At 38.3% G+C, this 51,194-nt stretch overlaps 1 protein-coding gene and 1 pseudogene across 1 annotated transcript; one reads left to right on the forward strand and one right to left on the reverse strand.

Annotated features, from left to right (window-relative positions):
• Positions 1–11,853: 11,853 nt before the first annotated feature.
• Positions 11,854–33,749, reverse strand: LOC114042481. Its single transcript, XM_027861166.1, has 6 exons — positions 33,654–33,749; positions 23,358–23,460; positions 19,946–20,081; positions 16,016–16,222; positions 14,666–14,872; positions 11,854–12,162 (listed from the first exon to the last, which is right to left on the reverse strand). The coding sequence occupies exons 3-6, from the start codon at positions 19,977–19,979 to the stop codon at positions 11,945–11,947; spliced, it is 666 nt and encodes a 221-aa protein (XP_027716967.1). The 5' UTR covers positions 19,980–20,081; positions 23,358–23,460; positions 33,654–33,749; the 3' UTR covers positions 11,854–11,944.
• Positions 33,750–34,196: 447 nt separating this feature from the next.
• LOC114042480 lies at positions 34,197–37,559 on the forward strand (annotated as a pseudogene).
• The last annotated feature ends 13,635 nt before the right edge of the window (positions 37,560–51,194 follow it).

The following is a 51,194-nucleotide window of genomic DNA, read 5'->3' on the forward strand; positions in this document are numbered from 1 at the left end:
TATACAACTGAAATTTGATGACTGTGATCCCATTGTGATATACCTCAGTGACATAGCTCCATTGTGGTATAACTCAGAGGTGGAGACAAGGAGAAAAAAATGACAACTTCTAACCTGGCAATAGAGACAGCTCTGTTACCAGCAGTGGCCACCACCGTATCACCACACCTACAGCCAAGCATTTTCAAGTCAATGAAGTGATATTTAGTATGTCTAACAGTTTCCATGAGATTTTGGGTTCAAAATCATGGTGTTTCAATGCAAATGAACTAAAATTCAATTACTTCTGGGGATGGGATTTTATTGAGATATTGTCTGGAGGTTAAAATAAGGACAAAAGCTGGGAACTAAAAACTAATAATAACAAATAATAACTAACAACTCATAATGCTGATCTAACACAGTGACATAACTATTGTGATATACCTGACATGGAGAAACAAGGAAAAATGGTAACTAATAATAAAAATGCTATGGAGCAACTAACAAGGATATAACTCAGTGATGTAACTCGATTGTGTTATAACTCAAATGTTTAAACAAGGAAAAAAGGCAGCTAGTAGACACAGCAGGCACTTTCTATTGTGCTTTCATGAGACGACATGAACAAGAATCAAAAAGGCTTGAGAAAATATGGATAATTTTTTCATCTGAACCATCACAGATCCAACAAGAAAATTACATTAATTAATATGACTTCTTCTGTCTACAAGAAGATAGCTTATTGCAGCTATAAAATAGGCTTCCTTTCTGGGAAAAGTCACTGTCCACACATTCAGATCTATGCTGTGATCCTAGCTTCAGAACTTCAATATTTCAAAGGGTCTATGATTTCATCATTTTGGTTATTTCCTCCATGGACACAGATGGCATCTCCTTTATGATGGAAAGTTGCAGTGACCTAAAATTTCACATTCTGCCAACAAGATGACGAGAAACGCAGAATTCCTCTTGGCTGGTCCTTGGACATCATCCATATTAAAAAAAATCTGTCATTGATTCCATTCTCAGTGACTTGCTTGGTAGGAAACAATGGAACATTTCCTCTATTGGCATAGCCTTCAAGTTCAAGGCTTCATGGAAATTACACTTTTCACCAAATAAACTGGCACAGATCTGAGTGCTCTCAGGCTCAACGTGTTCTGAAGAAAGGCTCTTAAGGGTCAAGGCCAAGCATCTTCTATCTATCACAAAGTAATCACTTTCATCTATACCAGCACAAGGCATCTTGTACTTCTTTCTGCCAGTCCAATTTCCCAAATGGGTTTTGAAGACTCTCCAGTGCAAAGAAGAGCAACCTTCCCTTCAACTTCATGTCTCCCATTTCCTGCTACACCTGTCCCTTCAGGGTAGAGGATTGTGCCCTCCACTTAATGATGAACATTCTCACACCTGGCCATACCCTTCATATCTAAGTGACTTTGAACTCATGTAGATCATCATCCAAATCCAATTCCATAACCTCTACCATCTGATTTCTCATTCCCACACCCTTCAATCCCCTTACTCCAACATTTCATCCAAACTCCACTCAGCTGTACCCTGTGGAATTTCTGTTTCGTAAGCAACAAACTTCCCTTCATCTTAAATCTATTCCTGTCGCACTCCTTCCACCTACTAGCTAGTATTGAAACCTGTATTTCCCCTGATTATATACTCTCCCTGGCCACCCCTTCCAGTACTTGCTGCACCTTTGTTCATTCTCCTTGGATCACTGGTTGAGGCAGGGAAATTGGAATACTCCTTACTCCCCATTGCCACTTGCAGGTTTTCCTCCTTCTATCACTCAGCAACATTCCTTTCTTTGAGTTTCAGGCTATTCAAATCTACCACCCAATCAAAATCCTGATTGCTGTTATTTACATTGCCCTCCCCGCCCCATCCAAGCCATTCTTTTTCTTTTCCCAATGAGTTTGATACCTGCCTTAGAATTTTTCTCTCCTCCCAAATTCTTGCCTTCATATTAGGTTAATTCAACATACATATCAATTTTTCCCTCATATATCCTAACCACTTGGTGCCTTAATCTACTCATCTCCCATGAGTTACTCTTTCAGCCCACATTAGCCACAAAGATTGTCATATCCTTGATCTTGCCATCACCCACAAATGTACCACACCTTCCTCTTTGAGAAGTGTACCTGGATTTAGAGTTGGAAGGGACCTTATTGTTTATCTAGTTTAACCTTCTCATTGTATAGATGAAGAAATGTAAACCCAGATGGACTTACCCAAGAGGCACAGGGATAACAAAAAGCATAGCTGAGATTCAAACTCAACAAACATTTATATATTAATTGATTTCAGTGACATAAGAGGAAAAGACACAGACAAAAAGTACCAGTTATAATTTGTCCACTTATTTTCCTTATTTATCTCAAGAACGATTTCATCACATAACTAATACTGTTTTTAAAATTACAAATAGTTTAACTGTTATTTTATGCAGAGTGACTATGGACAGTGGTCATTTATCTACAAAAGGCACCAATCAGCCCTCTACTTTCACTCTTCCCCCACCAAATAAGCAAAAACAATCTAGAAATAGAGATAATCATTATTTTCACAACCATTTTTTATAAGTGGTGGTATTGGGGGATTGGTAAAAAAGATAAAAAAATATGGTTACCTAATATTGTTACCCAACACACACATGTCTTTTAAAGCAGCATTTTGCAAGAAAACATCCCCAAACTAAAACAACACTAGATGCTGTAACAGAGTACAGATCTTTTGGAAATTGAAATGGGATAACAGAATGAAGATTTCCTAGTCTGATTAGTCTATGATTAATTATGTTGTGATATTAAAGGAGTCATAGTCATGGACCAACTTTCATGTTTGAATAGTGCTGACTAGGAATGAGGTAGATGTAGCTGGAACCAAGGAACAACCCCTCAACTGCATGCATGTTGTTTGATGAGCATAAATCATATAGAAATAGCCTTGACAGAAAGAGAAATAGCAAAATCATTTAGAAAGGCAGTCAGCAGCAATTTGACAATGACAAGGTTTGCAGCAAACTACTACGGGGGACAGCGAAAGAACAAAAGTACAAAGGAGAAATTAAGCTGAGAATAAGCTATAGACTTTCATGGCTAGAGGAGAAAAATAGGAGGAAATATCAATGGTTTAAAACTATGTGATGTGGATCTAGTGAAAACTAGAACCCAATATCAAGTTGGTGATTACGGTTTGAGTGTTTTTTTTTTCTCTTTGAATCACTTGCTTCCAGGATTAACTGATAGAAAAGAACAAGAGAACAGCAGTTTTCATATCTGGCTGAATTCCAATCACACATTAGGAAAGTGTCTCCTCTGAATAAGGGGCAGGTGAAGGAGTAAAAGAAAAACCAGTCAGTCAATTAGAAGTTATTAGGCTTCTACTATGTGCTAAGTCCTATTCTAAGTGCAGGAAAGGTTATGGAGAAGCCAAGACTGGGAAATAAAAGGCAAGACAAAGAGCCAAAAGAAGGAGCCAAGTATAGGAAGTGGTTGGACACGGAGAAGAATCTGGAATCCTATGTGTGAGGCAGAATTAGAGGGTAAGAAATCTACAAGAATACTCCATGCTGGGGTGCTTGTGGTTATTTTATATGAGAGAAAGGTACTGGGTACACCAGGGAAGGAAGGCAGGGCTGGGAAGTAGACAGTAACTAAGAGTCCCAAGGAATCCCCAGGGCAGGATAAGGTGAGAGAGTAAGGAACATAGTTAACAATATGGGTGAGAGACATAAGGATTAGTATGGACACTTGATAACAGAAGGCAGTATCTGGTCTAACCACAGTTTTCTTATATCTGTAAGCATCAGGAAATACCAGGCTAGGAGTGGTTCTGAGGCTGAAGGCTAGAATTGGCAAGTGTCCACACTGCGCTGGACAAGAGGGCCATTCAGGAAAGATTTTGACACTCAGAAAAGCAATTTTGCCTTCTCTTTCTTATTTTTGTACAGAAATATCCTATGCAAAGAAAATATTTCACAGCTCACATTTTATAAGGGAGTTGGAGAAACTAAATTGATAGCTCTTCTTTATCTACAACAATAACTTTGGTTTTCACAATAAACACTATTGCAGGTCTCTTTAAAGACTGAGGCCATTTTAAACATTAGCTTAATCAATCAAGGCATCCAGAAATTTAAATATGCTAATCAGTAATTAAAATGCACACCACTAATCCCTATCAATTCCTGTTCATTACTCTCTTCAGGAGATGGCTCAAAACTTCCCTTTCCCCCAGGAAACTTTCTCACATTTGCCCCTGTACATTATGCTGCTCTGTATCCTCATAGGATCTAATATTTGATTTGTCTTCACGGATAGGTTGCATATACTTGTTCCTAGGTCACTTGTTTTACCAATAAACAGCCCTACCACAATGCCTCATTACATTGTAAAAGTGACAACCCTCTTGTCATGATGGTCGTGCCTGGTTAATGGACTTACACGCACAATAGAAAGAATTACAACCCAATGAAATGTATTTAGCTTCAATTCCATGAAACATCATGTCAACTTTCCTTGGTGATTCAGAAGATATTCTGAAGTAGTGCAGAAGGGACCTCAGGGTCATCACAGACATCCATCATTATTATTCATATTCACAATAAGGGTATGCTAGCCTTGAAATAGCACTTTTAGGTTTGCAAAGCACTTTACATGTATTATGCCATTTGATCTTCACAACAATGCTATGAAATAGGTGCTATTAATAGACTTATTTTTACAGAAGAGGAAACTAAAGCTGAGAGATGAAACGATTTGTCCGGAGTCACATAAGTGGCAAGTATTTGAAACAGGATTTGAACTGAGGTGTTCCAAATTCCAGGTCCAGCACCCTGCCTTCTACACCACTTAGTTCCCATGGTTACTGTACTCCACATAGAAGCGTAACAGTATTGATAATTGGGCTGCATTTTTCAAGTAGAGCATTCCTTGAAATCTACTTCTAAAATTTCTGATACAGGTTTATTTGCTGAAAATATCTATTTTATGTGAACATAAAATTTAGCCTGTGCATAACAGACCTAGATTAGCAGTTAATAACAGCTGGAATATCAGATACACCAACCAACTTTTCCTCTTTTCTTTTATGAGATAGCCAATTTGGGGATGGAGGAGGGAAAAATGTTCATTCTGCACAAGATGCTTAACAATATGAACATCTGGGACGGATAGATACTGTCCTTAAGGATACAATTAGGAGAAAAAGGGAAACCTCTCTGGCTAATGCAGAGTTAGACCAGGAGTAGGAATATGCACAGTGTTTTGGCTTTTTTTTTTTTAAAGCCAGGAACTTATTAAACATGCTTGTATATAAGCCTTTGTCAAACATTCTAATTCACTGTATTGGTGGCTTCCAATTAAAATAGCAGATACAGGAAAGGAATACTTCAAACCAGATACTTGGATAGGACAAGGAGAAGAAGCCATAAGAAACATTACTCTATCTCCCAAACCTTAAGAAACTATAAAGAACTAAGCAGGAGGTGCATGCATACAGTCATATAACATAATATAGTATAACAATATAATTACATAACTGACAGCTATATAACATGAATACACACACATGCACATATGTATACACATATGTATACATGTACAGACACACATGCATATATAAATTTCCTACTGGCTGCAAAGCATTGTCTCAGAACAAAGATTAGGTAAGGAAAGGAACATGCCCTCAAGGAGGTTACAGATCAGTATTAAAATAAGAACCGATCATGTGTGTGAATGTGGTCAAGTACTTCTATGCAAGCCTGATTTCATATATTTAAGTGTCCAAAATAGGTTAGGCACAGTGAAGAATATATCCTATTGATCCCCACACAGAGTGAGTTTCCCACTCCTCCCCCCCCCCTTCTTGAAGGCAGTGTCCTCTTCATACATATGTAAGAAGTCAAAGATGGTCATTTCTGGATGTTAGACAAAGTGTGCTCTAGGATGATGTGAAGAAATGGGCAAGGACACAGCTGTGTTCCAACCCACTGCTTAAAGTCTGATTCTTCTACATCTGATTTATTTCCTATATGCTCAAAAAGCAAATCTACAAAGCACATTGGTACATTGTGGTACACATCTTTAGCCAAATATTTTCATTCTTTTTGCAGCTTTTCTATGACACAAGCTTGTCTCTGATGATTTCTTTTTCTTCCTTTTTGTTTCAGTCCTTCCCTGGGGAAATCAGCTGAGCAAAATGACCCATTTATTTATTTTTAGGAGGCAAGTGGGTAAGGCAAAGGCTAAATGTTGGAGACCTCACAAAAAGCCTTGCTTGACGTGTCCTTCTACAAATTGTCCATTGAATGAAAGCCACAAAATAGAAAACAGATAGATAGATATCCTTGGCTTCCCTATGAATCTAAATTCTACTGCATATTTCCTGTGTGATCTTAGGACAAATCCTCATACGGAAGATGAATAGTTGGACTAAACGATTAAGCAGGGGTGGGGAATCTGTAGCCTTATAGGTTCTTTAGCGCAGCCTTTTGCCTGAATCCAAATTTTAGAGAACAAATCCTTCTGTAAAATCCTTCTGTTGGGTAGAATTTAGATTGAGTCAAAAGGCTGCCCTGAAGGATCTAGAAGCCCACCTGGGGCCTTAAGGCTGCAGGTTCCCCATCCCTGGATTAGAGAATCCAATTTTCATTCTATATGTGGTTTTATTTTTTCAAAGTGTATTTGTATGTAGCAACTTATTGGCTGGGTTTTCTTATCTATTCTGTTTTCTTTTGGGGGAGAATTTAATCCATTCACATTTAAACTTACAGTATTCATAATTGTGTTTTCTTCCACTTATTTCTTTTGCATTGATTCCTCCCCTTCTTTTAAATCAGCATTTTGTCCCTGTTATTAGTTTTGTTTACAATAACTGCATCCTAGTCTTTAAATTTTTTTCACCTTTACTATGAATTTAACCAACGTGAATAGTTTAATAAGTAAAAGAAGATTATCTCTGAAACTGAACATCTATCACACATTTTTTAAACATTTGGATGTTAAGTATTAACAAAATGATCCTGCTTTTCTGCGTCCACTTATGGACTATTGTATAATCCCTTCTATGTGTTTTTAAATATTTCGCTAACTCATTTTTTTTCCAGTTACTAGTCTTTTCCAAATTTTTACCTCGCCTGTTAAACCTGCTCTATTCCAGTTTCCTTTAGTATACTTAAATTATTCATTTCTCTTTTCATTCATCTCCACTCTCTCTATCCTTTTTTGCTCAGAATCTCTTTGAAATGCTTTGCTCACCTTTTTTTTCTCCCCCAAATATAATAATGATAGTCTTTCTTCTCTTGAAGGTCTATTGTTTTTCTGTCGATAATTAGGTTCCCCTTGGCAAGATATGTTATTTTGGAGGGCAACTTGTTTTCCTTGGCTTCTTCAAATATCATTCCAATCTTATATCTGATAGAGAGTAGTCCTAGGTTATTATAAGTGATTTTTTCTACCATAGCTAAATGCTTTTCTCTTGAGTGATTGTAAAACTTTGTAATTTGGCATTGAAATTCTGAAATTTAATCACTGTATGCCTTCAAGTTTCAAGCTTAATGTTTTCCTCTTTTGGTTATTTGAGGAATTCTATCATTCATTACTTTGCCATTTGTTTTCAAGATTTATGGGCAATTTCCTTTTATTTTTCCCCACAGCATGGTATTTAGGCTCTTTAACATTGTGTTTTCTGGAAGACCTATGATACTTAAAATTATCTTTCTCCCTTCCACTCATGAGATACTTTTCCTATTTTTTCCATAGTCATTGAAAGATCAATGACAATGGCTCAGCAAGGACACCTGCCATTTTAAATCCTAGAATGAAGGTCAGCTAGAGCAGATAATGAACTGTCTTTCATTTTTCCTTTGTCTTTTCCAACTGAAGTTCATAGTTTTAGGTTGGAAGTGACCTCAGAAATGACCTAGTCCAACTTATCAGGTTAAACAGTGGATTGGATTGCAGGCCATGGAGTCAGGAAGATCTGAGTTCAAATCTTACCATGACTCTTATTAGCTATGTTACTCTGTTATTAGCTATGTTACCCTGTAGAAGTTACTAAATCACCCTTAACCTCAGTTTCCTCATATGTAAAAAGACAACAATAATTACCTCCCTCACAGAATTCTAGTGGGAATCAAAAAAGAAATAAATATATACAGCCCTTTGCAAACCTTAAAGTGCTATGTAAATTCTAGCTACTATTATTATTACTATCATTAATAGCAGTAGGAATAACTCTTTGTTTAAATTATTTGCCTCTGAGGAGTCCAATGTGGCAGATGCAAAATAGTGCCCCTATGGAGGATAATACCGCTGTTTGTATTTATTCTCTGTAATTTATCAAGTCCTTACTTAACCCTTAGATGCATATCTCTTAAATATTCAAACTGGTTGGTGAGTTCCTTGCATATTCACACCAATCCCTTTGGACCATTTTCATTACTGGAATGAATACTCTGAGTTTCAAGAATTTTATTCTGTAGAGCTTCTCATTGCTCCTTGGCTGACTTGTCCAATAGATTCTTAAGCCATGGTTGCGAAGAACCAGGAGAACAATATAAACAGTAAAAACAGCATTGGAGGGAGAAAGTTTTCAAAGATGATAGAACTCTAATCAGTGTAATGATTTACTGTGACTAACGAGGGCTAATGATACAACATGCTGCCCATCTCTTGACAGGGAGGTGATGGACTCTCTGGGTATACGAGACATACACTCATATCTCTCTCTCTTTCCCTCCTTCCCTCTCTCTCTCCCTACATATATATATGATACATAGTAAATAAATTTTATCCATCAAAATATGAAGCAATGAAGGGAGAGAACTATTATTCTGCATCTGATTTTCACCATCAAAGAAGAGTTAATTTCTAGAGTAAAAGATGAAATATTTGGGGAGGAGGGGGAAGTGAGCTCACTCTGTCTTAGAATTTGTCATATAGAATTTGTCAATATTCTAACATTCACCCCATATTTTAGGAGAGCAATTTTTGGAGGAAGAGTAGGTTGAATCTGATGCCCTAGAGTGCTATTTTAATTTACTTTTACTTTTTTCAGTTAGGTAAAGTCCATTTTCTTTCTGTCATAACCTCATTCACAACAATGCGGGAAGAAAGAGAAAAACAAACCTTGTAATAAACATGCATAGTTAAGCAAAACAAATCCCCACATTGGCTATGTCCATATATGTGTTTGAGTGACACAAAACGTAAGTGTTTAAGTGTTTGTATGTGCATATGTGCATAGGTGGATACATCTACACATACATACATATATACATATACATGCATAAATATGTATATATTTATACGTATGTGTACATCCTGATGACAATGTTTTCCTTTTTCCATTGACCTTCATCAAAATGCTATCCAGCATTCTTCAACTCTCTGGTTCCTAGATTTTCCTCATGTGAGTTGTATTTTATTCATGGCTCTGTTCATACCAAGATAATACCTATCAAGTCAAAATTACCTCCTTGCATTAATATCTCTAGTGCCCACGGGATGTTCTTCATACTTTGTGTGAAATATTTAAATCTTTTTAAGGAAAAAGTGGGAAGGGAAACTTTCTTTATGATTGTTTGTGCCTTCTCAATGTCTTTGTTCTTTTGCATATATACCAAAAAGTTAATATATTTGCCTTGGTGGTACTAGTAAATGACCCTGATAAGACTAGAATACCTCAAATGATCTTCCAATTTATAACGACATTGGTGAACAGAAACTCTCTAAAAATGGTTCTGAGGGATATTTGAGATTAGAGTACTACAGTTGCTATGCATATGAATGTCTGTTTTCTCCATTTGTTCTTTCTCCTCTTCACTAAGGAAAATCCTTGTAATTTAAATTGTCAATTAGACTCCTTTGAAAATTCACTCTTCAATTCTTAGGAAAACTGAAAGGAAATCTATATCAGTTACCTGGTGCTAGTGTTACAAAAATGGCAATAAGACAACAGCACTTTATAGTGGTAAAATACCTTTTCTCTCACTAATTGTGCTGAAAAAACTCTAAGTTAATGAAATGAAAAGAATATACTTCACAGCTATTTTCCCATTATCCACAATTACATGTAGGTAGGTCCATGCTGAAGGTCAGAAGTTGATGATTTCATAGTTTAAATGAATGTGTTGCTTTGCTATTCTGGAGTCTGTTTCATACATGCTCGGTAGTCTATACATTGCGTCAGGCAAATGATTTTCAGTGATCACACTGCTAATATGTGAGATCAACCTCAAAACTAAAAAAAACAAATCCTTTCTTTTAGTGGAGAAAAGAAATTGACTTTTATTATAACTTAAACATTTCAGTGTATAAAAAATCTATTCTCTATGATATGGATATAAGAACGTCTAGATGAAATTTGCCATTAAACTGGAATGATAGAATAATTTAGGAAAATTGAGCATCTGTACACAAATAGGTGATGAAAACCTAGAAGAAAAGATTTGTATGTGATCACAAATAAAGATGATGATGAGGGTCATTTAAAATGATTCCATTATGAGAGCTAAATATGTCTGTTTCGATGCAAAATATAAGTGCCTGAATTTAATAATTTATCTGGAAAGAATACTCAGTATTTCTAGAAATAATTCAACAACTGCATTGCTCCATTTGCTGTTGAAAATTCCCATTGCAACTTATTTAAAGAACCAATCACTTAACAAGCATATATTAAGCAATGATTAAATGCCAGGTGTTATGCTAAGTGCTGGGGATGTAGAGGAAAAAGTGAAAACAGCCCCTTCCCTCAAGGAGCTTACTTTCTAAGATAAAATGTCTATAAACATTACAGAGTGTAATGGAAGGGAATCTTAGTGGGCAAGGAACTAGTATTTGGGAGGCTTGGGAAAGATGTCTTTCAGAAAGGGACACTAGAGCTAAGGATTCTAAGTTTTTGAGGTAAGAATGCACAGCATTCTAGGCGTGAGGAATAGTCAGGATAATAACACACCTCTGTGTGAGAAGCATCAGCTGAGTATGGCTAGGTCGTAGAGTGTGTGGCCCAGAGCAACGTGTAAGAAAACTCAAGAGGCAGAAAAGGGCCAGGCTATGAAGAGTTTTAAATATCACACAGAAAAATCCGTTATTGATCATAGAGGCAATAGAGAACTACTAGAGTTTATTGAGTGAGATTAGTAAGTAAGTAAGAGGTGACTGGAAGTAGGGAGACTAAGGGGCTATTTTAATAATGTAGGTGAGAAGTGATGAAGCCCTAAAGTAAGGTAGTAACTGTATGAATGGAGAAAAGAGGACACACATGAGAGATGTGGAGATGGAAATGTCGAGATTTGACAACTGATCAGAAATATGGGATGTCAGAGTAGATTTGCAGATGACACAGAGGCTTCAAACTTATGTGACTAGAAGCATGGTGGTGTTCCTGTGATAGGAATAGAGAAATCCAGAAGAGAGATAGATTTTTTTAGGGGAAAATAATGAGTTCTGCTTTGGACAGTTTCAGATGCCTATCAATTTAGGGCATGCAATTAAAAATGTACATCAGGCAGTTCATGATGTAAGACTGAAGCTCAGGATAGAAACAAGGGCTTGATATTAAGATCCAGTTATCTCTGCCTAGAGGTGAAAACTGAATCCATGAGAAGTGTAACATAGTCCAGTTGAGAGGGGATAGTGAAGAAAGAGAAAGGGGTCTAGGAGAGAGCCTTGGGGGTAGAACCATAATTAATGAGTATGATATGGATGGAGATATACTGAAGGAGACTGCAGACTGGTCAGAAAGATAGGAGGATGTGAACTTGACTTCCAGGAACCAAGATGGCAGAGTCAGCAATAAGGTGCTCTGGCTCTTCCTTATTGACGTCTAAAAATCAAAAAAATTGCCCCAGGAAAAATCCAATTGTCCTTAAATATAGTTGCTAACATTAAATACAAGCAGACAAATGAAATCTTAAGTCAACTGGAGACCACCCCTATCACAGTACCTTCATGGCAGCAAGTTGAATGTATGTACGGGATGATGGGTCCACTATGGGTTGATTGACTGTGTCTGCCAACAAGCTGTGCCATAGCAGTGGGGTTCCTGTGAACTTCTGTTCTCTGGAATCAAACTCAGTATTAATCCTGTGCTCAAAATTAGATTGTCTGGATATTTCCAGCCTTGTCTTTTTCTTGCCAAACACGATGCAACACCCTAGAAAAATTGAGCAGAGGAGAAGCCATTGCTTGTCACCATCGTACAGCACAACAAAGGCCACTTGTTAAGAACAGGACCCAATAGTAGGTTGACTGCAAGCTCCCTGAGGGCAAGGGCTATGTTTCCCCTCTACCTACAGTCACTTAATAAGACTGTAGAATAAATAAAGCCGTATTGTAAAGCAAGGCTGCTAGGTGGTACGGTGGGGCCTTGATTCAGTAAGTCTTAAGGACTCTTAAGGAGTTTAAATCTGGCTTCATATATTAACTAGCTGTGTGACCTTGGACAAAGTCACTTAACTTTGGTTTGTCTCAGTTTGCTCAACTGTCAAAGGTGGATAATAATAGCCTCTACCTCCAACTATTGTGAAGATCAAATTGGACATCTATAAAGTGCTTAGCATAGTATCTAGCATATAATAGGTACTTTTATAAATGTTTATTCCCTGTCTCCCTTTGCCCCTTCCCCTATGAAAAGACAATTAGGATTCTTCTTTCAAATTATATTTCTATCAATTCATCCATTCACTTGTGTTTGAATACTTTACCAAGCTTGCCTCACCTTATCAACAATACCATTCTTTTCACAAGGAAGAGTACTGCCATATGGTAGCGTGGATAGAGAGCCAAGTGGGGAGTCAGGAAGACCTGAGTACAAATCTGACCTCAGACACTTATGAGCTGTGTGCCCCAGGGCTAGTCACTCAACCCTTTTTGCCTCAGTTTCCTCCTTTGCAAAATGAGCTGGATAAGGAAACGGCAAGCCACTCTAGTATGCTTGCCAAGAAAATCCCAAATAGGATCATGAAGAGTTAGATGTGACTGAAATGACTGAATAATAACAACAGAAGTTCATATAAGCCACATATGATCTAATGATCACTAATGTTTCTCTCTCGGTATTTTCTTGGGTCATCAGGAATCTGTCTGCAGACGGCCAGCAGGGGGTAGAGAAAGTCACTTTCTCTGGGTTGTCTCAGGTCACTTAAGAAGACAGTGTCCAGCTACTGACCATGAGAGTTTGCTGCAAGTATAACCTCTGAGCTGACAGTCAGACTTTAGCTATGAAGCAGGAGCCCAATTGAGTCAAGCAGAACCAGGCAAACAACATTTACACTTATATAAATGGAAACTATCATGAGTAAATATAGTAAAGGTAGATTGAGGTACAGATTTCGAGCTACATCAGTTTATTAACAGTGATGTATATGGCTGTTAACAAAGTGGTTCACTAGCAACGTCAGCAAGGCCATCGACCCTCAGAGAAGGAGGGGATCCTCTTCATGAACATACTGTTATAGGTTGTAGTATTGGAGCAGGAACATTAGAACTGGCTATACTAAGAAAGGTGGGCTGGCATTTAGGTAAGGCCCATTTCTAATAATTTCTAATAATAAGGAATGTTCATTCTTATATGGGGCCCATCTGTATTTTGTAGTCTTTCAGTGTATCGGAGCATCACAGCTAACAAATCGCCATCTCCTTGGAAGAGTTCAAAACTCTCTTCACTACACAACAGGAAAGGGCAGACATATCTTTTGGGGACTGTAATTTCGTGGAGCTAAACAAATGGACATCCATGTGGTATCCTAGGGGATACTTGCGTAGAGATAGCATTTCTTTTTAAACTAACTTCAAGGTAGTTCACCTGGATTCCTGAGCTTAACTCAAGCCAGGTAGATACAGAGCCAATTATAAAATTAATACAGCATGAAATAATTTACAATCTAGAATCAGTACAGCAGAAATCAATACAAGAAATCATAGTAATATTAATTTTGATATTTTTACAAAAGAAAAAATACTAGAAAAAAAAAAGCAGAATGTTGTGAAATTATAGGATAAGTTTTACCTCTGAAGAAAAGGGGGAAAAATGCCACTGGCTATCTTCTTTACAGATGTGGAGTACCATATATGGGTAAGGAACATTTCATATACTTTCAGAACTCAATTGATTTGTTGCTAAGCTTTGCTATACTACTTTCTCTCTCATATCCTTCTTTATTCTCCATAATGAGGGTAGGCCCTCTGGGTAAGGGAAGATGAATACACACACATATATCCATACATACATATGTGTAGTTAGTTTGGCATGACCTGTTTTTTTAAAAATTTCTCTATTTTTATTTTACCTCACATTCACACACACACATAGTCATGCATATATATGTGCATGCGCATATATGTGCATGCGCACACACATATACATATATGCATTCTTATATGTATGTGATAGGTTTCTGAACTTTATCTCATACATGCATCTATCACATGAATAAATGAAATCTAGCATATTCATATATGTAATTAATCAATACATAGTTGAAATAAAGATTATGCTAGATGAATCATATTTCCTTGAATCACTAGGTAGATCAGGGAAATTATATGGAGAGAATTTGCCTAGATTTTAGCACAGCATTGAAAAATTCTCTAGTGCTAGTGAAGAATATTGAGAGATACGGGCTATGGTATAGCATAGTATAGTATAGTATAATTACAGGGATTTAGAATGGGTGTGACAGATGAAGGATCCGCTATCACTTTTTCTCCCTTTAATGGGTCTTCTTCCAAGCTGCTCCACTGTAGGGGTAGTCCCATGAATGTATGATCTGCTTCGTTAAATACCATGTGCACTCGATGTTGAAAATTGCATGGGGCTGAAACCTCATGCCTTCTTTTCCTGTGTCTGAACAGGCTGCAACACCCTAGAAAAATTGAGCAGAGGAGAAGTCATTGTTTCTCATCAACAAACACCACAGCAAAGGCCACTTATTAATGTGAAAGAACATTTATATACCCTAGATAGGTTTTGTATTATAACATAGAACATATTATATTTTTGCCAATTTGTGAATCTTGCAATGGTTGTACCCCTAAAGCATCCATATATCCCGCACATCCATGAATGTATAAATGTCTATGTGTGTGCATTTCTATGTATATGTATAGATGTGTGTGTGTGAATGTGAGGTAAGAGAAAAATTACAGCAATACTAATAAAAAGCTCAACAGAGTATTCCAGACTAACCATATTTCCTTGAATCACTGGACTGGTATATCAGGGTAAGTACATGGAGAGAGTTTGCCTAGATTGTAGCACAGCCTTGAAAAAGTCTCAAATGATATACCCATGGAGAATATTGAGAGAGATACAGAGTATAGTATAATATAATGACAGAGATTCAGAAAGGTTGTGACAGATGAAGGGTCCAACATGGGCTTGGTTTCATTCACTGTGTCTGCCAGCAAGTTGCACCACGTCAGTGGGAGTACTGTGAACTTCTGTTCTTAGGGATCAAACCCAGTATGAATCCCTTGCTTAAAATTAGACGGTCCAGAGATTTCAAGCCTTTTTCTTTTTCTTGCAAAAGAGGACACAACACCCAAGAAAAATTGAGTAGAGGAGAAGCCATTATTGCTCACCATCACATATCACAGCAAAGGCCATTTGTTAATGTGAAAGAACATTTATATACCCTAGATAGGTTATATATTATAACATATATTGTATTTAGGCCAGTTTGCAAATCTTGCAATGATTGTACCCCTAAAGGATCCAAGTATCATAAACATACATGAATGTATATATGTCTATGTGTATATATTGTATGTATAACAATATAGATGCGTATGTGAATGTGAGGTAATAGAAAAAAATAGAGCAATACAAATAAAAAACCCAACAGGTTATACCAGCCTTACCATATTACCTTGAAACACTACACTGGTAAATCGGGGTAAATATGTGGAGAGAGTTTACCTGGGATTTAGCACAGCCTTGAAAGAGTCTCTACTGCTATGCCTGTGGAGAATATTGAGAGACATAGGGCATAATATGGTATAATTACAGGGAATCAGAATGGGTATGATAGATGACGGGTTCCATATCGGTTTTTCTTCCTTCACTATGGCTTCCAGCAAGCTCTGCCACTGGAGTGGGAATCCTGTAATTGTATGTTCTTGATGATCAAACTCGGTCTGTCTTCTGTGCTGAAAATTCGATGAGGCATAGATTTCACACCTTGTCTTTCTCTGGACTAATAGGATGCAACACCCTAGACAAATTGAGCAGAGGAGAAGTCATTATTTTCTCATCATCACACACCACAGGAAAGGCCACTTGTTGAAAGACTTTTATATACCATAGATAGGTTCTGTACTATAACATATAATATATTGTATTTTGGCCAATTTGTGAATCTTGAAATGGTTGTACCTCTAAAGCATCCATATATCCTACACATATATGAAAGTATATATGTCTATGTGTGTGCATTTCTATGTGTGTATGTATAGATGTGTGTGTGAATGTGAGGTAAGAGAAAAAATATAGCAATAAAAATTTAAAAACCCAACAGATTATGCCAGACTAAACATATTTCCTTCAATGACTAGACTGGTAGATCATGGTAAGTACATGGAGAGAGTTTACCTAGATTTTAGCTCAGCCTTCAAAAAGTGTCTACTGATATACCCGTGGAGAATATTGAGATATAGCCTATAGTATCGTATAATGACAGGGATTCAGAAAGGGTGGGACAGATGAAGGGTCTAATATGGGCATGGCTTCATTCAGTGTGTCTTCCAGCAAGCTGTGGCACTTGCAGTAGGAGTCCTGTGAACTTCTGTTCTTGGGGATCAAACCCAGTATGAATCCTGTGCTTGAAATTAGATGGTCCAGAAATTTCAAGCCCTTTCTTTTTCTTGCAAATCAGGACACAACATCCAAGAAAAACTGAGTGAGTAGAGGAGAAGATATTTTTTCTCACCATCATATACCACAGCAAAGGCCACATAGTAATGTGAACAAACATTGATATACCTGAGATAGGTTCTGTATTATAACATGTAATATATTATTTTTTGGTCAGTTTGTGAATATTGCAATGGTTGTACCCCTAAAACATCCATGTATCATACACACATATGAAGTATATATGTCTAAGTGTTTGCATTCTTGTGTATGTGTGTATTGATGTGTCTGTGTGCATGAATACGATGTAAAAGAAAAAATATTGCAATACAAATTAGAAAAAAACCCAAGAGATTATGCCAGACTAACTACATTTCCTTGAATCACTAGACTGAAAGATCAGGATAATTATGTCAAGAGAAGTTATGTAGGTTTTAGCACAGCCTTGAAAAAGTCTCTAGTGCTATAGCTGTGGAGAATATTGAGAGATATAGGCTACAGTACAGTATAATTACAGGGATTCAGAATGGGTGTGCTGGATGAAGGATCCAATATCGGTTTTTCTTCCTTCACTGTGCCTTCAAGCAAGCTATGCCACCGTAGTTGAAGTCCCGTGAATGTATGTTCTTGATGATCAAACTCGGTATGTATTCTGTGCTGAAAATTTGATTGGGGCGGAGATTTCAGGGTTGTCTTTCTCTGACTGAACAAGATGTATCACACTACAAAAACTGAGCAGAGGAGAAGCAATTGTTTCTTCCCATCACACACCACAGGAAAGGTAATTTGTTAATGTGAAGGAACATTTATATAACCTAGAGAGGTTCCATATTATAACATATAATATATTGTATTTTGGCCAGTGTGTGAATCTTGCAATGGTTGTACCTGTAAAACATCCATATATCATACACATATATGAATGTATAAATGTCCATGTGTGCATTTCTATGTATGTGTGTATCAATGGGTGTGTGGGAATGTGAGGTAAAAGAAAAAAGTATAGCAATGCAAATAAAAAACCCAAGAGATTATGCCAGACTAACCATATTTCCTTGAATCACTAGTCTGGAAAATCAGGTTAACTATGTAGAGAGAGTTTACCGAGAATTTAGCACTGCCTTGAAGAAGTCTCTAGAGGAATTTAGAAGGTGTATGATGGATGAAGGATCCAATAATGGTTTTTCTTCCTTCTCTGCATCTTCCAGCAAGCTGTGCCACTGCAGTGGAAGTCCCATGAATGTATATTCTTGATTATCAAACTCAGTAGGTATTCTGTGTTGAAAATTCCACAAGGCCTTGTCTTTCTTTGGCCAAACAGGATGCAACAACCTAGAAAAATTGAGCAGAGGAGAAGCCATTGTTTCTCACCATCACCTGCCACAGCAAAGGCCACTTGTTAATGTGAAAGAACATTTCTATACCCTAAATAGGGTATGTTTTATAACATATAATATATTGTATTTTGGCCAGTTTTTTAATCATTCAATGTTTGTATCCCAAAAGCATCCATATATCATACACATACATGAATGTAGATAGGTCTGTGTATATACATTTGTATGTATATCCGTATAGATGTGTTTGTGTGAATGTGAGGTAATAGAAAAAATATAGCAATACAAATAAAAACATCCTAGAAATTATGCCAGACTAACCCTATTTCCCTGAATTACTAGACTTGTAGATCACAGTAATTACGTGGAGAAAGTTTACCTAGATTTTAGCAGAGACATGAAAAAGTCTCTAGTGTTATACCAGTGGAGAATATTGAGAGATATAGCCTATAGCATAGTATAATTATAGGGCGTCAGAATGGATGTGATTGTTGAATATCGGTTTTTCTTCTTTCACTGTGTCTTCCAGCAAACTCTGCCACTGCAGTGGCAGTCTCATGAATCTGTGTTCTTGATCATCAAACTCAGTATGTATTCTGTGCTCAAAATTCGATGGGGCAGAGATTTCAGGCCTTGTCTTTCTCTGGCCAAACAGGATGCAACAACCTAGAAAAACTGAGCAGAGGAGAAGCCATTATTTCTCACCATCACCAGCCACAGCAGAGGCCACTTGTTAATGTGAAAGACCATTTCTATACCGTAGATAGGTTCGGTATCATAACATGTTATTTTATTTGGGCTAGTTTGTGAATCTTGCAATGGTTGAACCCCTAAAGCATCCATATACCATAAACATACATGAATGTATATATGTCTATGTGTATTCATTTGTATCTGTATCTGTACAGATGTATTTGTGTGAATATGAGGCAATAGAAAAAATATAGCAATACAAATAAAAAAGCCCTAGAGATTATGCCAGACTAAGCCAATTTCCTTGAATCACTAGACTGATAGATCAGGGTAATTACAAGGAGAGAGTTTACCTAGATATTAGCAGAGCACTGAAAGTCTCCAGTGGTATACCGGTGGAGAATATAGAGGGATGTATGCTATAGTATAATATAATTGGAGGGATTCAGAATGGGTGTAGTGGATGAAGGGTCTAATATCAGCTTTTCTTCCATTATGGTGGCTTCTGGCAAGCTGTGCCACTGCAGTAGGAGTCCTGTGAATGTATGTTCTTGATGATCAAACTCAGTATGTATTCTGTGTTGAAAATTCCATGAGGCAGAGATTTCAGGCCTTGTCTTTCTCTGGGCAAACAGGATGCAACACCCAAGAAAAATTGAGCAGAGGAGAAGGCATTGTTTCTCACCATCACATGCCACAACAAAGCCCATTTCTTAATGGGAAAGGACATTTCTATGCCCTAGGTAGCTTTTGTATTATGTAATACATTGCATTTTGTCCAGTTTGTCAAACTTGCAATGTTTATACCCTTAGAGCATTCATATATCAAACACATACATGAATGTATATGTTTCTGTGTGTTCTTTTCTATGTGGAGAGAATTTACCTACATTTCAGCATAGCCTTGAAAAAGTCTCTACTGCTATACCCATGGAGAATAGTGAGAGATAGAGCCTACAGTATAGTATAATGACAGGGGTTCAGAAAGGGTGTGTGAAGGACAAAGGGTCCAGTATGGACTTGACTTCATTCACTGTGTCTGCCAGCAAGCTCACCACAGAAGTGGGAGTCCTGGGAACTTCCGTCCATGGGGATCAAACTCGGTATGAATCCTGTGCTTCAGATTAAATGGTCCAGAGATTTCAAGCCTTTGCTTTTTCTTCCAAAACAAGACACAGCACCCTAGAAAAACTGAGCAGAGGAGAAGCCATTGTTTCTCACCATCACACATCACAGTCAAGCCCATTTCTTAATGTGAAAGAACATTTATATACCATAGAAAGGTTATGGATTATAACATGTAATATATCATTTTTGGTCATTTTGTGAATCTTCGAGTGATTGTAACCCTAAAACATCCATATATCATGGACATACATGAAAGTATACATGTCTATCTGTGTGCATTTCTATGTATGTGTGTATAGATGCCTGTGTGTGAGTATGAGGTAACAGAAAAATATAGCAATACAAATAAAAGAGCCCAACAGATTTTACCAGACTAACCATGTTTCCTTGAATCACTAGACTGGCAGATCAGGGTAATAACGTGGAAAGAATTTGCTAGATTTTAGTAGAGTCTTGAAAAAGTCTTTAGTGCTATACCTGTGTAGAATTTTGAGAGATACAGGCTATGGTATAGTGTAATTACAGTGATTCAGAATGGTATATATGTCTGTGTTGTATACATCTGTATAGATGTTTGTGCGAATGTGTGGTGAAAGAAAAAATACAGCAGTACAAATAAAAAAGCCCTAGAGATTATGCCAGACTAACCATGTTACCTTGAATCACTAGACTGGTAGAGCAGTGTAATTACGTGGAGAGTTTATCTAGATTTTTAGCAGAGACTTGAAAAAGTCTCCCGTGCTGTAGCCGTGTAGAATATTAAGATATATAGGCTATGGTATAGTATAATTGGAGGGATTCTGAATGGGCGTGATGGATGAGGGGTCCAATATTGGTTTTTCTTCCTTCAGTATGACTCCCAGAAAGCAGTGCCACTGCATTTGGAGTCCCGTGAATGTTGTGTTCTTGATGATCAAACTCAGTATGTCTTCTGTGTTGAAAATTCCACAGGGCATAGATTTCATGCGTTGTCTTTCTCTGGCCAAATAGGACGTAACACCCAAGATAAATTGAATAGAGGTGAAGCTATTGTTTCTCGCTGTCATACATCACAGCAAAGGCCACTGATTAATGTGAACAAACATTTTTACACCCTGGATAGGTTCTGTATTATAACATATAATATATTATTTTTGGTCAGTTTGTGAATCTTACAATGGTTGTAACCCTAAAACATCTATGTATCATACACATACATGAAAGTATATATGTCTATATGTTTGCATTCCTATGTATGTGTATATTAATGTGTCTTTCTGTGAATATGCTGTGAAAGAAAAAATATAGTAATACAAATTAAAAAAACAACAACAACAGATTATGCCAGACTAGCCATAATTCCTTCAATCACTAGACTGGTAGATCAAGCTAATTACTTGGAGAGAGTTTACCTAGATTTTACCACAGCCTTCAAAAAATCTCTAGTGCTATACCCTTGGAGAATATTGAGAGATTCAAGCTATAGTATGGTACAATTATGGGTATTCAGAATGGATGTGAGGTATAATGGGTCTAATATAGGCTTTATTACATTCACTGGGTCTGCTAGTAAGCTGCACTACTGCAGTGGGAGTCTGTCAACTTATGTTTTTGGTAATAAAAACCACTATGTATTCTGTGCTCAAAATTAGATGGTCCAGAGATTTTAGGCCTTTTCTTTTTCTTGCGAAACATGATGCAACACACCAGAAAAAATTGAGTAGAGGAGAACCTATTGATTCTGACCATCATACATCACAGCAAAGGACAAATGTTGAAGTGAACAGTCATTTATATACCCTAGATAGGTTCTGTACTATAACATATAATATATTATTTTTTCATCAGTTTGTGAATTTTACCATGGTTGTACCCCTAACACTTCTACATATCATACACATATGAATCTATATATGTCTCTGTATGTGTATTCCTCTGTATGTATAGATTTCTCTGTGTGTTTGTGAATGTGATTTAAAAGAAAAAAATACAGCAATACAATTTTTTTAAAAAGCAACAGATTTTACAGAATAACTGTATTTCCTTGAATCAATATACTTTAGATAAGGGGCATTAAGTTGAAAGAGTTTAGCTAGATTTTAGGACAGCATTGAAAACATCTCTAGTCCTATGCCCATGGAGACTACTGATAGATATAGGTTATGTTATGTTATATTATAATGACAAGGATTCAGAACAGGTGTGACAGATAATGGGTCCACAGTGGGCTTTGCTACATTCACTGTGTCTGAAAACATGATGCACCATGGCAGTAGGGGTCCTGTGAACTCCTATTCTTGGGGATGAAACCCACTATGAATCTTGTGCTTAAAATGAGATGGTCCAGAAATTTTAAGCCTTTTCTTTTTCTTGCAAAACAAGATGCAATACCCCAGAAAACTGAACAAAGGTGAAGCCACTATTTCTGACCATCATACCCCACAGCAAAGTTCATTTGTTAACGTGAACAAACATTTATATAACCTGGATGGGTTCTTTATTATAACGTATATTATTTTTGGTCAGTTTGTGAATCTTGCAGTGGTTGTACCCCTAAAACCTCCATATATCATACACATACATGAAAATATATATATTTATGTGTGTGTATTCCTATGTATGTGTGTTTAGATGTGTCTGTGTATGTGTGAATATGAGGTAAAAGAAAAACAATGTATCAACACAAATTATAAAAAAAACCCAAGAGATCATACCAGATTAACTGTATTTCCTGGAATCACTAGACTCGTAGCTTAGTGGAATTATGTGGAGAGAGTTTACCTAGATTTTAGCAAAGCCTTCAAAAAGTCTCTAGTGCTATACCCGTGGTGAATATTGAAAGATATTGGCTATAGTACAGTATAGTGACAGAGATTCAGGATGGGGGTGATGAGTGATGGATCCAATATGGTCTTTGCTACATTGACTGTGTCTGCCAGCAACCACACCATCCGAATGATCACTGGGCTCTTACCAGTAGACCAATCTCTTGAAATACGTATTCCAGGGCCAGTTGCCCTTTCATCAAATAATAGAAAAGTGCTCAGGGCACATGATTTACCTAATTAAAAAGCACCTCAGGATTCTTTTGTTCCATGAGTTTCATTTGTTTCTATGGCAGCATCTTTTTCTGTGTCCACTATTGTGGCACAGTTCACTATTCCTCTTGACCCTGTTCCAATTCAAATAAAATTTTTGATGAATTTCTGAGGGTCACCGGGGCTAACAATAAGATGCAGGGCAGCCCTGATCTCTTCATGGGACACCCTACAAGGCTTCTGGTCTATGGCTGAACCCAACTAGGTAAGGAATAAGTACTTGTGCTTGTCAGGTGGAAGTGAGCAACCTTGTGATACTCACTTGATGAGCAGTTGTCATTGCTCTGAGTTGCAGGTAGTTTGACTGGCCCCTGACGGTAACACCCAGTTGTGCTGACAGCCATCTCTGCTTGATCATCATTCACCTGAGAAGCAAATAATGGTAGTCATCATTGGTAGACTTACATCAAGACTAGCTAGCTAGTTCATAACATTGGTTGAATGATGAATGTGTGCAAAACATCATTATACTGGGCCTAAGGAAAAAATAAAGTAAGGGAAGTCTGTCTGGGGTATCCCCAAGTCTGCAATTTTAGTTCATACACATACTCTGTACCTTTAGGTTGTCTTCCTTTCTTCCTATCAAAATCTAATCTCAGGATTAGGTATTTACACCCTATTACTATAATATCTTGTGTTATTAGTCTTTTATACCTTAGTATAAATTTCCCTAAATATGTTCCTCTCCTTTGATACTGACATTTTAGGCCTTGTCTCTTTGAAATAAAAGGCTTTGTATTGCTAGAAGAATTGAAAGCATCAGGGGGTAAATGAGGGAGTGCTATAGAGGGAAATGACCTTCTCAATGCACTAGAAATCACAATATAGAGGTGGTGTGAAAAATGATTTTTCTTAGTAATCCTTATCTTGGAGACTCAGAGCTTCTCCCATCCCCCTTTCTTAAAGTTCAGTTTCTTCTTCAGGAGACATTTAAGATCTAATCTAATAGCTCTATTCCTGCTCATTGTGATGCCCAGACAGGTCTGGGAAAATGTTGATTTCTTCCCTATTGTCAAGACAGGTGATATAGAAATTGATATCTCTTTGACCAAGATTAAGTGACCTAAGTCACATACCCTAAGACTTTCATTTTAATATAGCCCACCTCCTAGTGTGTTGAGCAGTCAGAGTTGATTGGCACCCCTTGGGAACACCTATTCTTCAAGGGCATATAATTCTACCCCCAACCCCCAAATTGAGCCAGTCCTGGACTGGCTTCCTTAAGGGGGTCTAGTTCTGATGGGGTTGGGATCTGGACCCCAGAAAGGAAAAACCCTGGACTTTCCCACATGGCCAAATCTCTGCTACTCCCCTGAGGCTATAATCCCATCAACTGGTCTTTCATTGTGGCTACACCCAATCTCCCCTCCATTGTTTTACCTCCCTATGGCCCCTGGCCATTTGGAAGTACATCCAACTAAATTAAGGTCACCAGATTAGTAATTAATTGGTTTTGTTTCAAGTTTAAGTACATGATAATTGCTTATGGTACTGCCATATTTCTAAATTTTGTTATGTTGTTAGAAAAGCGATTTCTCTTAAAATCTAGATGTTGTTAGATTAAGAATTGTACTGTCAGAAAAAAAAATTAGTGGAAAAGCTGTTTTAGGAAGCTGTTAAGTCATTCTATCTGAGCATGTGTTGTAAGATTTTGAAGTACTGTAGTTTAAGAAATCATAAATGTCTAAGTTTTGTCTATATTTAAAAGGGAAGTTTTAACTAAAATTATTTGTCTCTCACTTATGAAAATTAAGACTGTTAGCTGAGCTATTTGGAATTACTGTTTAAATCAAGAACTTACAAAGGTATTTTTGTGAAAGGAAACTTGGTAATTATAGAAAGAAAAGACCGTGTAAAATCTCCTTTGTAATCCTTATCAATCCTGTGCAAGAGTTTTGGGTTGTGGAATTCTTACTGAGTAAATGGGTCCTCAGTGCACACACTTTTTTGACTAGAGAATTTAGGTGACTAGAAATTCATCCCCATCAACATCAGGAAAAATTGTAAGCTGTTTTTAAGAAGGGGAAATGCTTTTATGAAGAAATCTTTTGCAACATCTTTTGTGTGATTTTTAGAAGGCCTACTAAATTTCATTTGCAAACTAATTTATTGTGATAATAATTTGATATTGATAAAAATTATGTCCAAACCTACTGTAAATTTTCGAGTTGCATTCCTAGGTTTGTTGTTTCCTTTGGACTGGCCTTCTACGGGTGTTTTCAGAGAGACAGAGTTGGCAGCTCAATGGAAGCAGCATCAGAGATTTAAGGCTAGTGATTCATACAAAAGCATCTGACTACTGTAATGAGCTGTAAGCGGGAAAGATCTTGCTGTTTAGATCTGAATTCATTTCACAGTCTAGCAAGAGTTGAAACTAGTGTTTGAATTTATCATACATATAAGATATAATTCCTGAAGTATCTCGTTCTTTCAGATTGACGATGGTTAGAAAAGGGTAAGTTTATTAGCTTGAGAAACAGAGATGCAAATCTATTAAGAGTAGTAATTTATGAACTAGCTCGCGTTATCTTCATAAGAAATTTGATTTATTCTTGTTGTTACTTAAAAACTGTTGTTTTTACTCTTGTTATTTAATCAGGAACTAGTACATGTGTAGGAATGTTTACGCAGACTACTTAAGGCTCACCTTAAAAATGTTCCCATTGTTAAAGGGATTCTGAGAGTAGTAGTATTTTTCTGTGGTAAATCTCTTTCTATTCCCAATGTGAGATTATAGTCACATATCTGGAACTCTGATTGTTGGAATTTGCTATTCAAGACCTTATAGGACTATTAACTGACATTATTCTGAGTCTGACTCCAGGTATGATTATCAAGGAATACAATTGAGCCTATGATCCATGTTGCCAGCAACCCTGTGGGGGTCTATGAACTGCAGAGGGTGCTGTCATGGGAACAGTTGGGAGAAGGACTGTCCTGCATGAGCTGAGGTAGGATTCTCCAGACTCAATTTCCCCACTAATCCACCTGGCAGACTTTAAGCCTGGCTCAATGCAATTGGCCATCTACATAACTTCTGCCTGGAATTGACAAGAAGTTAGTGAAATATTGTTCCCTTACTACAGTTATGCCCCTATTCCTTTATGGCAAATTTCTGTAATCAAAAAGTTTTGTAAACAGTATTAAATCTATTAAATAATAGATTGATACTAGGACATCTGAGTTCCTGTAGTAAGATGCAAGTATAAGATTGAGCTATTTGGCCTAGAATTGTAGTCCAAACGACTAGCTATTTAGTCTTGAAATCTGTTACACGTTGTATATTCCTGTATAAGTTAGGGTCCTTTAATTCTTCAGAATGGCATGGAGATAATTAGGTCAAGGACTTGTGAAACCAGGATATGATTGCTATTTAGTACAAATAGTTTCAAAAGAAGAATGACTTATGGTCTATCTTAAAAGAAGCATCCCTTTAATTAGGGGTTATTTATTTGAACATGGCTAGAAGTTGGAATTGCTTTATTATAAATAACTTATTTGATTTGTACTGGTTTAAAATGGATTACTCAATGCATTTATGTATGTATTGGAGTCTGTTGTTAATTCCTTAGTGGAATCTCATCCTCCTAATGGGGGAAATGAATTAATGTGAAGTATAAAAAACAGATTCTAGTTTTCTGTTTTTATTTGAGTTTCTTAAATATATCAACATAACAATTGGCCAAGGTTTCAAATTCTGATTTTATAATAGAGACATAAGAGTTGAATTAACTTTCATTATTTGGCCTGGTTATTTGAAAAGTAGTTTAAAATGGTGTTAAGATCAATTTTGTAGGAGATTTTAACAAGGAAAGAGGATCACTCTACAAGGAGTCTTAAGAAGACAGCCTACTGGAGACTGCTTAAACCACACTCTGACCAGAAAATTTCATCAGATGATGTCCCCCAAAACCAGACAGCTGTATGAGATGAGACTCCTGAGTGTTAAATGGACAATTTATTTATTGCTTACTTTTTCTCCTTGAGTCTTTTTCTGTATTGTCTACTTACTAAAAGGGGACTGCCCCCTTTGATTTGTCAATGCATCGATCAGTTTTTCCTTCCTCCCTCCCATACTGTTACCCATTATAAGTCCCAAAACCCTTGATGAAGTGTTGACCATGTCAGTTAGTGATTCATTGAAAGGGCTATGCCTCTCAATAGAATCAGATGGAGGAATGTGAACAAAGATTTTTCTTAGTAATCATCATCTTGGAGACTCAGAGCTTCTCACATCTCCTTTTCTTAAAGTTCAGTTTCTTCTTTAGGAGGACATTTAAGAACTAATCGAATGGCTCTGATTAAGTGACCCCAAGACCTTCATTCTAATGTAGCCCACCTTCCAGTGTGATGACCAGTCAGAGTTGATTGGCACCCCTTGGGAACACCTACTTTTCGAAAGGCACATAATTCTATTCCCCTAACCCCCAAATCGAGCCAGTTCTGGACTGGCTCCCTTAGGGGGGCCCAGTTCTGCACTGTAACTCCCATGTAATATATGTTGCCCGCTGGTGAGAAATTACAAATGTGGACACAACCTAGTTTTGTTTATCTTTTCTTAGAACTAACTCTGCTGAGGTTGACATTTAATCCCATAAGGTTGGCTGTGGTGTTTCTGACTTCTGCTGCCTGACTTCTTTCAGAGATGCTCTTTGGGTGGGCATATTCAGATAGGCCTAGAGCCTTCAGGCTACCCCCTCGCAGTTCAGAACCCTGTACTTTTCTATTGTGTCTAGCCTGCCCAGTTTGAAGAAGGCCCTGTGCTTCACATCTCTGTCTCCTCTTTCTCCTATCAAAATGTATCAGTGTTGTTCTTATTTCTTCTGGATCTCACTCTATGATTCCTATAAAATTTAAAAAAAAACTCATAAAAGTTGAAATGACTAATAATTGCTAAATGTTTACTTTTCCCCAAAATAATCTTTATAATTAGACAGGGGAGATACCATGCCTTATTCATAAGAGGGACTTTATAATGGCTGCAGTCCAGGGAAGTTTTGTTCAGGATTCCTCCAGTCATAATTCAATTCCACTGAAATAAAACAAAACATTTACTTTCTATTTAGTATGCATAAAGCAGGAAGTAAAGTTGCATAGTGTATATCAAGCTGGCCTCTCTGTCAGAGTGACCTGGATTCAATTTCTGTTTCTGACACGTATTGGCTATGTGACCCTGGTGAAGTCATTCAACTTCTCACTGATCTGAGCAACACTATAAGGTTTTTCTTAACTTTTGTGTATCATGGATGTCTTTGGTACTCTGGTGAAGCCTATGGACACCTACTCAGAATGATTTTAAATGAAAAGACAAAATACATAAGATTACAAAGGAAGACAACTGTCTGGGGAAATTAAAAAAAAAAACCAAACAAACAACAAGTTCATAAATTGTAGGTAATCGCTGTTCTAAGATTGTAAATTACACAGAAATTGGAGATCTGTATTGGTAGAGAGAGTTTCTTCATCAGAAGTTCCTTTTATTGATGGAATTATAGGTCCATACCACACATATATAGCTGTGGCAGAGAATTAAAATATTTCTGCTTTGTCTCTCTTCTGTTATCATCTGAGCAGTGGTCTTACTCACTTTTCTCCATTCCCCCGCCCAAATGTAAGTGGCACAATAGATAAAGCATTAGATTGCTGGTCAGAAATAACTGCATTCAAATCTGATCTCAGACACCTACTAGCTATGTAACCCTGGCTCTCTGCCTCAATTTCCTCATCTGTAAAATAGGATAATATAGTACCTAACAAATAGAGTTATTGTGAGGATCAAATAAGGTAATGCTCACTATGATAATAATAAGCCACACTCTTTATTTCCATCCCTTAGGCATGTCTTTTTAAAAACTAAGTCGGTTAGAGTTCTTGTGAATGCTCATTTTTCTATGTAGACAGCTATTATTTTTTGACTTCTCAACAGAATTATTCCTGAGTGTACACACATAGATGCTGGGGATACAAATAACAAAAGAAAACATGCCCTACCCTCAAGAATGTCACATTCTTCTCTTTGCATTATATAAGGAACATTATGTAACCACCTAATTTATGTTGCATGAATTAGGTATGATATGCACATAGTGGATAGTTAACACCTTTGATGAAGGAATTCAAGAAGACCTTCTCACCTCACTCAGTTTGCCTTCAATTTGGCTCTGACTCTTTACCATGCTAATCTTATTCCTAGCTAGACATTGAAAGACTGTTTATGCTATTTCCTGCCAAGAAGGGCTAGCCACCCCTCCAGGAATTGAATATTCATAAACCGGAATGCTCTCCAGGATGTTTTGAAAACAGCTCTTTTCCCATAAATCATGCATTTATTTAGCAAAGGGCCTTCTTTGTTAGAAGGAATTACTCGTGGCAGGTAGTCCTGAGCCATCTTTGGAGTCTCACCTGTGGTACGGACATGTAGCCTGGTATTTTCCCATTTGGATTCTGGAGGCTGATTCCGGGACTCCCCAGCCACATGATCCAGATATATTATTTTTTTCCCTGATGGTACTGACCGATTGTGCTAAGATTTGATATTGACTGAGACTTCAGTTGTTACTGATTAAGACTTATGTTAGCTATTGATACTTACTGTGTGAGATTTACTTATTGAGACCTATACTAACTACGGAGATTTAAAATATTATTGCTTACTTACTGAGACTTATACTATCACTTACTTACCTTTATCACTATTTTAATAATAAATATTTTTACTATATGCATATATGCACATATACATACATGCATACATACATATATAAATCAAACCTGAGAGGCTGTATCATTTCCAAAACAATCTGAACTGTAACTAAATTAAGCTGCGATAAATAAGGTTGCTTTGCAATACAACACTCAGTAGGTAAAGAATTCTTTGGCCATGGCAAACCATAAAAGATAAAAGTTCTTTCAATCAAGACCCTTAGTTCTTTGCGGCCCTCATCTACTTCTACTTTTGCAGTAACAGTGGTGGAAAATATCAGAAGATAGTAAGAACCTCAGGATTTAGAACATTTACTTCAGTCATTTAAATGCTGGTTTTTGAAATGTGAGCTATTTGTTTATTAACCAGTAAGGAGAAAAACTAGTGCTGGAATGGAGCTATCATCCTGGAGAATTGCTATGGTATAAAAAAAAGAAAAAAGTAAGACAGAAGTTAACCAGAAATAATCCTAGCAAAGAGCCACTAATAAAGCTCATAGTTCCAGATATCTAGACACAAATCAACAAAATATGGGTAACAATCAATGTTAACTAGACAATGTAATACAAAAAAGCAAATTTGACTTCATAGGCATACTTGAGACTTGGTAAGATAAGTCCCAAGACAGGAATGTAGCTCTGGAAGAGTATATCTTATTTAAAGAAATATGATAGATAACGAGGGAGGGAGACAACAAATACTCCTGTATATCAAGAAACTATATCAGTGTCGGGATATCTATACATGGAGTGAGAAACATGAGAAGCATGCTGGAAAGCATTTGGTGAAGTTTACTGGAGTGAGAAACAGATATGATATTGTCATTGGAACACTCTACAAACCACTTGGACAGAAAGAAGATATAGATGAGTAGTTTGGAAAACAGACCTGACACCAAAGCAAGATATACTCTATTCTTGATCGTGGGCTTCAATTATACAGACACGTGCTGGAGCTCTCTCTCTCCCCAAATCAGAACAATTAATTTCTTCATTACTTTAATGATAAATCCATACTATTAAAGACAGAGGAAGCAATAAGGCTGTTATTGTATATATGGTTTACACCAATAAGGAAGAACTGGTTGGTGGAGTCATGTGATGAGGACCTTGTGAAGAAGTAACCACTTCATCTTAGAATGTATGATAAAGGAGAGGAAAGCTGCGGAAATCCAGTGTGACTTGGATTTTTGGAAGACCAGATTTCAGAGCACTCAGAGAAAGAGAGGTGGGATGTCCTAGACCAAATTTCTATAGAAGTCAGCCCAGGAGAGATGGGAGACACTTAAGACTGAATTTTGGAAAAGAAAAAGAAAAATAATTCTGACAAGAAGGAATAAAAGAGGCCAACGAAGATTTTTACGAACTTATTAACCAACTTAGATTTCAAGACATGTCTAGAAGGTGTAAATAAGCATAATGCTTACTACATTTGGGAGAAAAGGAAGACAACTGGAGGAAATAAGAACACTATTCAGAAAAACCAAAGAGAGATGAAGAAGAGATGTTTAATTTCTATTTTATTTTTATGCTCCTGTCAAAAAGAATCATAGCCAATAGCTATTTCATAAACACTTACTGTGCTAAATGCTGGGATAGAAATACAAAAAGAAAGATAGTACATACCTGAACTCAAGGACCTTAGAATCTCATGGGACAGGACAATATAGAAAAGGAAGCCAAAAAGGAAGGGAGAGGATGCTTAGGGTGGGGCAGATGGGAAAGAAGTCAAAGAAGTCTAAAATGCATGCAACTAGGAGGGAGATAAGGAGATTTCCAAGATGTCTCTCTGGGGTTTCCTTTCTTTAAATGGAGGTTGTCCCCCATGTCTAGAATGCCATCTCTCCTCCTCTTTACCTCTTGGCATCCTTAATAAGACTAGCTCAGATACTACTTTTTGAAGAGGCCTTTCCTGACCTCCCTCCCCAACTTTCCCCTCTAAGGTTACCCTCTTCCTACTCTACATGTATTTTCTATGTATCTATTTATTTACATGTTGCCTCCTCCATTTATATGTAAGCTCCTAGAAGGCAAGTATTGTTTTTGTGTTTTTCTTTCTCTTTGAACTTTCAGTGCTAAGGCACTGTACTTAGCATATAGAAATTTTTTAAGAATTTTTTTTTAAGAAATTAAAATTTAAGAAATTTAATTTAATTGACGAAATTTAATTTAAGAAGTTAAAATTAAAAAAAAATTAAGTTCTCCTTGTTTGACTGATTGACAAAACAAAAAAAGGTCTAAAAGGAAGTTGATTTATTTTACCCAGATCAGTGATTTCATTGTTGTAGGGAGATTCCAGTGTGAAAAGTTTCTCTACCAATGTAAACTGGCAACTGTCCTAATACCATATTAATCAATCAATCAATCAACAAGCATTTATTAAATATTATATTTTTTAAATGTTTTGGGGAAACCAATAGGTTAATGGACTTGTCCCAGGTCACACAGCCAATATGTAATAGAGAGCAGTACTTCACCCTGGCCTTTCTGACTCTGAAGCGAGTCCTCTATCCACTCTGCCATTCTGCCTCTCAGGGATTTGATAAACAAGCCTAAAAGTGAAGATATATTAAGATAGTAGTATTCCTAGAAAAGTTCAGGTCAGCGGGCTCAGATGTATTATATTCTATGTACTGAAAGTACTGGCAGATGTGATTGCTTCCTGAGGCACCATCAGGAATTTTGGAAAGATTATGAACAACAGAACATCTCCTATTGAAGAAGGTAAAATGTCATGATTTTTTTAAAAACAGGAAAAATGGAGTCTGCAAATTATGACAAAGTGAATGTAATGGTGATTTCTTGCAAAGTTTTTTAAGGTATTGTTTCTCACAATTTTATTGCTTCCTTTCGTTTTTATATGGAAATGATTTCTTGCACCTCCTCCAGTGATTGAATCCTTGCTTGTAATAAAAGAACATTTAAGCAGACCTAATACAGAAACTGCATCTGACAGCACATACAGCATTCCACATCTATAAACACCTACTTCTTTCCTGAAAGCAGAGTGCTATGGTTCATTATGAGTTCTCCTGGTCCAGGACTGCTATTGTAATTTATCTAAATTCCTATGCCTTTTATTGTGCTGATTACATCAAACTTCAAGATAGTATAGGATCTTCTTAAATATGCTCCAAATCTAGATAACAGTCTACAGATGAAAAACCAAGTGGATGAAGAAAGTATATTGCTCAGATGATGCCATACAATTGGAGTGGTAGACCGCTGAGTTTGTCCAGCAGTTTACATATATAGGACAAGGACTGTGGATGGACTGAAAGTTGACTAGGAAGAGAAAATAATAATTTGGGTGGCATTTTGGAAATTGTGCAGTGCTTTCTATGATTCTGAGGTGCTCCCACACTAAAGTTCATTCTTTCAACATCAACATTCTCCTGGTGATGTTATATTGTAGTGGAAGAAATACAATCCCAGACTTCCAGGAGCCAAGATAGTGGAGTATAAATCACTCTCACTGTCCATTATTGACCTCTGAATGCCCAGAAAATATCACCCCAGCAAAAATCCTAGAAGAAGTGAGCCAGCAAAAAGGCAGGGTGCCGCAGTCTTGTAGCCCAGGAAGCTTGGAGGATTAAGGGGAAAGGGAGTGGGAGCTTGTAATCCAAAAGAATTATGAACTGCACAATACTTTCACTTTAGGTTCAGATCTTGAGACACAATGACATGCACTGGATACAAACTTAACAAGTAATTGGGTTTATTTGATAATGCTTAAGGTGACAGAGAAGTAGGGATTAGAATAATGTACATATGCATATGATCCAGCGAATGATAATCAAAATAGAACAAAGAAAGAATAGAAATAAAACAAAGAAAGAATAGATACATCACCAACCAGGTGAGCTCCAACACCTGACACAGGGACCAGGGGAGACTTCAGGAGACAGTCATCAGGGTCCTGGTTGGGAAAGTCAACAGAGTGGGTGTCCCTATCTCTGAAGGGAAGACCTTCAAAAGTTCCTTTACCAAGGGCCCTTTTTATATCTATGTAAACCAAGGGAAAACAACCTTAGAACAAAGGTGGAACTTGGCCAAAGCTCCAGATGCCTATTTTTATGTACGTACCCAAGGATGGGCCAGATCCCTGAGCACTTACATGTTTTCCTTGAGATAAGAGTTGTTGCACCCTGGCAACATAGTTTGTTTGTTCTTTGATGTTCTGTTCCCTTGGTGCTCCTGGTCACACATACTAACTTTAAATTACATTCTTTATGTCAGGTCATGAGGCGGTCATGCAAGGGGTTGGGGAGGATCTCCTCAGTTTCCCTTATAGAGTTATGATGGGAGGTGTCCCAGCAAGCCAGTGGCAAGCCCCACCTCAGCAAACCAGGGGGAGATCCTGAGCCTACGGGTGTTGGAGCAAGATAATGCCAAAGTCATGACCCCTGAGTGCCTCAGCACAGGCAGGGAAACCGGTAGCCACCAGCTTAGAAAACCACCACATGCACTGGTGGGTAGACATCCTCCAGCAGCCAAACCTCCCAGTGCTTTAAAGAAGCCTGGGTGAGCAGGTGTCCTCCCGGAGGCAAACTCCCCACCCCTGCCCCAAAAGCTCCAATGTCGCTGACCCCAGCTCAGCACCAGATAAGCAGTCAGACTCCCACATCCTTCAGCTTCCAATACTTGAGGCCCCAGCACACAAAGAAAGTGACAGGGTCCAAGGCTCCCAGCACAAGAAGTTTGGGTCAGTGCCCCCTGAGCTGCAGCAGGAGAGTTCAATTTTAAAAGCCAGGAAATAGGCAAAAACCATGAGCAAAAAGCAGAAATGGACAATGACCACCGATTCTTATTTTGGGGACAGGGAAGATCAAGGCACAAATTCAGAAGAGGACAACATTGTCAAAATACCCACAACCGAAACCTCAAAGGGGAATATGAACTGGACTTAAGCCCAAAAAGCCTTCTTGGAAGAGCTTAAGAAAGATTTTAAAAGTCAAATAAGAGAGGTAGAAGAAAAATCGCGGGAAAAAATGAGAGGTGTGCAAGAGAGAGTCAATAGATTGGAAAAGGAAGGATAAAAATTGACTATAGAGTTCCACTTCTGGGAGCCAAGATGGTGGAATAAGAAGTCACTTTCACCCTCCCTTATTGACCTCTGAAAGCCTTGAAAATATCACCCTAGGAAAAATATTGGAATAGCTGAACCAGTAGAAAGATGGGGTGCAGCAGTCTTATAGCCCAGAAACCTTGGGGGATTAATGGGATAGGCCCCTCTTACTCTGGGAGAGGGGAATCAATAGAGAACAGGAGGTGTCCCAGCAAAATGGAGGCAAGTCGCACCTCAGCCTACCACGGTGAAATCCTGAACCCCAGGGTGTTGAAACAGGCAAGCACCAACACCAAGACCCCCCAATGCCTCAGTACAGGCAGGGGAACCAGTGGAAACTGGCTCAGAAATTCCACCATGTGCCACAGTGTTCTCTGGCAGCCAAGTCTCCCAGTGCCTCAGCAAAACTCTGAGAAGCACAACTCCAAGAGGGAAAGCTCCAGGCAGAGAAACATCCTGTAGCAGTGAAATATCCCACTGCAAGGCTCGGGTGAGCAGAAGACAAAGGAACGCAAGACCTAGGTGAGCAGGCATCCTCCAAGGGCCAGATTTCCTATCCCTACTCCTACCCCTAGAGCTGCAGTGTTACTGATTGCAGCCCAACAGCAGGTAAGTGGCCAGAACCCTACAGCGTCCAACTGCTAGCATCTGAGGCCCCAGCACTCAAACCTAGGGACTAGGTCCTGGGCTTCCAGCACAAGAAGCTTGGGTCAGTGCCCCCTGCTCCCCAGCAGGAGAGCTCAATTTTTTTAAAGGTCAGGAAATAAGCAAACACCATGAGAAAAAAGAAACTTACAATGACCAGAGATTCTTATTACAAGGACAGGGAAGATTGAGGCAGAAACTCAAAAGAGGATAACATTGTCAACAAACCTGCATCTGAAACTTCAGAAGGGAATATCAACCGGTCTGAAGCCCAAAAACGCTTCTTGGTAGAGCTCAAGAAGGATTTTAAAATTCAAATAAGAGAGGCAGAAGAAAAATTGAGGAAATGACAGGTATGCAAGAGAGAGTCAATAGCTTGGAAAAGGAAGGACAAAAATTAACCGTAGAAAACAAGTCCTTAAAAAATACAATTGGCCAAATGGAAAAAAAAAAAAGTACACCGAAGAAAAGAAATCCTTAAAAAATACAATTGACCAGCTGGAAAAAAAAATGTACATTGAAGAAAACATCTCCTTAAAAAGCAGAATTGGCCAAATGGAAAAGGAGGCACAAAAATTCACTGAGGGTCTTGGGAAAGTCCCTTGACCACAAGGACCTGTTCATCCTGCTTCACATGGTCCAGCCTCCCACGGAGGAAGTCTCAGCTTGGGCCAGACACCCAGGGTTCACTGAGCATAAAGTAAGCATGCACTGAGGATGGCAGGTGCTCAAAAAGAGGCCTGGGAAGCCAGCCCTGCCCCCCCCCCAAAAAAAAACAGCCCCACAGCACCCTGGGCACGTGAAGAAAGAAGTGCTGGGGGGGAGGGGAATGTGGGGTGCGGCAGCTGAAAGTACACATGCTTCCTGGCTGCTGGGTTCCCTAGCCTAGGGGTGGAAGATGAATAAGAAGCAGTTTGGCATGTAGAGCAGCAAGCAGCCTTGGTGCCAGGAAGACTTGGTCAAGCCCTGCCTCCGACAGTTTGCTGGCTGGGACATCATAGGTAAGAAAACTGAGGACAAGAGAGGGAAAGTGACTTGCCCAAAGTTGAACAGCAAAATGGATATTCTAAATTCTCCCACCTCCAAATGCATCACTTATTGGAAAAGAAAAGTTAAGTCTGAGTACATGTGACTTCGACAACTCAAACGGTTTCAGGCAAATATGGGTGCAAAGGCTGTGTTTGTGGCCAATTTTGCAAAAGTTCAAGAAAAAACTCAGATACTCAAAGACTGGAAGAGGATCCAAGTCCAGCCTGTTCAATTGATGAGGCCTGTGAGTGGGCATACTTTCCTCAAAAAGTGTACTGTAGAAAGCAATTTGTCAGGATTTGACAGCCAGGATATGTCAATGAGATCTCTGAATACAGTTGCACCGGTGCCCATCATGTATTCCTGGTCTCCTCTCAAGCAAAATTTCATGGTGGAAGACGAGACCGTTTTGTGCAATATTCCCTACGTGAGAAATGAGGTTAAAGAAGAAGATGAAAATTTCATTGAAGAACTCATCAATAACTATGATGGGAAAGTCCATGGGGAAGAAGAGAGGATCCCAGGTTCTGTCCTGATCAGTGATGCTGTGTTCCTGGAGTTGGTAGATGCCCTGAATCAGTACTCGGATGAAGGGGAGAGGAGCAACAATGACTCTTCTGAGGGGAAACAGAGTTGCCAGTCCTCAGGAAGAAAAAAACGACTCGTCATTGAAAGCAACAAAGAGGTCCAAGAAACAATTCCCTAATGACACGAGCTTCAGCCCCATTTCTTCCACATTCCCTGAGAACGGTGTTCCGGATGACATGAAAGAGAGGTATCAAGAACTCACAGAGGTATTGTAGTGTTTTGCCTTCCTAGTGCACACCAAATACCAAAGACCCCTGAGTCAAGTCTGTGCATCAAGAACAATCCCCACTTTCCTCCACACATTCTTCTCTGACACTGCTTCAGATATGACTGCTTCCTTCACCCTTGTCATGCCACTCCTAATGTGTACAAACACAGGAACAAAGAAATCAAGATTAGCCAGACCCATGTGGATTGGAGTGCTTCCTGTAACTGTGAACCTCAGTTTTAATTTTTCAGAGACTATGTGCTCCGTGACTCACATCCATAGAGCACTGCAAATCAAATCTGGATCCTATCTTCAGAATTTCCTACAATAAAATGGATGGAGGCAATGTGGATAGAGTAGGTAGTCACTCCTGCAGTGAAGTTTGAAGGCCTCCCTGTCCAAAATATTTGCTGACCAGCTGCCATAATGCTGGAAATTCCTTAATTAAAATTAACGTCATTCATTTGCATTTAAAAAATCCTCACTGAGGAGAAGAAGTAAAGAAAGAAAAAGTAAAATGGGCCAAATGGAAAAGGAGGTACAAAATTTAATAGAAGAAAACAATTTGTTGAAAATTAGAATCAGACAAATGGAAGCTAATGACTCTATGAGAGAGCCAGAATCAGTCAATCAGAAACAAAAGAATGAAAAAAAAAATAGATGAAAACATAAAGTACCTCAACTGGTAAAACAACTGACCTCGAAAATAGATCCAGGAGAGGCAATTTAAAAATTATTGGTCTACCTGAAAACCGTCATGAAAAAAAAAAAAGAGCCTGGACAGCATCTTTCAGGAAATCATCAAGGAAAACTGCCCTGAGGTCCTAGAACCAGAGGGTAAAATAGCCATAGAAACAATCCACTGATCACCTCTTAAAAGAGATCCCAAATTTTGAAAATGCCAAGGAATATAGTAGCCAAATTCCACAATTATCAAGTCAAAGAGAAAATACTGCAAGCAGCCAGAAAGCAACAATTTAAATATCATGGAACCATAGTCAGGATTACACAGGACCTTGCAGCTTTTACATTAAAAAATCATAGGTCGTTGAATGCGATATTCTGTAAGGCAAAGGGCTTGGATTACAACCAAGGATCAATTACCCAGCAAAAATGAGCATAGTCTTTCAGAGGAGGAGATGGACATTCAACAAAATAGGGGATTTCCAAACCTTCCTGATAAAAAGACCAGAGCTCAACAGAAAATTTGATCTTAAAATACACGACTCAAGAAAGGCATAAAAAGGTAAACAAGACAGAAAAAAAAAACAACATGGTATTAATAAGGGCAAACTGTTTACATTCCTACAAGGGAAGATGACACTTGTAACTCTTGAGAACTGTATTGTTATTATATCATTTGAAAGGAGTGTACATAGACAGAGGGGGCGGATTACATTACAGGAAAAGGCACAAAAACCTATTACAGTAGAGGGAAAGAAGGGAGGGAGATGAGCATTGTTTGAACTTTACTCTCATCAGATTTGGTTCAAGGAGGGAATAACATACACGTTTAGGTATTGAAATTTAGCTTGCTATATAGGCAGTAGGAGGGGAAAGGGGAAAGAATAGGGAAGAGGGTATAGAAGGGAGGGAAGAAGTAGTAAGGGAAAAGGAAAAGAAAACGGAGGATGATGATAGAAGGGAGGGCAGATTGAGAGAGGTGGTAGTCAAAAGCAAAACTCTAGTGAGGAGGGAAAGAGGGAAAAGGAAAAAGAAAAGCATAAACGGGAGAAGGAATAGGATGGAGAGAAAGACAGAGATAGTACTCATAAGTGTGAATGTGAATGAGATGAGCTCATCAAACAGAAGCAGATAGCAGAATGGTTTAAAAACCATAATGCCACAGTATGTTGTTTATAGGAAACACATTTGAAACAGAGGGACACACACAGGGTAAAGGTAAAAGACTAGAGTAGAATATATTATGTTTCAGCTGACATAATAAAAGAAGGGGTAGCAATCCCAATTTCAGACAAAGCAAAAGCAAAAATGGATCTCATTCAAAGAGATAAGGAAGGAAACTAAATCCTGCTGAAAGGCACCATAGACAATGAAGTAATATCATTACTAAACATATATGCACCAAGTGGTATAGCATCCAGATACTTAGAGGGGAAGTTCAGGGAGTTACAGGAAGAAATAGACAGCAAAACTACACTAGTGGAGGACCTTAACCTCTGAACTACATAAATCTAACCACCAAATAAACAAAAAAGAAGTTAAGGAGATGAACAGAATTTTATAAAAGTTAGATATTGTAGACCTATAGAGAAAATTGAATGGGGATAGAGAAAGGAATATACTTTTTTCTCGGTGGTAGATGGCACCTACACAAAAGTTGACCATGTACTAGGGCATAAAAACCTCACAATCCAGTGCAGAAAGGCAGAAATATTAAATGTATCCCTTTCATATCATGATACAATAAAAATTATATGGAATAAAGGGCCATGGAAAGATAGACTAAAAATGAATTGGAAACTAAATAAACGAATTCTAAAGAATGAATGAGTCAAACAACAAATCTTAGAAACAATAACTGCATTCAAGAGAATGACAATAATGAGACAACATACCAAAACTTATGGGATTCAGCGAAAGCAGTTCTTAGGGGAATTTTTATATCTCTAAATGCTTACATGAATAAAATAGAGAAAGAGGAGATCAGTGAAATGGGCATGCAACTAAAAAAAATCTAGAAAAAGAAAAAAATTAAAAATCCTCAATTAAATACAAAATTGGAAATACTGAAAACCAAAGGTGAGATTAATAAAATTGAAATTAAGGAAACTATGGAAATAACAAATAAAACTAAGAGCTGGTTTTATGAAAAAAAAAAGTAAAATAGATAAACCTTTGGTTAATTTGATTAAAAAAAAAAAGAAAACTAGATTACCAGCATCAAAATGAAAAGGGTGAATTCACCATGAATGAAAAGGAAATCAAAACAACAATTAGGATCAACTGTATGCCAAGAAATTCGTGAAATGGATGAATGTTAACAAAAATATAAATGGGCCAGATGAACAGAAGTGGAAGGAAAATACTTAAATAGCCCCATCTCAGAAAAAGAAATTGAATAAGCCATCAATGAACTCCCTAGGAAAAAATCTCCAGATGGATTTACAAGTGAATTCTATCAAACATTTAAAGAACAATGAATTCTAATACTCTATAGACTATTTGGCAAAATAGGCAAAGAAGTATTCCTACCAAATTCTTTTTATGATACAAATATGGTGAGGATGCCTACACAGGGAAGAATCAAACAGAGAAACAAAATTACAGAGCAATTTCCCTAATGAATATAGATGCAAAAATTTTAAATGAAATATTAGCAAAAAGATTACAGTAACTTATCAGTGATCAAGAATAATACACAGTGGCCAGGTAGCATTTATACCAGGAATGCAGGTCGGGTTCAGTATTAGGAACACTCTCAGCATAACTGAGTATATCAACAACAAAACTAACAGAAACCACATGATTATCTCAACAGATGCAGCAAGAAGCTTTTGACAAAATAAAACACCCATTCCTATTAAAAACACAAGAGAACATAAGAATAAATGGAGTCTTCCTTAAAATGATAAGTAGCATCTACCGAAAACCTTCAGCAAGCATCATAAGTAATGGAGATAAGCTAAAAGCATTTCAAATAAGATCAGGAGTGAAACAAGGTTGTCCATTATCACCATTGTTTTCAATATGGTACTGGAAACATTAGCTTTAGCAATAAGAGAAAAAGAAATTGAAGGTATTAGAATAGACAAAGAAGAAACAAAGATATCACTCTTTGCAGATGATATGATGATATGCTTAGAGAATCCTAGAGAATCAAATAAAAAACTACTTGAAATAATAAATAACTTTAGCAAAGTTGCATGCTATAAAATAAACCCACTTAAATCATTGGCATTTCTACATAATACCAACAAAGTCCAACAGCAAGAGGTAGAAAGAGAAATTCCATTCAAAATTACTGTAGACATTATAAAAATTTTAGGAGTCTAGCTACTGAAACAAACCGAGGAACTATATGAACACAATTACAAAACACTTTTCACACAAATCAAGTCAGATCTAAATCACTGGAAAAACTTCAGTTACTCATGGGTAGGCCGAGCTAATATAATAAAAATGACAATTGTACCTAAATTAATTTACTTATTCAGTGCCATACCAATCAAACTACCAAAAACTATTTTATGGAGCTAGAAAAAATAAGATTCATCTGGAAGAAGAAAAGGTCCAGAATCTCAAGGGAACTAATGAAGAAAAAATGCTAGGGATGGTGGCCTAGCCATACCAGATCTTAAATTGTATCATAAAGCAGCAATCGTTAAAACTACTTGGTACTGGCTAAGAAATAGAGTGGTGGATCAGTGGAATAGGTTAGGTACACAAGACACAGTAGTCAATGACTATGGTAATCTATTTGATAAACCCAAACACCTGAGATAAGAACTCACTATTTGACAAAAACTGCTGGAAAAACTGGAAAAGAGTATGGCAGAAACCAGGCATAGACCAAAATTTCACACCAAATGCCAAAATAAAGTCAAGATGGGTTCATGATTTAGATATAAAGGCTGATTCTATGAGTAAACTGGGAGAACAAGGAATAGTTTACCTGTCAGATTTATGGAGAACAGAAGAATTTATTACCAAACAAGATAAGAGAACATTATGAAATGCAAAATGGATAATTTTGATTATATGAAGTTGAAAATTTTTTGCACAAATAACACCAATAAAATCAAGATTAGGAGAGAAGCAGAAAACTGGGAAAGAATTTTTACAACTAGTGTCTGATAAGGGCCTCATTTCCAAAATGTATAGCGAACTATGTCAAATTTATAAGAGTGCAAGTCATTCCCCAATTGATAAATGCTCAAAGGATATGAACAGGCAGTTTTTAGAAGAATAAATTAAAGCTATCTGTAGTCATATGAAAATATGCTCTAACTCAATATTGATTAGAGAAATGCAAATCAAAACAACAGTGAGGTACCACATCACACCTATCAGATTGGCCAACATGAGAAAACAGCAAAAATGATAAATGTTGGAGAAGATGTGGGAAAATTCGAACCCTAATGCAGTGTTGGTGGAGTTGTGAACTGATCCAGCCATTCTGGAGAGCAATTTGGAAGTATGCCCAAAGGCCTATAAAAATGTGCATACCCGTTGACCCAGCAATAGCACCTCTAGGCTCTATCCCAAAAAGATCACAAAAACAGGAAAAGGACCCATATGTGCAAAAATATTTATAGCAGCTCTTTTTGTGGTGGCAAAGAATTAGAAATTGAGGGGATGCCCATCAATTGGGGAATGGCTGAACATGTTGTGGTATATGAAGGTAATGGAATACTATTATGCTATAAGAAATGATGAGCAGGCAGACTTGAGAAAAACCTGGAAAGTCTTACATGAACTGATGCAGAGTGAAATGAGCAGAACCAGGTGAACATTGTACACAGTAACAGCCACATTATGGTATGACTAACTTTAATAGACTTGGCTCTTCACAACAATGCAAGAATCTAAGACAACTCCAAAAGACTCATCATGGAAATTGCTGTCCACACGCAGAGAAAGAAATATGGAGTGCGAATGGATTTGGAAGCATACTATTCGCTCTGGTTTTCCTTGTTTTCTTTTACTGCTTCATTCCCGTGGTTCCTCCCATTAGTTCCAATTGTTCTTTACACAATGACTAATGGAAAAATATGCTTAACATCAACGTATATGTAGAGCCTATATCAGACTGTATGCCATCTGGGGGGAGGGGGAGAAAATTTAAAAGACAAAATCTTATGGAAGTGAATGTTGAAAACTAAAAATAATCCTAAAAAAAAAAATCCTACCACCCACCAATGCTGCACCCCCTTTTTCTCCTTCCTGACTGTCAAGTCCACCCTGCAAGGGCCACCCAACCTTAACCTCCATTGCTATTACGGGTGATTCTTAAACATCGATCAATCATCAAGGTCATGTCATATTATTTCTGGGGTTCTTGGGGTGGAATCTTTGTGAGGTGGGAAACATCTTTGAATGAGACCTGCTTTGCTATTAAAAAAAAAAAAAAAAGGACAGCCTACCCCAAGGCTCCTAACGAAACTGGGGCCAGAGGGGCTTGGTAAGCTGGAGATACAGCATGTGACATGGACAAAATGAAGGCCCTGTTCCAAACCTAAATTTATCTGGGGAAGGGAAAATATGTCAAGGAAGAGCATTGGGGGAGCGAGGAATGTACCAGGTATTTGCGTAATTCCTTCAATTTCCGGCATCCATTCAAGATTCTAAGTATCCTTTGGGAGATGTGGGGGCTGGAGAGAGGCCAGGGTGCTGGATCCCTTTGGATGTCTTCTGGGAAGCCGGCCTTGCCTCACTTCCGGTCCTGTCAGGAGACGTGATATCATCGGAAGCTAGACTCCTGATAGGCTGAGGTGAGGAAAAGCCACGCCTCTTCCCTCCCTTCCCCCCCCCCCGACTTCTACCTCTCCGCCCCATGCCTAGGCCAGCAGGGTGCCGCAGCCCCTAGACCTGGTTTTGGATTGAGGGTCCGCGGGCTCCAAGATCTTGAGTGTCCTTCTCGTGTCCTGGGTGCCCGCGGCTTGAGCCGCCTCAGCCCGCGCGCAGCGGTGTCTGGCCCGACGTCTCTGTTCTCCACCACTTGTGCTCCCGCCATGTTTGAACTTGGGTTCTGTCCCCAGGAGGGAAGAGGCCCTCCTGCTGCGGGGCGCTGCGCAGCACGGCTCGCGCGAAACTCCATGCATGATGCGCGAGGGAGCCTGAAACGTGCGTGATGACTGCCCCTTGTCTCGGTTCTCGCGGCGGGGGTCCCTCAACTTGCAACAGAAGCCAATACAGCTGCATAGGACTGAGGCAACGTTTATATGTTGATGCTTCATGGATCAGCTTGGCCACAGATTTAATAGATCACCTAGTGGTGATCCTGTTGGTGGTGAAGCTAGTCCTCATATAGCAGATGCAGGCTTGTGCATCCCTACTCAAAGGCTTTTTTTTTTTTTGAATGTTAATTTATTTATTTTTAGTTTTCAACATTCACTTCCACAACATTGAGTTTCAAATTTTCTCCCCATCTCTCCCCTCCCCCCAGCCAAGACAACTTGCATTCTGAATGCCCCTTCCCCTGGTCTGGCTTCCCTTCTATCACCCCCCTACCCCACCTTTCTCTTAACCCTTCACCTTCTGTTTTCCTGTAAGGCAGGATAGATTTCTATGCCCTATTGCCTGTATATCTTATTTCCCGGTTGTATGTAAAAATGCTTTTTAACATTTCTTTTTAAAATTTTGGGCTTCAAATTCTCTCCCTTCCTCCCTGCCCGCTCACCCTCATTGAAAAGGCAAGCAACTCGATACAGGTTATACATGTGTAGTCATGCAAAACACTTTTAGAATGGTCATGTTGTGAAAGACTAAGTATAATTTCCTCCATCCTATCCTGCTCTCCCGTTTATTCTATTCTCTCCTTTGACCCTGTCCCTCCTCAGAAGTGTTTGCTTCTGATTACCCCCTCCCCCAATTTGCCTTCCCTTCTACCATCCTCCCCTCTTATCCCCTTTCCCACTATTTTCCCATAGGGTAAGATAGATTTCCATACCCAGTTGAGTGTGTATGTTATTCCCTCCTTGAGCCAAATCTGGTGAAAGTAAGATTCATTCATTTTCTCTCACCTTCCCCTCTTCCCCTCTACTGTAAATGCTTTTTCTTCTTTTATGTGAGATAATTGACCCCATTCTACCTCCCCCTTTCTCCTTCTCCCATTACAATCCTCTCTCACCCCTTAATTTTATTTTTTTGATATCCTCCCTTTATTTTCAATTCATCCTGTGCCCTCTGTCTATATATTCCCTCCAACTACCCTAATACTGAGAAAGGTCTCATGAGTTACAAATATCATCATCCCATGCAGAAATGTGAACAGTTCAACTTTAATAAGAGCCTTATGATTTCTCTTTCCTGTTTACCTTTTCATGCTTCTCTTGAGTTATATTTTCTATTCAGCTCTGATCTTTTCATCAAGAATGCTTGAAAGTCCACTATTTCACTGAATATCAATTTTAGAGGTGATTCTTGGTTTTAATCCTAGCTCCTTTGTTCTTCAGAATATCATATTCCAAACTCTCTGATCCCTTAACGTAGAAGCTGCTAAATCTTGTCTTATCCTGACTGGGTTTCCACAATACTTGAATTGTTTCTTTCTGGCTGCTTGCAATATTTTCTGCTTGACCTGGGAACTCTAGAATTTGGGTATAACATTCCTAGAAGTTTTCCTTTGAAGATCTCTTTCAGGAGATGATTGGTGGATTCTTTCCACTTCTATTTTACACTCTGTTCTAGAACTTCAGGGCAATTTTCCTTGATAATTTTTTGAAAGAGGATGGCTAGGCTCTTTTTTTGATCTTGGATTTCAGGTAGTCCAATAATTTTTACATTATCTCTCCTTGCTCTATTTTCCAGGTCAGTTATTTTTCCAGTGAGATATTTCACATTGTCTTCTATTTTTCATTCTTTTGGATTTGTTTTATAGTTTCTTGATTTCTCAAAAAGTCATTACCTTCCATTGGCTCCATTCTAACTTTTAAGGAAGTATTTTCTTCAGTGAGCTTTTAGATTTCCTTTTCTGTTTGTCCAGTTCGGCTTTTTAAGGGACTCTTCTCATTGATTTTTTTGGACCTCTTTTGCCATTCAGGTTAGTCTGTTTTTTAAGGTGTTATTTTCTTCAGTATTTTTTGGGTCTCCTTTAGCAAGCTGTTCACTTGTTTTTCATGATTTTCTTGCATCACTCTAATTTCTCTTCCCCATTTTTCCTTTACTTCTCTTACTTGCTTCTCAAAATCCTTTTTCAGCTCTTCCATGGCCTGGAACTGATTCATGTTTTTCTTGGAGGCTTTGGATGTAGGAGCTTTGATTTTGTTGTCTTCTTCTGGTTGTATGTTTTGCTCTTCTTTGTCACCAAAGTAAGAGTCTATGGTCTGACTTTTTTGTGCTGTTTGTTCATTTTCCCAGCCAATTACTTGAGTTTTAAACTCTTTGTTAAGGTAGGGACCACAGACCTGGGCTGTGGTCTATGAGTGACCTCAAGTACTCTTTTCTGTCTTGGGGAGGATTCCCTCTCCACTGCCATTACAAGCTCCACCACATCAGTGCTCCTCCTCACCCCAGGACCGCCACCCCTAACTTTGACCCAGATCCAAGCATGGACAAAGCAAGAGAATCCTGCCTCAGTACCAGCAAGGAGATCCCCTGTAGTCCCCCTCTGATCAGCCACTCGATCCTCCTTCTATCTGTGTACTGAGAGCTCTGGAAGCAGCTGCTACCCCAGGGCTGTGCCAGCACTGGGGCCAGATGGAGCTCCTCTTTTACTGAGGTCCCACAGACCTTTCCTACTGACCTTCTAAGTTGTCTTTGGTGTTTGGGGGTTGAGAAGTCTGGAAACCACCACAGCTCCCCTTGATTCAGTCCCCTGAGACCTGCTCCAGGTTCGCTGAGGCTGGGTCTTTGCCTGCACAGCCCACACTGAAGTGTGCTCCTCTCCCAGCCCAGCACAACAGACCTTTCCAATCAAACATCCAAGTTGTTTTGCGATGGAAATTTGTTTCATGTCTTTTGTGGGTTCTGCTACTCTAGAATTTCTTTAGAGCCATTTTTACAGGTGTTTGGAGGGGTTTGGAGGAGAACTCAAGCACGTCACTGCTTTTACTCTGCTTTCTTGGCAGATAGCCTCACAGGATTTTCTGTTTGCTGGTAGCATTTACACTCTTCTGACAAAGTCTTCAAAGACCCACTTTTGGAGGGTGGAGCCAAGATGGTGGAGTAAATGCAATGACTTACTTGAACTCTCCCCTAAATCTCTCCAAATACCTGTAACAATGAGTCTAAATAAATTTTACAGTGGCAGAACCCACAAAAAGACATAGTGAAACAAATTACCAGCCCAAGAAACTGGGAAAGTCGACAGGAAAGGTCTGTTGCACCGCACTGGGAGAAGAGCACAGTTCCGCCTGGGCCATGCAGACAAACACTGGGGCCCCAGCAAACCTAGAACAGGCCTCAGGGGACTGAATAATTGGGAAGCTGTGGTGGTTTCCAGACATCTCTACCCACAATCACCAAAGACAACTTAGATGGTCGGGGGAAAGGTCTGGCACCTGGTTCTGGAGATCTCGGCCCAGAGATGATGGGAGGATTGAATGACTGATCAGAGGAAGATTGCAGGGATCTCTTTGCTGGTACTGAGACAGGATTCTCTTGCTTTACCCATGCTTGCATCTTGATGAAAAGACCAGAGCTGAATACAAAATTTAACTTTCAAAAACAAGACTCAAGTGAAACAAAAAGAGGTAAACAGAAAAGAGAAATCATAAGAGATTTATTAAGGTTGAACTGTTTACATTCCTGCAGGGAAAGATGATATTTGTAACTCATGAGTCCTTTGTCAGTATTAGGGTAGTGGGAGGGAAAAAATTATATGTATGAATAGATAGATAGAGGGCACAGGGTGAGTTGAAGTTGAAGGGGTGATATCTGGAAAATAAAATTAAGGGGTGAGAGAGGATTAGACTGGGAGAAGGAGAAAGGGAAAGGTAGAATGGGGTAAATTATCTCACATGAAACAGACAAAAAACGGCGTTTACACCGGAGGGGAAATGGGGGAAGGTGAAAGGGAATGAATGAATCTAATTCTCATAGGATTTGGCTTAAGGAGGGAATAACATACACAATTGGGTATGGAAATCTATCTTATCCTACAGGAAAATAAGGGGGGGAGGGTCCAAGAGAGCAGGGTGATGATAGAGGTGAGGGCAGATTGGGGGAAGGGATAATCAGAAGCAAACACTACTGAGGAGGGACAGGGTCAAAAGAGAGAATAGAATAAATGGGAGACAGGATAGAATGAAGGGAAATATACTTAGTTTTTCACAACATGACTACTATGGAAGTGTTTTGCATGACTACATACCTATAACCTGTATTGAGTTGCTTGCCTTTTCAATGAAGGTGGTTGGAGAGGGAGGGAGGGAGAAAATTTATAACCCAAAGTTTTAAAAACATGTTAAAAAAATTGCTTTCACATCCAACTGGGAAATAAGAAATACAGGAAATGGGGTATTGACATATATCCTGCCCTATAGGAAAATAAAGGGGTAGGGGATAAGAGAAGGGGGGGTATAGAAGGGAGGGCAGATCAGGGGAAGGGGTATACAGAATGCATGCCATCTTGGGGTGGGGGAAGGGATGAGATGGGAAAAAATTTTGGAACTCAAAATCTTGAGGAAGTGGATGTTGGAAACTAAAATTAAATAAAGAAAAAAATTTAAATTTTAAAAAAGGAAATCTGTCCTGCTGTACAGAAAAATAGAAGGGGAAGAGGATAAGAGAAGGCATGGTGATAGAATGGAGGGCAGATTGGGGAAAGGTATTCAGAATCTACACTGTCTTGGGGCATGGGGAGGGAAGAGATGGGGAGAAAATTTGGAACTCAAAATCTTATGGAAGTGAATGTTGAAAACTAAAAGTAAATAAATTAATTTAAAAAGTTAGTTCTAAATTCAGTGCATATTTTTCAAGAGAAGACCAAATAAATGAACAGTTGGCCTGGTGATGTGCCTTGCCAAAGTTACCTCAGCAAGTCACCAGAAGCAGACATATAGTCCTGAACTCAAAGTCTTTTGAGATTGATAGAGTCTATCTTAGTTCCATTTCACTGATATAATCTTTGAGAACCAAGGCTCAGGCATGATAATTGATGAGGGTAACACCATAATGTAGGTCAATTTTGCACATAAACACAGATTGCACTGGATCTGTGCCCTCGTTTAAGGGGATATATCCTTCAGTATTGCAAATCACATTGATGCATGCATAACCATCCTATGTAAGTCTTACCTCTGGTGTCCCATACATTTAGAGCTGGGAGGGACTTTAAAGTATCTCAAATCCAAGCCAATCCATTTTTTGGATGAGGAAACTGAAGTCCAGATTGGCTCAATCATTCAGGTAGTAAGTGGGAAGGATGAGACTTGATCCCAAGTCCTCTGATTATAAATCTATCAATTTTTCATGCACATCATGCTGCTTTTTTTTTGTGCTGAAAGCTTTCTTCTCATTCTTTTAAGATTATATTGAAACCAGTGGTTGAAACTCAGTGAGAGAAAAATGGAGAGGTTTATGGTCGGCATGATCAGTCTAACATATGACAGTTAAGGTGGTTGTTATTTGTTCTTCCTCCTGGATAAGAAGTATGGGTATGATACCTTGTGGGATATTTGTATTTTGTCCAATCAAAGATTTCTAAGATTTCCTCTCCTTGATGGCAGGGACTATCTTTTGATTTTTTTTTAATTAGGCAAGAAAGGGAAACAGTATTAAGGACATCAGAGAAATGTACGATAAGGGGGAAAAAGATGTATTGACCACATGATAAGGACGAGGGAATAAGTTTTTGTTGGTCCGTCATTTTCAGTCGTGTCTATTCTTTGTGACACCATTTGAGGTTTTCTTGATAAAGATACTGGAGTAGCTTGCTATTTCATTCTTCAGGACATTTTATACATAAGGAAATTGAGACAAACAGGGTTAAGTGACTTGCCCAGGGTCACACAGCTAGTAAGTGTCTAAGACCCAGATTTGAATTCAGGAAGATGAGCCTTCCTGACTCCAGGCCTGGCACTCTGTCCACTGCTAGTTATCATCCTGACACTTAGTAAGTGCTTGACAAATGCTTGTGGATTGGTTGGTATCACTAGAAAGCAACTTGGAGAAATAGAAGAGGCTCAGCACTTAGTTTACCTGGTATTTGTAATGGTGGGATGAAATGTCATCAGAGAGGGCAAAAAAAAAAGAAGAAATTAAAGTAGGAGAAGTATTCTTAGGACAATGAAGGAGAGAAAAATCAACATCTTTCACAGAAGTGTGTCTGATCTCTGTGGATGGAGATGTGGACTGGAAACTCAGTTGGAATTAGTAAATGTCTGTCCAGGAAATAACTTGTACTAGCTACTTAACCAATAGAAGACCCTTTTAAGGAAAGAAACTGCAGGAAAAGAAAAGGTGTTTTAGAATCGACATGACTTGATCCTCTCACTGAAGAATCCCTAGATTATGCTTCTCATGATAGAAACTTTTAAATTCATTGCCAGAAGTTTCAGATCCAGCTCCTTCATAATGCACACCAAAATGATCACTTATACAGAACTTTGATAAGTCATCCCCCTGTGGATGTCGTACATATAGCCAGTGTGAAACCATGTTAAGGAAATAGGGTCTTAAAAGAAGACAAACCTCTTGACTCTAGGCCTTTAATCTTAGAACCCTTTGGTTTACAAATAGGTTATTCTCATTAAAAAGAGCCTCAATGGTATCTAAGAAGTATTTTTATTTTCCTGAATTTTCATTGTAGTGAATAGATAGTGCTTCTATTTTTAAAAGCATCCTTAAGCTGAGTATTGTTGTTGTTCAGTTGTTTCAACTATTCTGACTCTTCATGACCTCATTTGGGGTTTTCCTGGCAAAGATACAGGAGTGGTTTGTCATTTCCTTCTCCAGCTCATTTTAAAGATGAAGACACTGTGGCAGTCAGATTTAAGGGACTTGCCCAGGGTCACACAGCTAGTGTCTAAGGCCAGATTTGAACTCAGGTCTTCCTCACTCTAGGCCCAGCTCTTTGTCCATGCTACTACCTAGCTGTCCTCCCATTAGTATTAAAGGACCCAAATCAGGTTGTTAACCAATAGCCCTAGGTCGGTCAGTCAGTCAGTCAGTCAGTCAGAAATAAGTCAGTGTTGCTGGCTTCCTGGCCCTTCTACAAACAAGAGATTCCATCT

The sequence above is a fragment of the Vombatus ursinus genome, unplaced genomic scaffold (assembly GCF_900497805.2).
Source record: "Vombatus ursinus unplaced genomic scaffold, bare-nosed wombat genome assembly UNPS02014464.1, whole genome shotgun sequence".
Lineage (NCBI taxonomy): Eukaryota > Metazoa > Chordata > Mammalia > Diprotodontia > Vombatidae > Vombatus > Vombatus ursinus.

Coding starts and splice junctions, on each gene's coding strand:
- LOC114042481 (XM_027861166.1), bottom strand. CDS start 19,979: ATGGACGGAAGTTCCCAGGACTCCCACTTCTGTG. Junction 14,873..16,015: donor CATACCCATTCTGATTCCCT/GTAATTATACCA, acceptor CAATTTTTCTAG/GGTGTTGCAGCCTGTTCAGA. Junction 12,163..14,665: donor CACACCCATTCTAAATCCCT/GTAATTATACTA, acceptor CAATTTTTCTAG/GGTGTTGCATCGTGTTTGGC.